Consider the following 72,089-nt stretch of genomic DNA (forward strand, 5'->3'; position numbering starts at 1 on the left):
TTTGAAATCCAGCTCTTAAATGAGCAGCTTTGCTCCCAGGGCATAACTTTGAAAGCAGAATGCAGGAAGACAGTAAATGAGTCAGAGCAAAGCCCTCTGGAAGCTGTGAAGAGCACAATTTTGATATATGAAACTGAAAAACAGATGGGATGCGATTCTTGTCCTTTTAAAGAATTTCTGAAGTATTGATCCCCTCCAGTACAACTCGTATCCTAGTGTCCATTCACGTATAGGACAATGAATATAGTATGACTTCCCTAGATATTAGTTCTGTAAGATTTTTTAAGTGTGGGCTTCATTCTGGGTATCCGTTTCTTAAATGACCTGACGGGTGAACTGCAGACCTGGATGGCATTCTCCAGTTTCTCAGTGTGACCCAGGCAAACGTTTGAATTTCAGAGCTCACAGGAAAATCATCCTTCCCTTAGAGCACCATTTTCAGCAGGAACTTCAGCAGTGCATCATTGCACCAGGGAGCACTCTACATGGAAAACTCTTTGTCAAGGGTTTTCAAATACAGATTACCTTTTCTTCTCCATTCATTAATACAGAAGTGTTATAACTGACATTTGCTCAATTAACAAAACAGAATCATGAGGATGCTGTGACAGTTTGTAGTGCCTTTCCCCTATCTGTGCAAAGTCTCCAACCTTTTTTTTCCTGAAGAAACCATGACTGTAACACATTGGCCTGAAAGAATCAAACTTTTTTTTTCTGCAGATTGCTTTGGCAGCTGGAAGGGCTTTGTTCTTCCCATAGCACCTACAGCTGCTACTGCTCCATAGTGTATAGGAACAAACCAACATTCAGCTCCTCAGAGTCAAAGCAAATCTCAGGAAAGTAAAAAGTCGACGCCGCTTTCACAAACCAGCGAGGAGCTTGTGATTGCTGACTTACTTGTTTCTCAGTCTGAAAACTGTTCTCGTGGCACCTTGTAAATAACTTTTGTTTTGGTTTAGGAGAAGTGCAAAGCCATAACTCACAAAGCGAGAGGCAATGAACTCATTATTAAAATCCATATTTCACAGATGCGATCTTTTCAGTGCTAAGAAACGCTGCATGTCTTTTGATCGCTGCCAGTCCTGCCTTCAGGTGATTTGGGAGGGGGGCGGAGGGAGGAACTGATGAATGCTGATAGTGCTGTTACATGAAACAGGTTCAAGAAAACCCAAGTATTTATGTTAAAGCTCCACTTTTTTTCATGTGGTATCCTACAGCTCCATCCTGAAGCTCTGCCATGAATATGTGATGTTATACCAAGAAACCACAAAGGAAAATCCTGAGTACCAAGAAATGAAACTCCAAAAATTACCAGATCCAGTGAATAATAAAAACAGGATGAAGAACCACCACGGTGATACCCCCCAGTCTGCAGCGTGGTGCTCAGTTTTGGGGTAGGGAACAACAAATGAGCAGAGGCAGAACACCACACTGCTCCATGTTGCATTTGTTTTCTTGCTTGATTACAACATCTGGAGGGGGACAAAAGGTTCCTATCTGTCACCTTACATCAAAGGTGAAGTGTTATAGTACAAGGTCAGTGAAGTATTCCAGTGTTTGGCTGACATGTCACATTGCCCTAGACAAACTAGGTGCATGCAAGGAGCTATCAAAGATACAGAAAGAATATGAAACGTGAAAAATGTTTTTCTGATAGCATATTTTTATGCCAAAACTATGAGTGCTGCTGGAAAAAGTATATTTCATTTTAAACAGTTGACAGTGATAGGGATTATTCAAATGCTAAGAGTTTCATAAGAAATGTTTATAGCTGGGAACCTTCAGCTTCTAACTCTGTGAGCTCTGTGCTTTCACGCTGAAGTGATAAATCCGAATACCTTCAAAGTGCAATAGTCTCATGTTTGGATTTCAGTTTTGCAGCACAGCTCTCATTTCTTCTCCAAAGCGTGTGGCACAATGCAGCTGCACCTCGCCTTGCCAATGCACGGGGTCTCATGGCTGTACAACAGGGTCGATGCTTTGTTCCTTGAGTGTAGATGGTTAAAAAAGATACGGGATTTTCAGCTGAGATGAGTTACTTGGTGAGGAGAGGGAGGAAAAGAGAACGCGTGTTCCTCCCAGTCCCCTTCACCACAGCGCTGCTGCCAAAACTGCAGCAGCCACACAGAGCGCTGAGGAAACTTTTAAAACTTAATTAGGGAAGAAAGCAAACAAAATAATACTATGGCATATTTACTTAGAGCTGCAGTGCTGCCAGAGAAACCACATAGCTTGCATTTGTAAGCTATGCTTTTCATATAAAACATATTTAATTAAAACAGGAGACAGGACAATAAGCTTTCTTCTAGCTCCGTTTAAACACATGTTTATGTTGTGTTTTAAATTCCCCTCGGGCTAATGCAAAGCTGGGCTAAAAACAGACTGGCTAGTTCCATTCCTTGAGTTTGGACTGGGGATCTGAGTGAGCATCACCTGGAAAGCAGGGGAGCAGCAGTACAGCCCTGACTTCAGGGCCTTAAACTGCTGTTTTGTATTCACACACATGGTCCTTTCTGCAGCTTTTCAAAGTATTTATTGATTTGCTTTGGCCACTTTGTCCCCAACCATCAACAATAATTTCTTTTTTGCTCTTTTTTTTTTGTGTGCTCTAGAAGGGATTTTAATGCATTTGTGGAAGCATCTTTGCAGAGCTTGAAGTTTTATCGTGACTTAAAAGCAGACCAGGAAAACAAGGCTTTGCCAATGAATGTTGCATGCTTCACATGGTATTTGAAATAACAAAAGGTGCTCTTTCAAACTGTGCTCATGTGAGCTAACAGGAAAATATGAAAATAGAAAATTTCAGCTAAATAGTAGATGTTCTGAAAATGACATTAGATGAAACACTCACACTTTGTAATTATTCTTTTCACAGCCACCTACCTGAGAAGTGCTGGTGTCTTTGTTCTGGGGTAAGACTTGAAAACTGCCTCTGGAATAAGGAAAAGAAGGTTGTGGAGGGGAAGACAGGGAGATGGAGAGGAGGAGCCACGTTCAGGCCAGTAGTCCTTCTCGGATGTGAACCTGCCTACTTTTGGCTCACTGCAAAGTGCGATCACACACATTCAAGTAAGAAGTTGATGGAGTATGGCAGCTAAATTCTCTTTCAGATTTGCAATTCAACCATCATCCCTCAGGTCTTCAGGAGGCAAGTGACACTCCCTCAGGAACTGTTTCTTTTGACTGCACTGAGCTCTGCACACAGAAAAGATAGGAAACATAAGACATGACTGTATGGTTCTTTTTGTCCATAGCAGGAAATTAGACACCCAAAGCTTCTGTACTTTAACATTTAACCTATGGTGTCAAAAAGAAAATTGTAGATTTTATTTTATTTTATTTTATTTTATTTTATTTTATTTTATTTTATTTTATTTTATTTTATTTTATTTTATTTTTAAAACAGATGACAATACAGCTTAGTTTTGTCTGAACTACCACAGGAAAAGTGCATCACATCATTGCATTCTAAATTTAACTATTTATTCTGATTCACATAAAGAAATCTTCTTAGGATGCTTTTGCTAATTGTTTAAATTACAGCAATTATAGCAGTTCAATAAATACTTCAGCTTCAGCTCCTCTAGTCAACACATTACTGATAAAAGGATAAAAACAAATATGGAAGAGTTCCTCCATTCTCCCTGCCTTTTGAGATAGGAATGGAGCACACAACATTGCTAATCTGGTAGATTCACAGGGTTAAAATCTGTCTTCTGCTTGGTATTGGTGGGCTGCTGATTAATATTTGAGTCAGAAAGGAAGTGCCCAGTAGAGGGCTTCAGTAGGCCACTGAAGGACTCCCAGACATACGTGCAATGAGTGTAGCAAGAAGTCTGTCAGTGTGCAATGCAAGTAAGGCTGCAGTGTGTCATGTAAGATGATCACAAGAAAAAATACTTAAATTAGTTCTTCAGCTGAATGCACCCTGATGTAATTCAGAGGAACTGCATCATTGCAAATACAAATGAAGAAACAAATGAAGAAACAAATCTATTTAGTTTTTTTTTTATACAAACATTAAAAAAAAAAAAAAAGAACATCCTGATAGACACAGGTAAAGACAAAGTGCACAGTGTTTAGGAGTCCTTCCTAATAGAAATGCAGAAATATGGTTTGAAAATATAGCAACCCCAATTAATTTAAGGATTAGGACTGCCCAGCAGGCACTGAGAGAACAGGACAGAGGCAGTGAGGAGAATGGGAACTGGATGAGCTGTCTGTGCCTTCCATCATTCTGAGTTAGATACTGGGGAACCTCAGCATTCCTCCCTTGAAGTGCCTAGAAGAATAAATAAACTTCAAATAATGTTAGGGAGTGAAATAGTTTGTAGTTCACTCTTTTCTTGTGTTGCTTGGGCATAATGACAAGGCTTTTGACAAGGCAGTATATTTTTATTACATTTCTCAGTATCCTGGGGGAAGTTTAATGCTCCCTGGGCCTATGGAAATGTTTCCCTTTTGTTTTGAAGTCTATTATTCAGGTGGCTGGCTGGAGCTTAACAGGGCACCATCATTATGCTGTGGATGTTCACTGCTGCTGCTGTTGCCTGAGTTTGGGCCCCTTTTTCTTTTTTCAAGATACCCGCGACTATTGATATTTGAAGATCTTTCCATGTGGGTGGGTTGGTTGTGATGTTAAACAGCTGAGAAAACTTCACCGCAAGCTGCAGAGCTGTCTGTGGGAGGGAGCAGAAAATGGGAGCTTGGCAATAGTGATGGGGTGGCACAAGGCCCTGGGAGACCCAGGAAGGCAGGACCCAGGCTTCAAAATAAAGATAAACCAAACTGAAGCTGAGAAACATTGGTTTTAGCAACCTAATTTATTTGCTCCATATTCTGCCCAGGTGTAAAATGAGTTATTTCCTCTGGTAGTATCAGAAATAGTGTAGTCAGGAGTTGGGTGGTGACTGCCCCTCTGTACTCAGCACTGGTGGGGCTGCACCTGGAGGACTGTGTTCACTTTTGAGCCTCACAGAATCACAGAATGACCTGGGTTGGAAGGGACCTCAAGGATCATGTAGTTCCAACCCCCTGCCTGGCAGGGCCACCAAACATACACCTTTACTAGATCAGGTTGCCCAGGGCCCCGTCCAACTTGGTCTTGAACACCTCCAAGGACGGGGCATCCACAACCTCCCTGGGCAGCCTGTTCCAGGACCTAACCACTCTCCTAGTGAAAAAGACCTCTCACTACAAAAGAAGCCATGGAGGCCCTGGACTGAGTCCAGGGAAAGGCAACAGAGTTAGCCTTGAGGCCGCAGAGACGGTTTGCACACCCCATCCCCAGCTGAGGCCACCCCCGAGGCTTTCCACGGCCGCCCCTCGCCGGGCCCCTTCCGCCGAGGGCGGAGCTCGGTCCCGGTGCTCCGCCTGCCGGCTCCGTCAGGGCCGCCATGCCGGGCGGCGCGCGGGGCCTCTACCGGCGGATCCTGCTGCTGCATCGGGCGCTGCCGCCCGCCCTGCGGGAGCTGGGCGACCGCTACGTCAAGGAGGAGTTCAGGAAGCACAAGGCCGCGGGGCCCGCCGAGGCACAGCGCTTCCTGCGGGAATGGGAGGCAAGTGCCCGGTGAAGCGGCGTTCAGCGGCTGCACGGCCCGGCCCCGCGGGTGGCGGGGGAGGCTGCGGCGGGTCGGGCCGCCCTGAGCACCCCGCTGGTAGCCCGGGGCCGGAGCAGTGCTGGGGTCTGTTGTTGCCTTGTAGGCGTGTGACCACAACTGTGCGCACACCAAAGTGTAACAATTATATCATTAGTTATCTATGCGTGTAAAACAGATGCGAAATTATGGGGTGTCATTTGCATATATGTTGCATAAATATGTATATATATATATAGCTACACGTGTAGCTAGTTGTGTAATTACAATTAACTGAATATACATGTGTAAATAGCTTCCACATGAACTTGTATTTCATTTTTGAGTGGTATTGTTGCCTCTGTGGAACAGTTCCTAAGGCAGCAAACCTGATGGACTTGAAACAGTGTTTGGGCAAAGCTCTCAGGCACAGAGTTTGGATTTTGGATGCTCCTGTGTGAAACCAGGACCTGGACTCAGTGATACTGAATGGATCCCTTCCAACTTGGGGTATTCTGTGACGTTTCACAAGCACGTGAGAGAAGGGACTCCTGAGGTGGTTGGGTGCAGTCAGGTACTGACAGATCAGTAAGCCCTAAAAAAGTCCACAGTACAGGGAAATGATACAGATAGTTCATGAAGGAAAAGAGCTTTCAGTTAGAGCACCCTGATGATGATGAGAGACATACCTATGTGTACCAGCAGTGTGCCCTTGCAGCCCAGAAAGCCAACCATATCCTAGGCTGTTAAAAGAAGCATGGCCAGCAAGGCAAGGGAGGTGGTACTGCTCCTCTGCTCTGAGCTGTGACACCTCACCTGGAGTGCTGCATCCAGATGTTGAGTCCCGAGTACCAGAGAGACATTGACCTGTTGGAGTGCATCCCAAGAACGGCCACAGAAATGATCCAAGGGAGGGAACACCTCTCCTATATGGATATGCTGAGGGAGCTGGGGCTGTTCAGCCTGGAGAACAGAAGGCTCTGGGGAGGTCTGAGTGAGCTTTCAGTATCTAAAGGGAATATAAGAAGGAAGAGGACGGGCTCTTTAGCAAGGTCTGTTGTGATAAGTCAAGGGGAGATGGTTTCAAACTAAAAGAGGGGAAAATTAGATTGGACGTAAGAATAAGTTTTTTTCACAGTAAGGGTGGTGAGGCACTGGAACAAGTTGCCCAGAGAGGTGGTGGATGCCCTGTCCTTAGAGACAGTCCAGGTCAGGCTGGATGGGGCTCTGGTCGAGCTTTAGGTTTCCCTGTTCATTTCAGGGGAGTCGGACTAGGTGACCTTTAAGGATCCCTTCCAACTCAAAAGACTCTAGGACTTAATGTTTTTAGTGGTGAAATCTTCCTTATATATATATATATTTAAAGGAAAACAGTGTTTACACTGAGATATTTTTAGTCATTTCTGTGCAGTGAACAAATAGTGAACACCTTTCTCAGTTTAAGAATGTTTTAGAAGTAGATTACAGAGAAAAGTGGCAAAAATGAAATTACAAGGAACAGAATGTGAGTTTTGAAACCTGGCATTGCTGCTAGTTATGATACATTCAAAGAAATGAAACTAATTTAATAACTGTTTTGAGTGAGTGAGCAGTAAGAACTTTGCAAATACACCTTTCTTCTAACAAGATGCTGGGATGTATTAGCAAGTGGTTAATGTGGCTCTTCTCATCTTTCCTTTAATCTTTTGTTTCTTTCTGGGGTTTTTCTCCCCCAGATTTTTATCTGTTTCAAGGGTGGAATTTCTAAGTCAGACCTTCACATTTCTGGCCTTTGGGACTGTGCCTCTCACAGCATACTGTGGTTTGCGGCCCCTGAAGGTCTGAACCAGGTAGCTGAGGTACTTTGTAGAAGACATGGATTAGGCAAGAACAAGATGCTTAATCCAAGAGCCATTAAAAGGAAGCTTATTTTCATGGTGCATGGCCTTTAAAATTGCTGTAGTTCTTTAATATTAGGTTCTGTTACACTGCAGTGAGGAAGAACCCAAATCTCAGTGAAGAACCAGGACGGGCCTTCTAATCCTCAAATGGGTGCAGCCATTTTGAACATACTTACAGTGCACAGAAGCACAAGTAGAACGTTGAAGAGAGATTTCTTAGATTAAGTTTAAACAGAAATTGAAATAAGTGTTGAAAAGACCACCAAATAGTGTCATCTCAGTATATGGATGATTCTGGAATAATTCCTGTACTGCCCTCATATTGCTGCAGTATCACTTAACATTAACGGAGATAGGAAAGGAACTCCTTGTTTGGCTTATAGTGAAAGGGGGAGATTTGTTGTTCTATCACAATTTGTGTTGGTAGGAAATGCCATTTTATGACAAATCCAGACTGACTTGTTTGAGTTTACAAAATAGGAAAATCGTGTTTTTCCTATCATTTCTGTTGGGTTAATGCTTTGCTTCTTGAAACCCACTGGGACATATTAAAGGGAGCTGCAAAGAAAGCAAGCTTTGTTGTTCAGGAATTATGGCTGTTCAGGTAGATTCAAATTAGTATATCAATTATTAATATATGCTCCTTCCTATTTTCTAAATATTTAATATTTTAATTAAAATAATTGGTACTCATTTACAGGAGGTGACTGATATAATTAGATTGATAGTGATTATTACCTTGGAATGCTATTGAATTAATGCTGACAGATATGGTAAGTGAATTAGTTCAACAGTCTTCTAAATTGTATGGTAGCTGATGAGAATGCTTACATAAGAATTGGTAATATTAAGGTGATATTTATTGCTTCATTCCAGGTTACAATTGATATAATGTAGAATATTTAACTAAGTAATTCAAGTATTTGTTTGCTTTACATCATGTAAGAAATTCTTCTCTTAATTTTGAAATAGGTAATTTCATACTTACCTTGTGCCCATTTACCTTGTGGAGTGGAAGGTCTGGACTATCTTGAGATGAGCAGAACTGCGGAATTACGTGACATTTTCTCACATCAGAGAGATAGAATAAATTGCCTTCATAATGCTTTGGCCTCTTTTCACTCAGAAAGCCTTTTTATAAGCTTTCAAATTAACTGAGACTGACTGGGGAGCTGGCATCTGCCGTTGTTCACTCAGAAGAAAGGTGCCTATTTTTCATTGCTGTTAATATGGCTGGGCATTATACTGGCAAAATTAAGATGGAACTGTATCTCTCTGTCTGGGGAACTGGTCACTTAACCTCTCAAGAATGGCTAATTTTTCTAGTTAACGTGATATCAGAAATGATACAAGTAATCGTCATTCATCAAATTTGTTTTCAGTTTTGCCTGGCACTTGCAGTGTTTGATTTCCTGGAATGATTTGTGGCTTGGACCCATAATATCTCTCAGGACACAGCTGTCACGATGCATCTCTTTCTGCTGGTGACTGGGTATAACAAATGTTTTGCTTCTTATTTCTTTTTGCTAAAATCATCTTCCTTCCCCCTTCTTGATTTATTTTTAAGCTTCTGGCATTCAAAAGCACATTGAGAAGTTGAAATGAGTGTTTGAAGAGCAAATGTCCAAACAAATTGACTGGGCAGACAAGGAAGCTGTTGCCAGCACTAGAATCAGACTGTGAGAAGATTGGAACATATGGGTTGCCTTAGTCTGAAACTGCTGCTAACTTTCTGTATTATGCTTTAAGTTTCTGTAAAGTACATTATAGAAGTGGTCTTCTCTTTGCCTGACAAGGAAGTACATTTTTTGGGAAGTGAAATATGACTTTAAGGTTTTTGCCATTTTATGACTTTAATGAAAACTGGGAAATAGGATTTAAGAGTAATATTTCATTGTAACATTACCGGATACGTTGGAATTCACTTATAGTGTTTTTTTATGACTATCTGGGTGAAAACCTTCTTATTAAGAGTAAATTCCTATTGAGACTTACGTATTTAGCTGCGACTTAGGGTAGCCACCGAGTCTTAATTTGTAAGCACTGAACTGGAGACGGTTTCCTTTATTTTCTTTGATATCTCTCAAGAAGCGGGAAGGAATTTCTCACTTTTCTGAAAGCTGAATGGTTATGGCTGATAAATGAAAGAGCACTGTGGGATTTGAATATGGCCAGATGCAGGGAATCATCCTGCTGCCCTGACCTTGCACGTGGGGTTGATCTGTTCTGGAGCCAGATCTGAAGTCTGCCTGTGTAAGATGGCAGCTTTTTCTTGGGGCTCCCAGGGTTTGGTGAGATCCCTGAACCAGCTTTTATGTGTGAAGATCCCTCTGACGAAACAAACAAACAAAAGGAAAACAGCCAAAAAGCAACAAAAAAACCCAAGAAAACCAAATAACTGAAGAACCAAAATGGCTCCCTATAACAGCACTTCTTGGTAATGAAATTCCTTGGCCTTACTCCCATCCTTCTAGTGCTCCTTCAAGTATAGGATTAGAAGCAGGATTGGGAGCCCGCTTCTCTTCTGCTAAGGCTCCAACAGCCTGGGGGATTTCTGATGCAGAGGAGTGGCCTGGCATGTGTGGGGTCTGCACCTCATGGGAATGGGCGCTGAGTACTTGTCAGTTAGAGAACAGTGTTTTCTCCATCAGATTCCTTTGCCTACTCTGACACCAGCAGTTCCTTGTGTGTTTCTGGCTCTGGGCTGGTGTGGTGCTCCATTTAATTAAGTCACTTGGTTTAACTTGTATGGAAATATACCTTTTTTTTTTCCTTTTTCTTTTTTTTTTTTTTTTTCCCCTTCTTTCCTGTTTTAGTAATAGTGTGGTCTGGACTTAATGGAAAGTAAAACTTAAAGGCAAAACTGAGATTTTGTTGTAGACCTTTACTGTATTTTCCAAATTAATAAGCTTCGACACTGGTATTCTTAATGCTTCTATCATGTTACCATGCCAGCCATGCAACCAGATAACATGCATGAAGGAACTGGCAGATGTGGTTGCCAAGCCACTCTTCATCATATTTGTGAAACTTATAGCTGTTGAGTGGAATCCCCAGTGACTGAAAAAAGGGAAACGTGGCTCCCATTTTTAAGAAATGGAGAAAGGAAAACCTGGGGCACTACAAGCTGGTGAGCCTGAGATGTCACATAGATGTGACATCTATGGCTGGGAGGAGCATGGAGCAGATCTTCCTGGTGGCTTTGTTAAGGCACATACACGATGAGGAGATGATCAGAGACAGCCAGATTGGCTTCATCAAGGGCAGATCTTGTTTGACCACTCTGGTGGCCTTCCTCACACTGACAGCATTGGTGGGCAAAGAAAGAGCAAGTGATGTCATCTACCTGGACTTGTGCAAGGCTTTTGATATGGTCCCACACCACATCCTTATCTCTCAATTGGAAAGATATGGATTTGAAGAGTGGACTACTCACTGGATAAGGAATTGGTTATATGATCATATCCATCCAGAGGGTTGTTGTCAAGGTCTCCATGTCCAGGTGAAGGCAGTTCACTAGTGGTGTCCCTCAGGGGTCAGTCTTGGGACTGGTGCTCTTCAACATCTTTATCAGTGGCGTAGATAGTGGGTTTAAGTGCATCCTCAACAAGTTTGCTGATGATATGAAGCTGAGTGGTGCAGTTGATATGGCAGAAGGAAGGGATGCCATCCAGAGGTATGTGAACGAGCTTTAGAAGTGGGCCAAGGTGATCTGAATGAGGTTCAACAAGGGCAAATTCAAGGTTTTGTGCTTAGGTTGAGACAATCTCAGGTATGAGTATGGATTCAGGGAGAAGAACTCATTGAGAGCAGCCCTGCCGAGAAGGAATTGAAGGGTTCTGGTGGATGAAAAGCTGGGCATGAGCCAGCAGTGTGCAATTGCAGCCTGGAAGGCCAACATTATCCTGGGCTGCATCAAAGGAGGAGTGGCCAGCAGGGAGAGGGAGGTGATTGTTCACCTCTGCTCTGCCCTTGCAAGGCTCCATCTGGAGTTCTGCGTTCAGGCCTAGTGTACATAGCATAGATGTTGGAGTGGATCCAGAGAGGGCCACAGAAATTATCACAGGGCTGGAACACCTCTCCTGTGAAGAAAGGCTGAGGGAACTGGGCTTGTTTAGCCTGGATAAGAGAAAGCTCCAGAGAAACCTCATTGCGGCTTTCTAGAACTTAAAGGGAGCTTATAAACAGGAGGAAGACTGACTTTTTACACAGTCTGATAATAAGAGGACAAGAGAGGGCAGCTTTAAACTAGAAGAAGAGGGATTTAGATTAGATGTTAGGAAGAAATTCTTCACTCAGAAGATAGTGTAGCACTGGCACAGGCTGCCCAGAGAAGCTGTGGATGCCCCATCCCTAGATGTGTTCAAATCCAGGTTTAATGGGGCTGTGGGCAGCCTGAGCTGGTGACTGGCATCCCTGTCTACAGCAGGATGTTGGAACTAGGTGATCATTAAGGTCTCTTTCAATTCAAACCATTCTATAGTTCTATGATTATATGTGTTGTTGTGTCTGTGCGCGTAGCTAGTGCAATGGCTGTCCTGATAGCTGCGTCAGTCTGCTAGAAGCGGTTTTTATTTGCAACTGTTTTGACACTGCAAGAAGCACTGTGTGAATTACTGGGGACACAGCAGATGGCCATGGCTGCCAGTTACCTCACGTTATTGTAAACTGTGGAGTAAATGCCACTGAAGTGGTAGAACTTTATATAAATACATGGTGTGCAAATTTTCTAAATTTTAGACAATTTGGCCATTGTATACATTCAGAAGGTAGATGCAGTGCCTTTGATATTTTGTGTGGGATTAATTAAGCCTGAACTGTACGGCTGGTTTTATTCATTATAACTTTGATAGAGAAGCTGAGATTGCTGTATAAGCAGGTTGAATCTCTAACATGCATAACACTTCACTCCTTGCATTCAATGGCACTTGCTCAGGAGATGAGCAAGGATCTTTATGTTAGTGCTCGTAGATTCATATGCATCAGAGGGAGCTCTGTGGCTGACTGCTCATGGAAACCTTTTTGATGATTCCAGCTTTGCAGCAGCCAGCTTGTGACAAGATGTCTTAATAAGAACATGGCAACAAATGTCAGACGCTGTAGCAGCACACACAGGAATGGGATGTTTGCAGAACTGTGATTTTAAAAGGTAATTCAGGTTTCCATCTAGTGGTGATATAAAATTCTGTCTAAGCCAAGGGAAGCACAGCATGTACATGACTGTGGTATGCGGAGCATTGTAATACTTGTGTATGTGGTTGGAACTTAGGAAATAAAAAGCCTAAGGATGTAAATTATGTGCTTAACAGCACGTAACTCTGAGAGCCTCCAGATTTTTTTATATTGGGGTTATAATAATCAGGGATCAGTTATATTAATGGTATGCGTTCAGATAGTACTCTTTGACTCTAGCAGTTTATTTAATTGCTGGAAATTAATCTGATTCTGCTTTATTAATGTTCCGTGACAGGCATTTTAAAAGGTTTAATTTGATACAGGTCTAGAAACCATTGCCAGGTTAAGGTTGCAGATGGAGAAAATACCTCGATAATATATTCACCAATCTTTTGGACTTGTGTTTTAAGACAGTGCAGCAGGTCAAACAGACAAACCAGGTTTAAACTGCATCTGTAAATGTATAAGAATTTCTGGTTGTTTATGTTTAATTGATACCTTCCTTCTAGTGTTTGTTTGGCACTTGTTTGAATACCGACAGATTGTAGTGTTTATAAGCGTGGTAGCTGTTACTATGTTTTCAATGCATTTCCACTGTCAACATTGTATAAACACTGCCAACTTTCCACAAGTGTTGTCAAGTACTATATTTTGTAATTACCGCAGGAATATTATGAGTGCTGTAATTGCGTGTACTGTATGGATATGCTTTTCTGTTCTGTTTGTGTGCAGACACAACATTGATATTATTCTGTGAATGGAAATGGAATCTGATTGTATGTACTACGCCTCTTCTAACTGATATCCTACTATTCATACTGCAGCTCACTCCTGGAATACACTGAGCAGCAAATTTCTGGCAAAACATTTTTATTTCTGTGTTTGGAAGCTGCTAATTAAAATCTAATTTATTTATTTATTTTTGAAGGATATGATATGAAACATTTATTTAATCTTAGAGTCTGACAACATTTGAATTGATTGATTTTTAAAGGTCATTTCCAGAAGTTAACGTCAATGAGATTTTTAAATGAACTGTTCATTATATTAGGAGTAAGTTACAAGCAATGCTACGAACAGGCTTTAATGAGTTTTATATTTAAGCTTAGTGACTTGTGGGGAGCTTAAGTGCTGATAGTATGCTCATTTCTTCTTGCAGAGACACTAGTGAGAGACAGAACAAAGACAGAAGATGGGATGATGCGCTTTTTACCTTACCAGGCTGAACCTCCAGGTTGATCTTGTACCTATCTTTCAAGAATGGCTAGTGCAGTAGAATCATAGAATCATTTGAGTTGGAAGGGGTCCTTAAAGATCATCTGGTCCAAATCCCCTGCAATGAATGGGGACACCTACAACTCAATCACGTTGCTTAGAGTGAGCCCCAGCCAGACCTCCACTGTCTCCAGGGCTGAGGCATCCACCACCTCTCTGGGCAACATCTGTCAGTGCCTCACTTCCTTTATTTTAAAAAACATTTTCCTTGTATCCAATAATAAATATCCTCTCTCTTAGTTTAAAACCAGTTCCCAAGGTAGATGCACGTTCCCTTGTTCCATGTGATTCCCTGAATGATACAAATTTGATACACTAATTTTATACTTTTTTTCTTTTCTGAATTATTCTTCTCCACAATTTAGAGGAAATTAACAGGTGATGAGCTCACTGCAATATTATCTTTTTCTCTTCATTCTTTTTACTTTTTTCTTTTCTGAATCTGAACCAGAAGAAGCATGATGAAAGGGTGGGAACTTAATACAACTCCCCATGACTGTTGCTTCTTTGGAGCTGTGATGACTGAAGGTACTGAATAGCATTGTTGGTATTAAAATCTGTATATAATGAATCAGAGCAAGTAGTTTGTTTTCTGTAGACCACCAAATGCCACTTGGCTCATAATCAAGCTTGTGCCTTTTTCAGTGCACAGTGGAAGATGTATGGGCTGTATAATTGACTTGATTTTTGTGTGCTGTTTGAGGCATGGTAGTACCATCTGTGTAGTTTCTCTTGATGGAAGAATTCGTACTACATTAGCAATCTTTCAGGCCTTGTCACCTTCTGACTTCTGTCTGTAGTGCCCTCACGTGTAGTTTGATAGCTGATTTTAGACTTCGGGATACATCAGAAGTGATTATCCTTCATAAGACTGCAGTTTTTGAAGTACACACATGGTGGCAGCAAATACCTAAATTTATAAGTCACGTTTATCTTCTACAAACAAGTAGGATTTTGAATTTCCTAATATAAATCGGTTAATTTTTCATAGCTTGAACTCTTGTTATTTACTGAAAACTAAGAATTCATTAAAATACTGCTGAAAATGTTGAAAAGGCTTTTTAATTCAAAAATTACACTGTATTTTCTACCTGGTGGGGCCATAACCATATTTAGTGATGTTTTCTGGTTTTGATTTGCATCAGAGTAGTTTGCTACTCCAGCAGCAAAAGCTGGTACGTACCCAGATAGTTTGCCATGTTTGGTGGTGACCCTCTGATCAGACAAAAGGAGGTGCACACCATTCTTTTATCCCTCTTTGTGTTTCCTGGCATTCTACCTGCTGACCCCTGATAGTGCTGAAATTTGCTTTTCCGAAGCCCGCTGTTGGTTTTTCTCTGTTTGAGAAACGTGTCGTATCTCTCCATAGAGATATCTCTCGTAATCTGCTCCTACCTCCCTCACATTACTCAGATTACTTCTCCCAGCTGGATCTGTAGATGAGTCAAACCTGCTACAGCAAACTAATGTGACATAAACACCCTGCACTAGCCACTGCTGTACTGAAGTGAAAAAATCCTCACCACATTTGAGAAACTTAATATCTGTTGGTGCATAAGTACGTTTCTGACAGACACTGACATGGTAAGAGTCTTCTATTTTTCCTGGAGCTGAACAGTTCTTGGAGTTCTTCAAAGTGTTTTACTCATTGTCTTGTGATCGAACAGTTGAGTGTAATTGTTTTTCTTCTGTCCTTCCTCTTTAGGCAATTCCCTGACATATTTATTAGCTAAATGCTTTCTCCTTCCAAAACATATGCATGTTTTCAGCATACTGTATTGCATTTTGTTCTTTATTTTGTTTTCCTGCGCCAGTCATACTGTCTAAGTTCTCATCTTGTTATCTAGATCACTAATCATTTTTCTAGCGTGTGTTGTTGGTCTGATTAAAGGAACCAGTGTATCCCTATCCCTGAACATGGCTCATCTACATATTGGGTGCACACAGAGGTGAAATTCCTATGCACAGCAGCTCTCTGCTTTCCAGTCCCAGGCATCTGCTGCTGTGAGAGCATGCAGGGAGTCCTCACTGGAGCCATGAAGACACCTCAAGTCTTGCTTCACCTCAAGCATCATGTGGAAAGCATAGGTCAGCTTTAGGCCACGGTACCAGCACGTTGCTTTGTTCTGCTTTGTGCTGAAATTTCATGCCTTACCCTATGTAGTCACTTTATTTAACATCGTTTGCATTTGTTTTAATGTGTAGAATTTGTGAGAAGGTGTCTGTCAGAATATGATATCCAGTTTTTTGCTTGACCTCTTAAATTCAATTGGTTGTTGGCAGCAAAGCATACCAGTGAGCTTTTTGTCAGCCATTGTGGTGAGTTATTGGAGGAGTAGGAGAGCCATGATGTGGAGAGGTAGGGAAGGCATCTGTTAAATGCTTGCTAGTTTTCTTCCTGTTTCATTTTTGCTTGGTAGATAGAATCCCGTCACACTTTCAGAGGTTATTGAAGGTGTGCTTGATTCCATGTAAATGTTGATTTGATACTTTGTTGCCTCTGTCAGACTCTCGGCTTACACATTCTGTTTAAATAGATGACCCAAACTACTCCAAGTGAGATCCAGCCAAGGCTGCTTGGACTAGAGGGCCCGAGTGAGATCATTGAAAGATGTGTATAACACTTGATCTTTTGACATCCAAGCCATAATAATATTAGCCCTATCCTTCTGATTTCTGAGAAAAGATTTTACTTACAGTTTTCCAGTGTTAACTGGGAAAATTCACAGAGCTTCTGGAGTTTAAGCAAAATTAATGACAGTGATAAAAGCCAGAAAGCTGTAATTTAAATCTGCATTCATAATGGGCTGGTACTGAAGTACAAGCGTGAACTCTGGAGATACATGTCAGCCTCCCCTGTGGTACAGCCCGTTGCTTGTTTGCCATCCAAGAATAACAGCCCAAAGAGCTGAAAATCACACTGCTTGGTTTCACTCAGTTATTTGTTTAGTTTGTATGTAATGTAACTGCGTAGACGTGATGTTGGCTGCATCTTTCGACAGTGTTTAATACGCTTTAGTTTAATTTGTGAGATTTTGTGTTAAGGAGCCAACATCAGTCATATAAATTTCACATGTGGCTGAAACGTGGGTTAATGTGCTAAGCAGTGTGGAGTGCAGCTGCTGGAAGAACCTTTATGGCAGTGGGCAAGGACTTGGAAAGCAGGGTTATAGTGGATGTGGGTGCTCTCTCCATTCTTAAGTTATGTTATTTTTTTGTGTTTTGTTTGGGCACTTATTTGCACAAATGCACACTTCTAATGCACAGCAACAGATAAAGATAGGATTAAATTAAGCATCTATGTTTGTATAGACTTCTTGTTTGAAAATCAGTACCGTGAATATCGATGACTTAGTTCCAGTTGGTTGGCACTATTACAGTTTTAGGATGCATTAACTAAACTGGAATCATCTGAATTTATTTAGTAGGCTAGCAGAAAGCACGCAAGAGTATTAATGTTTTTAGTTGTAAATAATAGCACAAATGAACCCTTTGAATTAATTTGGCTTCATGTTTTCTTTTCACCTTCGGATGTTCTCATTCAGTTGTGCCATGACCCCTTGTGCTATTTAGCCATCCCATTTGCTGATTAGGGACTTTGGTGCAGCCATGCATCCATCAGAGGCACATGTTAACTAGGTTACTCACCAAAGGTTTCCTTCTTCCTTGATAACTTCGCTTTACTCTTTGTTTTCATTTGTGAATAGGTTCTTTGTAGGCAGTGTTGTGGAGGGGAGATGGGGTCCTAATGATATTTCAGATAGATGTGGTAGTTTTGGCAGCACCATTGGCAGGACTTTCCCAGGGCGATTCTACACCCACCAAATACAATAAAACACTGTGCTGCCTGCTGCAAAGAGATTTCTATTTTTGCAAAGCTGTTGTTTTTAAAATCACTCCTGTAGTGAATGTAATTTGGATTTTTCTCATAAATGAATGCAGTAGAATGCAGATGATCCCATTGCTTTTCTGTGGGGAAGAAGAAAAAAGGATTCACAAGGATATGCATACAAAGCTGTATATTAGCCTTATAGGGTTAATATAGCTTACTTCTAATAATATAGCTTACTTTCTGTATCATAAATTATATTTAACTGAATAACACATACAAAATCACTAGACCTTTTAGACTAGATCTATTAAAATACGACTAATTAAAACCCCCTAAGTTACCATCGGTGTGTTTCAAGGGCAAGCATCTCTGTGTCGCAGATGATGCAAATGTTATTTAAGATTATTGCTGGTCTTCAGGTAACTTGAGAGTTTTTCCTGTTAGCTGTCTTGGTCTAACTCTATGGTAAATTCTGTGCCTAAAAAGCAGTCACTTAGCTGGGAGTTTAATAGGTGTCTCTAAAGGCCATTGTGTGGAGTGGAGAGTGAGAGAAGAAGTCATTGTGATTATGATGGAACTGCCTACTTGTGAGCAAATGTGCACAATATCTTTAACGTTGTTTTCTTGATTAGGAAGTGAAAGTCATTGATGTGTAGGCAGCTCAAAAATACTTAGAGTTTTTATGGTTAAAACAGCATTGTGTTGCTTTAAGCAGCTTCAGAGTCCTTGTAAAGCCATGCTAGTATGAGCTGAGAAAATTCCTTGGTGTTGAGAAGTCTTGAAACACAAATTGATGTATCCCAGTAGTTGAAATATTGTCTGAATGGTAGAAACCTTGAGCAAGGTTTATTCACATTCCCAGTGGATGGCACATAGAGATTTTTCTAGAATTTGATATGCAGTCAGTTTGAAAACTCCTTTCTTCCAGGTCATTGTATGCAGTAGGAAAATGGCATGTTTCCCAATAAGGCACGAATAAAAAAATGTAGCAGTTTGTTATTCACACTAATGAAAAAATATCTTTGTATTAATGAGGAGAGAGCCTTTGAACAGCTGCAGGTGCGCCATACCAAAATGATCAAATGGTACCACTTAACTCAGAGCAGGGGTACTTTATGTCAGGAATTTCAATGCATGGATAGAACTGATCTACTGCACTTTCCATTTCTGCTGTCATCCATAGAGGGAAGCTGCTCCTGCTCCAAATGTCAATACCTTACCTAAAGCTGAACAGCACAGCACTCGGCTGTGGAAGCACCTGTGAGGCTGGCAGCCACAGAGCAGATCTAAGCCAGTCTGAGCAATCTCAGCATGGTGTATTTGCTTTTGTGAAATGTTGCCTTGATGTTATCACTTATTTTTAAAGATCTCTGAAATTGTAAAGCAAATTAACTTACGTTCCAGTTCAGCAATACCAAGTGCCTGAACATTTTTTCGGAGTAAGCAGGCAGTCAATTATTGTTCTGAAAGCTTAATGTTTTCTTGGCTGAACGTTCATTCATCTCAAAGTAAATACAACCCTGTCTGACTTACTTGATTTTTGTACCTTGTTTTTTGTCTCATTTAATAATTCAAAGGAAGCCACCTCTCATGTTAGGAAAACCTTGTACATGGGCAGAAACAAAAAAGAAGCAATAAAACAGGATTTAGATGAGTTCATTTTGAAGCATGTGTTGTACAGAGATCATAGAAGAATGTGCTCAGACTTGAATTTGAATCAAATATATTTGATTTCCCCAAGAGCAGTAGAAAATGTGTTATGGAGTTCTTCAGAAGTGCTTTCAAATTAGTTCTCTCTCCAGGTACTTTCTTGAATTTGGAAACCTGTTCATCAGCTCAGGAGTTGGACTCTGTGATCCCTGTATGTCTCTTCCAACTCAGGGTATTCTGTGATTCTATAATCAGTGAAATTTTCTTGCTCCTTTTGCACTTCATCTTTCTGATCTTTTGCTCTTCTGTGACAGCTCAGCCCTTACTTGCTGTAATGTGAAAGATGCTTTAAAAATCCTCTTTGCTTGGAAAGATAGAGAGTGGTTTGCAGATAATGACGTAGTTTTTTTTTATTCCCCAAATCTGGAGGTTTTGACATATTAGAGATGCGTCCTCTTTTACAGCAGCTCTTAAATATACTAACGATGCATTTGCTTTCTTCACTGAAAAATTCTGGCTATTTCTGAAATAGTTCAGGGCTTGTACTGAAATCCACAGACCACAAATTAAATACCATGCTGGATTTGTACGCTTCCAAGTTTCTCAACCTCCAGAAACAGGGGAAAAAAAAGCAAACAGGAACAAAAAATCCCAGCACAACATTAGGATTATGTTTAGAAAGGCAACTTAATTTCTCTGACCTTTTTGTCTGCACTGTTATATCAGAAGACTTTCTGGCTGCGTGCTTGTTATATTACCATAATTTAGGAAAATAAAGCAGAGCAGAGGACCTTCCATTATAATTTGGAGAGCTGTAAGATGAAAAGGAAGGAAGTACTGTGATTTATTCTATTACTTAGAGAGTATAGAAGTTTTTTAAACAGTTTATTTAATGCAAGTAAGTTTATACATGTACAAAGTGTATTTCTTATCTAAAATGTGAACATCATCTAGCATCCTTTGGTGCTCAGCAGCAAGAACTTGAAAAGAACTTGCCCAGAATGTAGCACAGAGACTAGTGGGTTAATCGTTTTGCCTTTTAACAAGTACACATTAGTAGTGTGAATAAATTATCTTTACTGCAGTGCGATTTTACAGATCCAAACCAGTATGTTGTCACTTGCTTTAAGGGAAATATTTTATCAGCATGCATTTATTTTCATAGAAATGATGTATTGCTGCTATTTAAAAACAACAAGGACTGCATTTTAACTGGATGATTTTGGTTAACTCTCCAGAGTAGGACTTAAAAATTCCTAGACTGGCTGCCTTTCTTTCTTAAGTAACCCCCCTATAAGAATTCAACAGTGTTTCATAGGAGTTCACCCGTATCTAGGCTTTCTTCTATTGGCAGCTAGTCACCTTCATTGTGCTGTATGAAGAACATACCTTGCAATGTGTGTGTGCCGTTCCGGTGGAGAGGTTGGTCAATAATCTTCAATGACCCATTGCTTGTCTGCCCTAAATACCACTGCAGGGTGTACATTTCAGACTGTTAGTAGAGGGAGATGGTGGAGTCACTGTCCTTGGAGGTTTTGAAGAAATATATGGATGTGGCACTGAGGGCCATGGTCAGTGAACATGGTGGCAATGGGTTGAGTTTGGACAAGATGATCTTAGTTGTTTTTTCTAGCCTTAACGATTCACAATTCTATGATATTCTGCTGCCAAATTTGCTTTGGAACGGGGAGTATAGAATATGTTCAGCCGAAACTGGGGATGCTTCTGTCCACCCTGAGGGACAGATCTGACTTTTATGCTAATAACCTTCTGGTTTGCTTATTAAATATTGCCCATGAGGTTTTATCTAATTCATTCAATCACATTATTCTTCTGCAGGTCCATTGCAGTGAAAAATTCAGTGCACCCTCAGCAGAAACATTATTTGTGGTGTCATTGAAATCAATGCAAGACGCCTATTTGCAGATGAAATTTTTGTTTATACTTGAGATTTTTTATTGTTGTTCTGTTAATGTAAAGTTTTATCTCTAATGAGCATATGGGAATACGAGTAATGGAAAAATAAGGATACCAAGTCTCTATGGGATGTGGATGCTTATGCTTCATTGGGCATAAATTGAAGAGAATGTGCATTGAAGGTCTTTCAGTAGTATAATCAATTAAGATATATAACATTCTACAGCTAGAAGTCTGGAAACTGATGTGGTTGTCTTGGAAACAGGCTTTATTTTGCTTTTGCGAATACCTAGATATGAAATCATTGTCTTCTTTGAAAATCTGGAAGTAATACTTTTCAAAGAAATAATAGCAAATTTAAGGTGCTTGTCTTCTGAAGAACTGATGATGTTTCTATTGTGTGCTTTAATTGTAGTTGTGTGATTATAGTTCTAAAACAGACTGTAGTTTTCTTTAACCTAAAACATCTGTTCTTATTGCTGATATTTGTCTTGGAATTTGCTGCAGTAAAGCACTTTGCCAGGATTTTCTAGCTTTATATTTGAGTAGAGATATTGCAGTATAACTAATGTACTGAACAAGTTTCATTCCTAAAAACAATGTATTGATGCTATCATTTCAGGTCTTATCCCTTGCCCTGCTTTACATGAACAGCATTTGAGGAATCCTTGACTCTTCCGTGAGGCTGTAGAACAGAAGTTGCCAAACAAAATACCAGAGGTAGAGAAAAGTGCACAGGACAGCTGGAGAGCTGCCATGCTTTGTGTGAAGTGTGAAATCAAACCTGGGCTGATAAATAAGCATCTTTCACGTTGCTGAGGATTTAGTAGGATTTGTATAGAAATGTGGGACGGTGTTCTTCAAAGAAGTGTGACTTCTCTTTTCCTTTGCTTATTTGTCCCATCACAGCAGCCTTAGGGTTTGTCAATAGTAACAGTATAATTTCATCATAATTCTTACAGATAAGGGCTAGACTGATTTATTGTGTGTGTGTTTTCTGTTCTTTGGTTCTTATGTTATTAAGTACAGTGGGGCTTTGATGTATTTCTCTTCCAAGTATTTTTGTGTCTAGTACCAATTTAAAGAACCTTCTAAACACTGCTATGTGCTTCAGAGAAGGTTTTTGTTGGATTTTTTTTTTTTCTTTTTATTCCTCTTTCATTCTTTTATGGATTATTTTAAGGGGAATTTACAGCTTGAATTTTGCAGCTTGTCCACAGGAAGAGGAGCATCATAGGAGCTCAGTGAGCCACTGAACTCAGTTTTCTGACCATCTCTTTAGTCTTACTTCCAGTCCGTTGCTCCTGTTCCATTTTCTGTGCTGTATTTACATTTCAGTTTGATCTTTTTTCAGAATTGAATTTATTTCTTCTTAGAAGTTTTTCTATCCAGCGTCTCACAAAATCATAGAATCGTAGAATGGCTTGGGTTGGAAGGGACCTCAACCATCATCAAGTTCCAGCCCCCCCCTGTTACAAGCAGGGCTGCCAGCTGCTAGATCAAGTGCTAGATCAGATTGCCCAGGGCCCCATCCAGCCTGCCCCATCCACCCATCCATCCTCAGCCTCTCTGGGCAGCTTGTTCCAGCACCTCACCATTCTCTCAGTTAAAAACTTCCCCATTGCATCTAATCTAAATCTCCCCTCCTTTAGTTTAAAACCATTCTCCCATGCAGCTTCTCTTTTGCAGACTGAACAAGCCCAGTTCCTTCAGCTGATCTTCATAGGAGAGATGCTCCAGCCCTTTGCTTATCCTCATGGTCCTTGTGTGCTGAATATTCTGTTCTTTTTACTAGAATGAGCTCGTTTTCTCTTTAAGGCCTGAGCTGAAGCTTATTAACGTAAGTGGAGATGATCTTAAAGGCTGTAGCTGCTTAAATGCAAAATGCTTTTAGAGAGCTAAATTTTGGCTTTGATACATAAAACTTACGTTGGTATTGTACATCCAGAAAGAAATGATTAATCACAGCTTGTTTTTCCACAAATGACAGCTAAGTCACTCTGATGTACTCTAATGGGGTAATTGATGTATGTTTACCTTGATGGTCAAGCCACAAACTTTCCACTCTTACCTCAGGTTGCAATCTCATAAGTCTTATATGAAAAAGGAAATTAAAATAGCATATCATTTAAGCCGTAAGCGAAGCTGAATTGGTTCTTGAACTTCTTTCACATTTCTCTAAATAAATGTCATTTCTTCCAGTTTAACAATATTAGTAAACTGTGTTAAAAAAGGACTCCATTTGTACCTTCCTGATCAAATAATAATTCTCCGTGCTGATTACTAAGTAGTACATAATTGCATTCCCTGGCTCCGTTTTAGCTGTACAATTTTTCATTCTCTCCTTCCAAGCTGCAAACGAGCAAGCAACCAAGAAAACCAACCTCATGTGGTACCAGTTCAGTCTGGGTGCAGTGTGTGCATCTCTGTGTAACCACGGTCAATGCCCTGAAGTTTGGGTTGGCTTAGCATCCATCCTGAATCTCTAGGGTTCAACATTATGTGTTGAAGAAGAAGCATGTCACCCCTCACAGCCCAGGTCTGCATGTTTAGTTTCTCTTAGACATGTAACATTCATCAGTTTTACAAAATCCCATTGAAACTGGTAGAATTTGTTGTTCATGCAGCTTGTGGTTAGAGCTCCTCATTAACTACAGTTTGGACTGTTAATTAGGAAAGATAGGATATTGTTCAACCTACATCTTCCTTTGGGCATGAGATGTCTTCAGTGGTGGGATGGGTTCTCAGCTGTTCCGTGCTCTTGGACTCGTCTTGGACTTGGTCTTATAAGGTACCTGGTCTGTTTTATAAGTGTTCATGTTTTTGTACACAGCAAACCTCTGAATAAAACTTAGATATTTAACACACTGCCTTCAGTGTAACTTTCTATCTTTAGCTTCTCTATTATTAAAAGACCAAGAATGTCTGAAATTTGAAATGTGAAAGAAACAGCAGATCTTCTGGCTTGTAGAAGCTTTCTGAAGGTGGTAGGTAGATCTCCAAGTATTTTTAGCCAAATTGCTCTCCTGAAATGTAACTCATGAGGCAGATGAATGAATCTGGCATCGCGTGCATGAGCAGCACTGGGATTCTGCTCCATCTCCTCGCACTACCCAAGAGCTGGAGTTCATGTTTTGCTTTATTTGAGCAGTAGAGGTTTGCATGTGCATACAGGGGGAATTACGATTTTATTTAAGCTGCACCTCTAGCAAAACTGTGTGGACACAGGACATAAAGAAGGTCTGTTTGCTTACCTTTGCTGTTGTAATTCTGCACAGCTCTGCCTGTTCTATTCAATACTAGGCATTTTATTAATGGATTCTGTACTATGGCACTGGTATTGAAGGAGATGCTAGATCAAGAAAACATAAGAAAAAATGTTGACTTCTGTAATGAATCAGCTTGTCATTGTTTTTTTTTTTTCTTGTATATAAGCACTAAATTTATAGCTTAGCCATAGTTTTATGAAGGTAGCTTGTTTCTAGTGCTCCATTTAAATGGAACATGATGTTCCTGCAGGGGCCTTGTAGCTTCTGAATGTAAGTGTTTGGTCTCCTGCCACTGAGTTGTTGATGATGTCCATGGCTACATGTGGAATCTGATGTAGTATCTCCCAGCAGGAGCAGTGTTACACCAGTGACATGAGTTTCTGTAGCCCTCATCTTGACACACTCCAACAGGTCCACATCTCTCCTGTGCTGAGGACTCCACATCTGGCTACAGTCCTAATGCTCTGGAATTTCATGAGCTTTATTCCCCATTTAAACACAACTTTGCTGAATATTTTATCTGTAACTGATGCTTAATTGGCTTAACAGAAAGCAAAGCAAAACAAAGTGAGATTTTTGGGGGGGAAAAAAATTAAAACATTAGAGTAAGCCAGCTACAGAAATGTGTCTGAATGTGTATAGAAACATAGATCCAACATCTCTGTAAACCAAGCTGAGGCCATTGCTTGCTGTGCTGTCCGTTCACATTATTGTTTCTTCACACTACAGCCCTGGCAGCAGGTGTAACATTTTGCAACAGAACGAGAATGTGAAAGGCTGCAATTTGGAGTTAACTTCCAATGAGTGATGTGGGTGGCCTGCCAGGCCAGGCTTGTTTTTACTGATATCACTCTGAGGAATGGGTTTAAAATCATCTGATATCACTTCTCACTGGCTGAGATGTTGAACAAGGCACTGAGCAGCTGCCTCTGCCCTGGCCAAGTGATGTTGTTGTTTGGTCAATGTTGTCATTAATTTGGCTGCAAGTGAAGGTGGTCATTTGGAAGAGATGAAGGCATTGGCTCTATGTAATGTTCTATATGTTAAGCCTGCCTTTGAGGAGGACTCTGAAGAAGACAGAGGACATGGTTGCCATTCTTCCCAGTGCAGATGCAAATTTAATTTTTATTTAATCTTATAATTAAATCATATATTTTTTGTTCAGCATTTCATATCAGCATATCAGGTGAACGCATGCCAGCATGTACTGGGCAGGATGGCAGTCTGTTCCTCTGGCTGTCAGGGAGCAGAGCTTTTGTTTGGGCAGTTGGGGCTTTTATTTTTGCATTTGATGTCATGTAAGCAACAAGATGACACCCTTTCCTTAATGGGTTTCTGTAGCAGACAGCTACAGAATCCACGTCACTCATCTCAGCTGCAGTATCGAGGCAGCCCGATGGTTGGGCTCAGCTGCTCTCCTGCTCTCATCTGCTGCCTCATGTACTCTGAGCATGGCTCTGCTGTGCCTGCAGGCTGCTTTGTCTCCAGCTTTGTGTCTTCTCTCTCACGTACTGTGAGTAGAGTGTGAACTGTAACTGGAATAAGATGCCCTTGGAAAATCTGTCATAGGTTTGGATCACAGTTGCCAGAGGAGGTTTGTTGTATTTGGAAGATGTAGCTTTTAGCAAATAGTAAAACAAAAAAGAAAGGAAGAAGTGATTTTCCTTGTTTGAGAAGGCTGAGCAGGGGTTTGTTTTGGCTCCGCTGTTAGAGGAGGCAATATTGGCAATAAATAGTTACGCTCTGTGTTTTCACTCTGTCTGTAAGTTCTAAGGAAAGCATAGAAAAAACAAAGATGCTGCTCCTTCTTGTTGCCTGCAACAGATTATGATCACCAGATTTTGTGGTATATTCCTAAAAGAGCAGACATAATCTTCCTCCCTCTCCCCTGTTGTGTTTTTAAACTTATTTCTAAACTTCATCTGAAATACCGCGTTCCAGTTCATGCGCAGTTAGAAGGTGGTGCATTTTCTGCATAGAAGCTGGATCTTAAATGACAGGACTACATACCAGCACATGATGAAGTGCTTTGCTGAGAGCACTGCTTCCAAGGCAGAGATGTTTTAACACTGATGGCTTTTCTGTATCAGTAACAATTTGAGATACACTGTGTATCTGTTTTATCTGTTTTCTTTCAGTAGCCATATATCTCTTGCTGCAGCAGGTAAGATCCCACTGACTGGTGTGTGTGCTTCCCTATGGGAGATCAGTGGGGAGGTTCGCTTGGGAAAATGTAGTTAAGCCCATCCTAAAGGACCACGGCCAAGAGAAGTTCTCATGTTCAGAAGACCCTCTGGTCTTTGTGTCTTCTGTGGTTCGTCGAGGTGGTTCTTTCTGAAATAAATGTTCTTTTTGTCATTTTTTTAGTGCATTTTCATAGGTTGTGTAAGAGCACAATTGCACAGTAAAGTGGTATTAAAAGAAGTTGATTCCTGCACATATTATTTTTGTGACCTTTTTATTCTCTCTTCCTAGAACTATGCAGAGCTGATATGGCAACAAATTAATGAGGACAAACAGAGCTCTAGAAAAAAGACTGTCTTTGGAATCCAACTCACAGAAGAAAAGCTTAATGACTTCCGTGATGAACAGATTGGGCAGCTGAAGGAGCTGATGGATGAGGCTACCAAACCTAAGCAAAAAACCACCATTTCTGAAGACTCAGAACACAAAAGCTGAAAGATTCTGAAGATTTGTTTTAATGCATTCGGAAGCGTTTTGAAACTTCCTTTTCCAGCTGGGCTAGAATGTAATTTCTGTGGAATGATGGCTGCTGCTGATGCCATAACCTTTCTGAAGGTGGTACCTCTCACTCCTTATGCAATCATGACCGGTAAAATGGAATCATCGTGACAATTTTATGTTAATTGCAATGTTTTTGTTTTCCTGATGGAAGGTGGAGACTTGAAGAATTTGGTAACGTTAATTTGGTGTTTTAAAAATAGAAGGTTTTAATTTTAATCTAAGGACTCACAGAGCAAAACTTCTGTCCATTTTCACATCATCCTCTGCTGTGATGGAGAAGGTACATTTACGTTTGTTTTTACTGATGTGGGTTCAATAGACAAAGAACAAAAGTATGGTGCCAAAGTGCACTCATTTCAACGGAAAGAAATGGGCAGTATTAGAAACTTACTGTTGTTAATTCTTCTTCAGTTTCATTGTGAAATGTGCTTTAAAATAAAAGATGCAATTCATCACTAAATTGATTTTGAAGAAATAATTGGTGTATGAAGGAAATTCTTTATTTGCTTCACAGTTGTGATTCACATATAAACTTTTAAAAAAACTATTCATTATTTTGTTCTGTAATAGTTAGAGTTCAAGTAATCTTTAAAAGCTTTGTGTCCCATACAACTCATTATATGTAGGGCAGAATTTATGAGCACCTCAATTATTGAAGTTATCCATTTCATAATGCAGTGTAACAAACATCAGTGATTTTTGGTAGTTGGTCAGCCTTCATCAGGACCATACATGCCTATTGTAATACTCTGTTGCAACTGAAAAAAAAACAATCCTACTTTATCTGCTAAGAAAGTAACACCTCTCTTACTGTGAAAAAGACAGCTTTCATTTCATATTCCAAACTGAGTTTTATATTATTAGTTTTGTTCTATTTCTGGCCCTTTTGCTGTCTATTACTCGTGGAGTGTTCGAGACAACATAATTTCTTTCCACTTTGGGAATAACAGCTCTGACAAGTAAGCACATTTCCATGTGGCTGAAGTTGTAACAATATGCCGTTTGCCAGAGCTACATGCTTGGTTCTTATCAGGGCAAATCTGGGGGGCAGACTGCTTATCCCTCCCATACCTGTCTTCCCATTTCTGAAGCCTTTGCTGGGTTTTTAGGTTGCAGGTTGCTCATTTCTATTGAAAGGTCAACTTCAAGACTCCAGTGTAAGGTTCATCTTCCTCTGGCAGCTCTGCTGTTTGTGCTATAGGAGCATCCTTTAGCATCAAGGGATGGTTGCAGAGTACCTAATCCTAACCAAGATTAGAGGACAGAGATGATATCCAGGCTGCAGGGCTGGGGTTTCCAAATGTTGGGTCTTGACACTTCAAGGACATGGTTTGAGAGAATGGCAGCTCCCTTCTGACCTACTGCTTTCCTTGGCCTCACCTCAGTAACAATGTGGGAAGCAGATGCGATGTGTGCAGAAAGCCTGAAAACTCTCACCTATGCTGTTCACACGTAACTAAAGCTTTTTATACTTCAAAGGCTATAAAGATCTAATCCAACTCCAGAATTTAAGGCAGAAGAATATATTGTGTTGCACTTACCTTCAGATTTACAGTAACCAGCACTTTCCTCACTGGAAATGAACTCAATTCAAAAACTCAATTCAGGTGTTTTGCAGCAGTTTGGTCCCGCTCCTTGACTATAAATACACTTGACTAATTTCAGCATCCACATTGTTTCAAATTTCTTTGTAATACTATGATGTGGCACCACGATTAACATATTTTAGGCAATTTGTGAGTTTAATTAATCTAGTTAGGAAATACAATACTAGAAACTAATACTTCTGTATCTGCTCGTATGTGTGTAGATCACACACATTTCTGGAGGCCAAATGAATTCATAATGAAAAATTGCTCTTTGGTATGAAAAATTCAAGCTTGAAATGAGTCCTGAGTGAGTTGGAGATTAAGTAAACATCTGCACACTCACCATTTGCTATTAACTTTTTTCTTTCATTCCCAGTGTTCTGTACTGCATTTGTGTTCTTTCTGTTTAAATCAACCCTGAGAAAAGCCAAAATTCCACATGAAGGAACAAAGTGTCTTTAAAGGTGGCTGACTCCAACACAGACAGTGCAAGCAGTAAGACATACTGTGATCCTGGCAGCAAGTGGACGTATGCATTTATTAATGGCCATTAGTTGAAGAAGGCAGGGAGTGACAGGCACTTTTATTTTGAAGGCATGATATACTTTTTATGGGGAATTTTGCACAGTATTAGATGGATAATTAACAAAGGAAAGCATCCATCAAAATTACTTCAGAACTGCAAGCAGTTGCTGATTTGAAGTGGCAAAATACTTGCTTAGGGAAAAGATACTAATTACCTTATGAAAAATATAATGAATTATAATTAAAAAAAAATCCACAATGAAAGATAATTACAACTACATCAGAAATTAGAACGAAGTTTTAAACTGTGCTTTTATGTTTTGTATAAAACATTTGCTCTTATGCAGATAATGATTGAAAAGCCACTACTACCCGTTCAAGAACTCATTCATTCCGTTCAGCTCATCCATTAAGGATGACCCTTTGTGTTTTGGGTGATCCTTCATTCGTTGGCCGTCGAGAGCTAAAAGTGAGTGACAAAGTTCATTGGCTGACTTGGCAGGACCTTGTCTATGCTGACTCCTTGACTGATTGCTTTGCATCCAGAAGGGTGCAGAAATGAGCGGAAGGTTGTGGTGGCTCAGCAAGACACGTGGGCTGAGGTTGTATCAGCAAGCAAACGGCTTTGAGAAATACGTCTGAAAATTATCACACTTTGGGTATGCAAAACACAGCTATAGATCTCAACAAGAACAACAAAATAGTCATTCCTCCAGTGTTTTATTACTTGTGTTGCGAGTTTGTCTTCTTTTTTTTTTTTTTTTCTTTTAACTGACTGTCTAACAGAAGCTATTAATTTTCTTTCTTTCTTAAAAATAAATAGCGTAATGATAACAGAATTTATGAAGGAGTTACATTTCTCAGCTATTTTGAGTTGCTTTAATCTTTTTGAGTTACTAGTGGGCTTTCTAGTTTTTTCTTGGGTCTGTATTTATGAGCAGCTGGTTATTCACTGATGATTCAGTAGCCAGAACTGGCTCTCAAATAGCAGCGTTGAACAGTCAGTATAGGAGCGATGTTAGGCCTTCCCTGGCTATAGTAATGTACCTTATTCACAGAAGCACAGAGTCACAAGGGTTTGAAGGGACCTTAAGAGAACATCAAATCCAACCCCCTGCTAAAGAAGGTACTCTATGCAGTTCACACAGGAGAGTGTTCAGGCAGGTCTTGGATATCTCCATAGAAGGAGACTTCATGTTCTCTCCAGTGCTCTGTCACTCTTACCATAAAGAAGTTCTTCCATGTTAGCACTGAACTTCCTATGTTTAAGTTTCAGGCCATTACTCCTTGTCCCATTATTGTGTATTCTGTAGACAAAGCAATAGTGGAAGATCTCACAGGCATTATGTATCTTGGGGACTACAGTTCTAATGGCTGTAGACATCCCGGGGTCATCCATTTCAGCGTATATTTGATGCATGCTTTGCTGTCTGCTTCTTTCAGAGAAAGAGCTGTGATTGCCATGGAGAAAGATGTATTTTATGGATTGCTATGAATGATGTGTTGCAAAGATCAAGCTTCTCTGAGGCTGTGGCTGCCTTGACATGCAGTTATGTCTCAGGTAAATACCTGAACAATTACAGCTTCTCATTGAGCTGTAACAGTTTTGACAAATTACAGATTATTACAGAATAGAGAGAAGACATTACCTAATTTAAAAGCACAGAAGAACTCAGTTCTGTTAAAAAAAAAGTAGTTCAGTGATATGTATATAAACAGAAAGGCTCTTTTTCACTGATTGTATGCTTGTAAAAGAAGGCCATTTTCAGTTCCCGGACAGGTAAAGGGCTTTACGTTTATATAATCAACATTCCATTTACATTCACCTGAAGATGTAATCTAAGTACCAGAAATGCTTTCAAAGACGCAGCCTCTCAGGGGAACATAACCCTTCTCATACAATTGAAAGTATCATCAAAGCTGTTGATTCACAGTGCTTTCAAACAACCCATTAAGATAATACAGTAATTTCATACATCACCGTTTTGCCCAGATGATTTGTGTTTACAGCTACCAGAAGTTGAATTTGTTTTTCAGCTCATGTATTCCACATGGATGGTGTTGGAAGTGAGAATGATGATACCTGAGAATGATTTACTCACATTCACGGAGGCTACGTACCTTCTGCTTTAAAACCATAGCCTTAGTAGGAGTGTTTGCTGCGGTATCGATGGCCACAGCTTTGCTCTGGATGCAGCCTTGACAGGGCTGAGTCTGTCCAGCTATTCCGGTGTTCTGTGTCTGCTGTATTTGTATCATCTCCACACTCCTCACCTCCCACCCCTCACCCCACAAAACAAAAGAACAACCAGACAAAAACCTCCGGTACATGAGATTATAATTTGAGTGTCCTATCAGCAGTATCTCAGAGGACACAGATGACAGGAAAAGAAGGCAGCACAGCTCTTTGCAGATATGGGAAGGGGGCTGGAGGGGGACCTGGGACATGATCGGGCATAGGAGCAACCACCTGCTGCAGGGCATGGGAGGATCCAGAGCTCCCTGTCCAGAGCCACTGCTCCAAGGCTCTCAGCTCATGCATGTCATCATCAGGTGTCTGCAAAGAACAGTGTGGTGTGTTCTAATATAAGACCTACCTGTACTTTCTCTATTATCAGTTTTTAAAGACAACGTGGATATGAATTCTGAGGATCAGTCTTCTAAATAGCTGTGGGAGAGTCTTCCCTTGCTAGTCTGCTACCCAATGCAAAATCTACTGCAAAAACTGCATGGCTGTATAACAAAACACAAGCACGTTGTCTTTTCTTTTTGGGTATGTGATTAGTATGGATACAGAGACGCTGCATGAAGTCTGTGCTCTTCTGTACTGCTGATCAGAGCATGAAGTGTGCCCGATCATATTCCTACAATAAGTAGATTGCTGCAGTGTTTGCTTAGGAATAGGAATAGACTTAGAAAAGCAGCTCTAAGACTTCAAACAATGGTGTGTCTTAATCACAACAGCTTTCCCTTTCAATAAATGCTGCATCTGTACCAAAGAGTGAGACTCTGCTGAACTAAAACTACTATGTGACACAGGATTTAAAACCTGGAGCAGTGGCAGAAGACATCCCTAACACAGTGAGATCAAAGAGGTGCCAGAACTTTGTGGAGAAATATCCCTTTTGGGTTTATGAGCATCAAGGCCCTGTGCTGGAGGAACACGTGATAAGGCTGCATTCCAACTAGCCAGATCCATCAGCAGCTCCTTCTGCTTGTCACAGAGCCATGGAGCCATTTAGGTTGGAAAAGACTTAAAATCAAGTCCAACTATCAATCTAAACACTACAAAGCCCACCACAAAATGATGAACCTTACTGCCACTTCCACATCTCTTAAGTGTCTCCAGGAATGGCAACTCCACTGCATCTCTGGGCAGCCTGTTCCTATCACTTGTCACCTGAGAATGGAGACCAACATCCACTTCTCTACAATCTCCTGAGAGGATGTTAACTTTATAAGAAGGTAATATTATTTTTTACCTATCATGTTCTCTGCATTGGCTTTGAGTTTCTGTGGAATCATAAAATCTTTAGAGTTGAAAGGAGCCTTTGAATTCATCTAGTCCAACTCCTCTGCAATGAACAGGGACATCCATAGTCAGGTTAGGTTGCCCAGGACCTTATCCAGCCTTGACTTGAAAGTGTCCAGGAATCAATCACATAATTGGGCAACCTGTTCCAGTGCCTCATCACCCTCACTGTAAACAACTTTTTTTCATATAGCCAATCTATATGTCTCCCTTTTTAGTTTGAAACCATTTGGCAGGTCTGTGCTCAACCCTTTCATCCCCCTGCTTGTATTGGTAATGGGGGTTGCCTCAACCCAGTTGCAACACCTTGCATTTAGGTTTGCATTTTGATTAGTTGTGTCTGCTTGGCTGATAGATTTTGTTTTCTTGATATCACAGTGGCCATATGTGTCTGTTGCAGGTCATGCCCAAATCATTGTTCTTGCCCACCAGTACTTGTGCATTAGTTGAGAAGCAGCATTTCACCAAATGGAGGTGCTCCAGGATCAGTGAGCCATATTGGAGCTAAGCTCTTGGTTTTCTCTTTTCCTCAGTTCACACTGGCTCTGTCAGGTGCCAGCTGGCTCCCAAAGCACATGCTGCCCTCCTGGCTATATGGTCTCTATGCAGTAAAAGCAGCTGGGCTGAGGATGTGATGCCTTTTGTGCTGGCTAGCACTCATTTGGAGTATGGCAAACAGCTCTCTGAATTAAAAATAAACAGCAGTGATTGCCAGGAGACATGTTACAGGAATTTAGTGGTTAAATTCCTACTCTCAATCTGTGACAGTGGTTTTGCAAGCTGTCAGTATAAAAGCTCATTTCTGAGCTCATTGCATAGCTCATTAAAACCTACACAGTGAGATAAAGCAAGGGGTATTGACCTGGAATGCCTAAGGCCATGTGATGTTAGAGGAACCCTTGTAAAAGCTGGTTATATGCTATTGAAATCATGCAGTGTGGATATTTCTCTCAAAACCAATATCCAACAGGCTTTATTTCCTTTCATTTCTCACTGCTCTACTCTTATATCAGTTGGCAACACATTGCACTCATCTTCCCCATGCTGACTGTGCTGTGCTTCTGGTGGTAGCTGGTGGTGTGGCTTGGTGCACCTGCCCATGGCGAACCAACATCACTGCGGTTCTTAAGGCACCTGTACAAAGTTCTTAGAAGTAAATGAGATGCTGCAAATCTAAGAATGCATGGGCTATGCCACACTGAGAAGAAAGATTTGAACAAAGAATAATGTTATGCTTAATCCTGAAGAGAATATGTGGACTGAGATGTTTGTACAGTTCTGTGGATGCGTCACGTGAATTATGTGATGTACAGTCACTGCTTGGTCTAATCGCTGCCACGTATACCCTTCTAATAAGACAGATTACTATGTGATTAGTTATGGTGTAGTAATTTGTAAGAGCAGAACTTTGTTTCCTGCCTAAAGGGAATTGGGAAGAGCTATAAACATGAAATATCAGTGCTACCTGTGGAATTCAACTGCTGTTTTGCAATATCTGTTATGATTAACAGCATGCCATGCAGTGTATTTCTCAGTATGGATGCTTTGAGAATAGAAGGCATAATGCTTAGTTGTCATTAAAAGCTGAACCATATGCTCTAGGTTCCATTTGGTTTCTTTTTAAACATCACTGGAAGATCACAGCCCTGCTACATCCTTCATGGCTCAAAGGATGTGGTGGTGGGGACTGGGAAGCATCCATCCCATGTGGAAGAGGGGAGAAGAAAGGAAGAGATGGACTTTTAAGCAGGGTCTGTTGCGGCAGGACAAGGGGAAATGGTTTCAGACTAAAACAGGGGAGATTTAGATTGGTTAGAAGTTTTTTATGATAAGGGTGGTGAAGCACTGGCACAGGTTTCCCAAAGAGGTGGTGGATGCCCCAGCCCTGGGGTCAATCAAAGTCAGGCTGAATGGGGCTCTGAGCAACGTGATCTAGCTGTAGGTGTCCCTGCTCATTGCAGAGGGGTTGGATTAAATGGTCTTCAAGGGCCTCTTCCTACTCAAAGGATTCTATGGCTCTATGATCAACATTGCCCGGATAAGTAGGAGTCTCCAGTGTCGCTGCAAGGAAGCTGTGAGCTTTCCCTATATCTTTAACACATTCTATAGGTGTTTGTTAGAAATGAGTGTTTGTCCCATCTCTCTGTCATGGGCAGCCAGCGAATCTCTTGGAAATTACCTTTGGTGTGAATATGCTCAGATTTCCCTTTCCTATGAACTGTTCTTCTAATCTTGCCCATGTGGTAAGACAGTGTGTGTTACTGCTGCCTCTTCTCAGGCACCTACAGATCTGAGATCAAAGCATTTCTAAGTTGGGCTTCTTCAACAGGTAAGGCGGGGCAACAGGTAAGGCATCCAATATCAGCTATTAAAAGAAAATAGCCCTAAAAATTCACATATTTACATAAAATATGCACTATTTTTAAAGAAATTGGACAAGCCCCCAGACAGAGGGGTTATTCTATTTTTTAGAAGCAATTCTCAATCCCCGTGCTGATGTAAAGATGCATTATGTATCTTGGAGCACATCTGCCCTGCAGGCTGCAGTGGGATGTGCCGACCTGCTGCTGTTTCCCGCTGCTCTTCTGCTCCCTGTCATCCCTGCTCTGATTCCTTTGGGTAGCACGGGGGAGCAGGATCAAGTTTAAGGAAGGGAGCTCATCACAAGGGACACAGCCTTTACCATAGGCTGGTGTTTGCTCTTCTCTCTCCATGGTGCTCTGCCTGGATGGCATGTCACCAAAATCCAGGGGTGCTCCAGAGCCTGAGGATGATGTGCTGCTGAGGAGTGCACCTAAGCAAAGCTTGATGGTGTTCTCTTTGCCAACATAAGGGACAGAGAGCTCCTTTTTTGTGGCTTCAGAGCAAAGGCCTTACAATTCATTTGATGTGCAACATGCTTCAGAAGAATTTGGAAGTAGCCGTATGAACAATTTATAGTGGTTGGCATCTTCCAGTGAAATATTTATAGAGGTACTGTATTCCAGGGAGTTATGTTGCTGGCTCCTGCAACTCAGATGATAAAAATGTCCTTTGTAATCTATAGAAAAGAGACTCATCAGTGGTATGGAAATAAGATTTGCAACCAGCACTGCCAACATCTATCTGGAGCCCAGGAAATTGGAAAACATCTTTCCTCCAATAAATCCCCCGTATGGTGGGGGTGGTGGCACTGTTCACCTATGCACACAGAGCTGGGTTGGTGTGAAGAAATGGGTCAGAACTGTGGGTCTGCAGTGGCAGGTGTAGGAACAAAGCAAAGCCAACGGCAAATAACTTCACATTCCTCTGTGTTAGGAGACTGGAAGTGCAAATGCCTGCCTGGTGGTAGGAACAGTATTTCATCTGTTTAAAGGGAACCGTGCCGTTCTCGGGGCATACAGATGGATGCTGGTGCAGAAAAAAGACACTAATGAGTTTTTGTCAAGAGCAAAAGTGAGCTATGAAACTGCTCATTACTGTGATGATTTTCTCTTTTCACTGCAGAATGAGACTCCAAGGGATCCAAGGCAAAAAGTCTTGAAATGAAGTCTTCCTTGACCATGGAGGATTTATTTTGGTTCTTCCTCTGTGAGTTATTTTCCTTCCTTGGATGTAAGCGTGCAGCCTGGAGTCCCTTACACACTCCCTGTTGGTGCTCCAGGGAGCACAGAGACCTTTGGGATTATCAAGGAATAAAGCTGGTGTATTTTTGTCAAGTTGCTGTTCTTCTGCTTTGTGGCATAACCTTAGTCTTGGAGAAACCAAACCTGCCCAGTACTCAACTGGCTTTCTGCACCTCGACCTTGAGTGGCTCTGTGGTGCTGGGAAACTTTGCCCTCCCCACTCATCAGTTTTCCAGTTGTCAGCAGCACAAAATAGTAAATGATCTTTGCTGTAAGCGGGATGTTTGTAAACAGGGTCATCCTTATTTTAGCATAACTTTATATGAATTTGTCCTCATACCACTTGGGTAGCTAATTCTGCTCTGAATCCAGCATGAAAGTATGTAGAAATCACAGAAATCATCGCTGCTCAGGGTTTAATTTTCCAGCAAATAAAGAAGTGATTGAAAATTGCTATTATCCAACTCAACTGAGGTTTTTTTTTTCTTCAGAAGAATTAATAATTCCCTGTTATTTTAGTACAAATTGGCATAACGAGCTGTCTGTGCGCTATTATCTCTGAGCATTAACTGCCTCTACTATGCAGGATAATACTCAGAATAATTATTACTTATCTGCATGTACATACAACGAGTAATAAAATAATTAGACCTTTTAAAACAGAGGATAGAAAAGATTCCACTTACTGTAATTCTGACTTTCTGATTATAAGGTTGAAATAAATAAGGGGTGACATTCTATCAGTGTGACGAGCCAGCAAATGCCGTGTTTACAGATATCAGTTCTGCCTGTATGTTTTCCGAGCTCCTGAATGAGCAAAGGTTTGAGTAAGGAAGTGGAGGAGGTGAGCTGCACAGCCGCCATGGGCTTGATGGATGAATCATGCTGGGTCAATATTAAAATGCTGTAATGGGGAGGTAGTATCACTGTGAGCTTTCCCCTTTGGCCATCTCTCCTTGTTTCCAAGAACTGCACTTCTATCTATCACACCTCCACCCATGACTCCTGCGAGCACACTAGCAGAGCTGCTCTGACCATACGCACATTCTTGGCCTGGAGTTTTCCTCATCATCAGCTTCCAGAGAGTGACCTTTTGACTGGCATGCACCCTGTGCAAGGGCCCTAAACTGCAGTGATGGGTGTTATCCATTGTTTAAAGGATAATTATTTTAAGGGGGAGTTTTTGCTTGCCTAGGACACCTTGGGAATAATGGAACCATGTCCGATAATGAAGACAAGCCAATTCATCTCATACTCCCTTACAAATCCCAGGCCCTGGGTTAATCACTCAGATGATTAGAAGCTGGAATCAGACTGGTGGAAGATTTTAATTCTGTTTGTTGAGAGCTGTAAATGTAATTGATTTACATTTCTCTTCAATAAGTTAATTTGAGAGAGCGTTCCCATTGTGAATAATATCAGATTCAAGGCTACGTGGCTTGCAAACCTCAGTGACTCCACTGGAGAAAATACAGATCACTCCTTGCTGCAAAGGGATGAAAAGAAGAGAGACTAATGACTGATAAATGTTGGCTTCCTGTAAACAGAAAATTACCAAATCTGACAACTGCTATACATTAGCATGGTAACATGAGAAGCAACATGCTCCTTATTATCACTGATAAGTTAATGGATCAGTGCTGAAATTCAAATAAATAATTTAAAAATATATTCTTTGGGAAAAAATAAGTCTTCAGCTTGATTCAGAATGGTTTTCAGTTTATAAAAAGCTTGATTTTCCTCAAATGATATGGTTAGCTGAAGGTTTGGTATATGAAGCACTTTACCATCACAAAATGTAGATTGATTAAAGATGATGATCCCTGCAGAAGGAAATCTTTTTAGATTAAACACTCTGCTTTTGTTTGGTGAGGTCAGGGAAAAGGAGGGAAGGAGCTGAGGGCTGAAATGCAGCAGACCCAGATTCAGACTCCTGTTGGTGCTGCACAGCTAAAGTATCAATGGCCTGTCTGAACTCCACCTCTCCTCTCCTCTCCTCTCCTCTCCTCTCTCTCCTCTCCTCTCCTCTCCTCTCCTCTCTCCTCTCCTTCCCTCTCCTCTCCTCTCCTCTCCTCTCCTCTCCTCTCCTCTCCTCTCCTCTCCTCTCTCTCTCCTCTCTCTCTCCTTCCTCTCCTCTCCTCTCCTCTCCTCTCCTCTCCTCTCCTCTCCTCTCCTCTCCTCTCCTCTTCCTCTCCCTCTCCTCTCTCTCTCCTCTCCTCTCCTCTCCTCCTCCTCTTCCTCTATTTAAAAGATACTTTGAGATTTCTGCACAAAACCAGATCTACACAATTTTTGGGGGGGTGACGCTGGATATTTTCTTCCCTGTCCTTGATCCATATCAAATACGACCCATTCTCCGTGTTGCATTTTTCCTATCTGTTCTTCAAAATCTGCTTTAATCATGAAATGTATGGCAATGGTTTATCTGTTCTGAATAGATCCCTGGTAACCAGATACCAGCTCTGATGGATTTGACCTAAATTCTGTTGTGAAACCACATTACTCCTCATGCCCTTGGAAAACACGCTCACCCTGGTTTCCTATCAGTTAGCTTATTTAAAAACAGGTTCACAGCCCTCGCTGTGTTCTACAGCCCCAAGCTCATGAAACTCTTTTTTTTTTTTTTTATTAGAAAAATTCAATGCTTTCCAATGGGACAATATTTTACTGATGAAAAAGGAAAACGTTTTTAGAACCGTCCTTCACAGGATGAGCTGCTGCCCTTTGCTGTTCATCACAGTGACTCATGGCAGCTTCACTGCTTTTGGGAAGTGTTCTCCTGCCCAGAAGGCACCAGCCCTGTGGGTGAGGAACCTGATGCTGGTGGGGTACTGAGATGTACCGAAATGGGGTACATTATGTCTGTCTCCAAATTTCAGATTAATTTGTTCGTATGGATGAATGCACTTGGTGTGTTTTGTTAATCACTTTTTTGCTTGCACACACACTAGTTTTTCATGGCTGAAACCACTGTTCTCATTCATGCCCAGTCCAGGAGCAGCTCTGATGGCTCTCATATTTCTGTTTTCAGTCTGTGGTTCAGAAACTCTGGAAATCTGCTAATTACGTAGTGCTTTCTGTAGCTCTTCAGTACACTTCATCATATACCTACTGTTTGCAGCGCTTTTACCCACAGTTTTACCTGCTGTCTGTCAGTAAAACAGAAGCTCTGGAACAAAGAGCAGGGATGTGTTATAACTCCCTTCATTGCCCCTTACATCTTAACACACTGCAAACCCCAGTTAGAACTTGGAATGAATTTCCAGAACATCCCCCGCCACTCCCTGCTCCAGCCTTCCATCACTTACACCTTTTGAAGTCAGCCTGGATTTTTATTGAGCTTGAGTTCATTTGCATTCCCACCAGTGCATGGGCTTCCCTCTGCACACTGCAGCTTTTGGGTCTTGCAGCGAACTTTGATCTGCAAATTGATTTTGATCTCTGGGTTTTCAAGAAAATAAAGGAGTATAGAAGAGATGGTGCCTCGTGGTATTTGAATTTCTCATGTAAAGAGACTCCACCTAATTTTCTGATGGTTTGCTTTTTTGGCAGCTGCTTTGAAGGAAGCTGCTATGCAAAGTATCCTATGTTTAAGTAATTCTGATGACTTCTTTGATAAGAAGCCCCCTGGAGGATGTTTGGGTTAGGTGTTTGGAAAAATTCCTTCTCAGAGAAAGTGATGATACATTGGCATAGGCTGCTCAGGTAGGTGGTGGAGTCACCATCCCTGGAGGTGTTTGAGATACGTGCAGATGTTGCACTGAGGGCCATGGTCAGTGGGCATGGTGGGGTTGGGTTGGGGTTGGACTAAATGATCTCAGTGGTCTTTTTCAACCTTTATGATTCTATGTTTCTATTCAGACTTTCATTTAATAGTTAGCTTACAAGTTTATATGGTAGTCCTACCTGAAAATTAAGCAGACCATTTCATTTTTGAGTCAAACAAAATACCAGGTTTTGGTTTTGCTTTTTTCCATTTCAACCAGTGAACAAAGAACTGAGTACATAATGGAGATACTTAATACACTGTGCCAGACCTGGCTGTTTTTTATAGTGGCAGGCTGGACAAATGCTTGTAAGCCACATCTCTAACGTCTGATTTTAGGTATGATATTTTATAGAATTGTGGGTTGAAAAAGGCCTTGAAGATCATCCAGTTTCAACCTCCCTGCCCTGTGCAGGGTTGCCAGCCACTGGATCAGGCTGCCAGAGCCACATCCAGCCTGGCCTTGAATGTCTTCAGGAGTGGGGCATCCACAACCTCCTTGGGCAACCTGTTCCAGTGCATCACCACCCTCTAAGTGAAAAACTTGCTCTGGATATCTTATGATGTGTCTGCTCTAGTTCACCCAGGTTACACAAGACAATCATGCTGGGGAACATAACATAGGAAAGACCTGCTCTGACTCCCATTGCTGTGCACAGGCCTCAGAGTGAAGAGCAGCACTGCAAATGAGATGCAGATGAGATGGGACTGTTTGCAGGTCATGCTAACAGTTCATAAAAACAAAGTCAATTTATTCATTTCAAATTAACCAATCACATCATTTTTATCAGATTCTGTAAAACAATATTTCACAGGTAATTTAACACGACACAAGGAAATTAACATCACATATAAATGTCAGTGTAAGTATCATGTGAAATAAATCTACTGGTGTGAGCTCACAGAGTACATGAGATTAATTAAACGGAACCATTCGGTTTTAGCCAGATACCTTAATTATAGCAATCCTGATTGTCAAGAAGATTACTCAAGGAGTTACAAGATATATATCATTTAAATGTTCATTTTCTGAATATAAAATAGATTTTTACTTGCTTCACTGCATCTTAGTGTGGAAACCTAGAATACATCAGCAAATGAAATATTAAAACGTCTACAAAGATATTTCACTTTTCTAGTTTTTTCACTTATGTGGGTTGTTGTGCTTTTTAGGGGAGCCTTTACTAGGCAAAGACTGTACTGAATGGTGTTATAGGGTTGGAGATTATGGGAGCCTCTCTGACAGCCACATGATAGCACTAAGCCAGGAAGGATAGAGAAGGTATTATCAAGCTTTTCTTAATGCAAACACTCCCTGGATGATTTTTAATGTAACTGTCACTCTCAGATGCTGCAACTGCTATGATACCTTATCTTATGGTGTTAAGCATTTGTTCTAGGTGCAATACACATTTAGAGGGAGCCAGTCCCAAAATGATTCACACAGCTTTTCTGTACAGTCTTTGTGTCACCACTGGTCTGTCTGTCTTCCTCTCACTGCTAAAAATCCAAAGTTCTGCAGGACCAAACTGTGTTCTTTTTAGCTGAATATATAACTGCAAAGAAGGGGGAAATCTGCTGAGCTTTTGAGCCAATGCAGAAGCAATGAGGTAAGAGGTACTGGGGTTTACCTTGGTCTGGGTGGAATGGCTACAGCTACTCTAATTTAAATTGCATGCAGTAAAGCTGAAAGATGAATGCACGTGAGGAAACGTGCTTATAGCAAAGTCTGATATAGATACTTTGCCCTGAAGCAAGAGGAAAGTCTTGATTGCCTTTGGTGAACTGCAGTGTGCTGGCTCCAAGTTCAGCTAGAGTACTGTCACTGATGAATGACTTCACTAAATTAAAGTTTTATGGGAAGAGATATTTCAGGAAATATGTCACTGATGAAACTGATGGAACAGTGAGAAAACTTATCCCACTGTGTAAATTACTTGTGACAGTGGCAGGCTGTCACTACTTGTGACCCAGTGGTCGTTGGGATGTTGATGCCCAGGCACTGGGTACCAGAACAGAGCTGCTCCAGAACAGCCTTGCATTGATTTAGAGAGATGAGTCAGTTATCTGAAGTACTACACATTGATCATTTAGAAATCCTTACACTATTATTATTATTTTTATCATCATCATCATCATCATCATTATTTTGCTGTGGTAGTTTGATAAAACATTCTTGCAGTCTTATTTTCTTTCCTTAGTTAGATAAGAATAAGAGGCCAAAAATACCAGTGCCTTTCCAATGTGGATGTTCATGCCCACTGCCCAAAGCTGCACTTAGACAGCTCTAGCTTACTTGCTGAAAGTCACTACACGAAGCCAAGCTGCCATCAGTTTTTGAGGTGATTCTCTCTGGGAAGTTTCTGTTTTGAAGAACCAGGGCTGAATTCTGTTTTCCAGCACAGTGACAATGGTTATGTCCTCAAAAATGTATGTATGTATCAAATTTGTTTTAAGGTAATTGCATTTGTCTCTAATAATGACTTGAAGTAAGTAACCTGCAGGATGCAAGCAATGTTGTATATTTAATAAACTCAGAAGGAATAAATAATAGACCATTTATGAGAGGTTACTCTTGAGTAAAGAACAGATATTAAAATGATTTCTTTATTCAATTTCTAAACAAATGGTAGCTATTGAAAAGGGAACACATCCTTTCAACCTAATGCATCTAAATACATTACAACAGAAAAGTGTTTTCTACTGCCAAAGGGTGCAATATAATTGATATAAAAACAAAGTGATATGGGCCTTATTTAAAATAATAATTAAAAAAAATCCTTTGAAGATACGGGCCTTCTTTAAAATAACAATAATATAAAAAAGCCTTTGAAATAACCTGGACTTTATTTACTTAATCTTTCTGATATTTTGTTGTTGTTCCTTCACCCAACCTCTTTCACCTACATTTTCAATGGGAAGTAATGACTTATATGATCATGAGAGATCATCTTGTCTTAGTTGTTAATAGACATGGGCAGGATACTGCTATGTATTAGGATTATTAATTGATGATATCAATAAACTCTGGATATGAATTGCTGGAAATTGCAATTTTCTAAATATAAGATGTTATTCAGCTAAAGACCTACTGAATTAAGTGGGATTAAAATCTGTATCCCATGGAAAGATATGTTTACAACTGAACAGGGATGGACTGCAGCCCATCCTTAGGTATCTCCTGTGAGTATGACTGTAGTACTAATGTATAATTTTTTCTTGCTGGAAGCAGTTCTCTCAACTTTGGAACCCTATTTAAATCTATTTTTGTAGTGGATTATTCCTTAGAATTCTTCAGTCTGGTTTCTGAAACTCTTTTTACTGTTTCTTCTTATGCACAATAACTGACTATTTGTATAAATTTACATATAAATGTATAAAAAGACTGTGAAAAAAAAAAAAAGGTACCTCAAGACAACAATGGATTTTGTGGTTCACCCATCTCCAACTTGCTTACTTCCATTGGTGCTTGGAGCTGCTGTGTATCATCTCTCTGTCACCAACCTGGCCAAGCTCCTGCTGTACCTGTACAGATGACATGAGCTCTTCTGAATCAGCAGTTTTCGAGATCTTTTGTCTCTGGCCAAGCACCAATTCGAGTTTTTCAGAAGAATTATTGTTAAAGATTTTTTTTTCAAAGCAGCAAATTCAACTGCCTTGAAGAATGTGGAAACAAGTTCTACTGAAAGGCCTAATGTACAGTCTGTGGAACATACTTACATTGCAAACTTAGAGTTATGAACAAATTTTAGGGCAGATCTTCACGCATTTACAAGCAGCCTTCACTTTTCTCCCCCACGCAGTTGCAGGGAGCTTTTATTATAGTAAGGAACAAGAAACTTCATGGGAACAGGACTGCATTTAGGAGGAAAGCCCTCGAAGACTGGGACTCACAGAAGAGATGCCTGTAACTATAACTTTGCAAGGGATAGAGGAGCAGAGAGAAGAAATCAAATAGTAGCACCAGTGATGTGACAGCAGGTGATGAGTTTGACTTCTGTATGAATAGGCAACAGCAACATCGTAAGGCTCCAAGGTGAAACCTCTAACTCTGATACAACCAGAGCTCCACTTGTACACAATGGAATGTTACACTCAAATTATAGTTAAAGTAGTATGAAGCATTCCTGTCTTCTTTTTCTCAGTTCAAGGAAAAATCATATGTATATATATTAAAACGAGTGGATAATAATAATAATTATTTTTTTAAATGAAGTCTTTCACATCTTTGTGGGACTATCCTAATATAAAAGAGCATCTTTTGCAGCTTCATCAGCTGTATCTCACTCTCAACATGCCTCATTACTTTTATCTGGACAGTGGAGAAGATGCAACAACACTGTGGTTGGGGCAGTGTGGGATTCCTGATGCTTAACTCTTCTATGTAGGTGGTGCACCCAGCGTGGGCTCTCCGTGGCCTCTGAGAAGGCACAGGCAGCTTCAGAGGGCTTCTCCTCACAGAGGGGAGGCTAAGGCATGTGGGTGCCAATGTCTCCATTTTATCTGTTCAAGAGAGTACTTTGAAATGTTGTCAGCGAGTATTCGGCACATTGTGAATGAGTACGGATATATGATCTTCAGTTCTAACAGGTAAGTATGGCTTCTGTGTCACTTAAGTATTACTCTGAATACTATGAAAATTGTACATTTCCACCTTTATCACAGTTCAGATTGCTCTGCCGTATTTCAGGACTTACTAGAATTGCAATTGACTTGTCACAGACCCTTGTATGTTCTTGTTCTGACACACGCTTTTGCTGTGTATGTCCTCAACCAAGCTGTCTTTCCTCTGTTTCTAACTATAAGAATAGGAGAATTTAGATACTTGGGGATGGGGTCATGAAAAGTTGTGATCTGTTTTGGTTCTTTGGCAATAAACATCAGGACCTGACATGAGCAGACGAAGAAAAGCTATTCTTTTGATTGCATGTCTCTTGAATAACGCTGCCACCTCCTACTGTGCAGTAAGGAAAAGCACTGTGTGGATTGTTAAGGCTTAGCTGTTAAATAAGATGTTTCTGTCAAGGCATATTGTTTGGCTTTTGGTGTTTTCTCTTAGTATTCGTTATACACTAAAGTTTGTGTTCATAAGCGGTTGTGATTACAGCTAATAAGCCTTGTTATATTGTGTGTGGGCAAATTAATTTGTTTTCTTAGTGCTGTACACTGAAATTATATAAATATGTCACATACCATGTAAAATCCCAGTTAACACAGATCAGTCATCACTGTGATTTCAGTCATAGGGCGCACAGGCAACATTAACAAGAGATGTAATTACAACACTGAGTGATGTAATAAGGCTTTCCTAAGCATTTCTGCCTACTTGATAGTCTGAAACAGACACTCTTCCACCTGGTGCACACAGCTTTCTTTGCAGCAGTAGTACCAGTTAGCCAAGACACTGACAAACATCTGGCATATTTAGTGCCAGGAAGCACTAAAACATGAGCATTCTGTGGAAAAGCAGAAACAAGACTGTGCCAAAGCTGGAAGACATTGGAAATTTCCATAGGGTGGGCTGAGCTTTGGTTCCCACAAGTCCTGATAATTGCATTCAGTGCAATATCAGAGCTGCTACACAGTGTGACAAGGTCATGTCTTTTAAATCTTACAGTTGTCACCCAAATTTAAAAGAACAAAACCAAAAACTTGGTGAAAGTCTTCTGTCTTCAGAAAGGTTAGGGAGAACTACAGTGAGTTATATAAATCAGGGAGAAAAAAAGATAACCAACTATTTAGGCTATGATACGAATTGTTCAGCACTGTGCCATCCTTTCTTTGAAGAAAACATAGTTAAACACTCCAACTTGATATTAAGCAAAAAAAAGTTTCTCCTAAGTCACACAGTGACTCATTATTTGTCTTCATGGCTCTCAAGTTGTTGTGTTCCATAAAGGCAAAGAATTAAGACTTGTGTGCCTTCAAAGTTTTGTAGATGAAGCCCCTAGGTGAAAGGAAAAGCCTGACTAAGGATGTCTCCTTTGAAATGTGTTTCCAATTTGTTTCTCTTTCTCCATTAGTTAAAGGTTAGATTTAATCAAGGTATATAGATAGTTCCTTATATTTAACATCAATCTCTCTTGATAGCTTCTCATTCTTCACGATTTAAACAAAGAATAAAGTAGTCTGGGTTCTCTGTACTGACTTGGAAATGTTTATGACTTCATTTCCTTTATAAATGGGAGAGTCTTACTTCTCCTACACCATAAATGTCTTCCATAAAATATATTCAGTTGTAAAATACGAAACACTTGCCTTCTGTACAACTTTCATTGTCATGTCTGTTTCCCTTTCTTGCCTTGACGGACATGAGAAATGGAACCATCTCCCACAACCTATTTTTTTTTTTTTTTTGGTGGAGGAAGAAAGCAGAGTGAACAATGCAAAAGAAAACCCAAAACTGTCATTGATACGTGAACTTCTTTATTGGGGTTATTTTGAAAGTGGGAAACATTTTAGATATTTTAGTTGGGTTCGCATAACTAATAAATATGTGACCGTATTCCAGCTGGAGATGGTCACCGTGTTGATAAAAGCAGTTTTGGTGACTGGATAGCACATCTCTGCTGGATTCTTCTCTGTTGAAGTGCTGCACAGCATCTTTGAACACACACACACACACACACACGCACACAAATGCAAATGGTTAGATTGAAAGTGCACAACTGCAAATAGCCCTTAATTAGATGCAAGCCTGGCATGACTCAAAGGGAAGGGAATACTCAAGATTGCCCTTTGCCGTGCTCCAGTGGGAGACCATGCCTAAGGAACATGTCCTGGCAGCTGAGGCACTGCTCTGATATGGCACAAACCAGCCTGGTAGGATTTAGGGCCCTTGAGATGGGGAGGCAAAGCCATGGACTGGATGATCAAAGCTGGCAGCTGACCTTCGGCATGTAAAAAGGCAGAGAGTTAACAGAAATATCTATCTATCTATCTATCTATCTATCTATCTATCTATCTATCTATCTATCTATCTATGCCTCTGGTATAATGCCACTCAATATTAATCAGTGCCCAAATTACTTATCAGAATGGAAAATAACAAAAGTTTTCATCTCAGAATCCAATCTCCACAGTAAAGTCTTGAACTCCATCAACAGGTTGCTGGCACTCTCTGGACAAAGCAGTTTTCTTTGCTGTTTATTCTTGTATTTGTTTGGCTGTGGGTTTCAAAACCTCTAAACCCTCATCACTTATTAAGTCCTGCTGCAAATGCTGCTTTTCACTGTCTTATCCTTGTGTTTTTCAGATGGTTGCAGGACTCCCTGTGCCACACCAACTGCATCTCGACAATGGATTGAGTTGCAAGAACATTTTTTTTCCATTTACAAGGTGATGAGACACCCACAAAAAGAAGGAAATGGCTTGAAGAACACAAGCCCAGTAGCAAAACACATGCTATAGGCTGCTGTTTCACACTGAAAAATCATCTTTACAAAAAGAGACAATTAGGCCTTATGGACCTAACAATGACAACAATTTCATACATGCCCAGCATCAAATCTTATTATGTAAGCCTTAACAAAGGGGTAAAGGAAAGAAAAAGAGTGGCGAAGTCATTAACAGAGTCATATGTTGCTTAATAAGATATCACAAAAACTGTTCAAGGTATTCATTACCCCCATCAGATTTGACATTTCTTGTGTTCTCACGAGCACAACCTGGATCAGTGAAGTGAATTGGGTTGGTCGGGTCCATTCTGGACATCAATGGGACCAGGGTTTAGAGCGGCTTTCATCAGTTTTTTCATCCTTAACTTTACACTTTTGTTTTCCCTTCTTTTCTAAAGCAGGTCGAAGTCATTCTTCATGAGTACCTTACTTTCTTTGAGAAAGCATTGAGGATTTTCTTTAATACAAATGAGTAAGACTGCATTAAACTTCCACAAAGTGCCTTAAAAGATGGAAACTCCAGCATTATGTGCGCGCCAGGAATAATATCATCTCCCTGACTGACATAAGCTCCAAAGGAGCAGGATCTGCAGAGAACAACAGGGAAGTGAAGAACAGATCATGAAGATGCACATGGCCTTTCTGCCATTGTCTGTGGTTTGGTAGAGTTATTGAAATTTATCTAATGGACACATCCCACTCAGCTATGGGGTATGGTGATGTCTCCCCTTACCCAGTTGCACAGAGATTTTGGAAGGACTGCTATCATTGTGGTAGCATGATTTTTTTAAGGAACAAAACCACAGAAACGTTCTGACTATTTCTTCTGTTCCCCCCCTATTTTTTTCTGAACATAGTTTTTGCCTAAAAACGAAAGTGGTCATGAGGCTACAGTATCTGCCTACTAGCAAGGTGTAAAATTAGCCCAAAGAAACATGGAGAGGAGAGTTTTGTGGTGGGCTGGGTTTCCTCTCTTGCCTCCTGTGGCTGGGTGAGCGAGGCCCAGAGGAAGGATGCTGGATTCTGGTCCTGATGTATTTTGTTCATGAATCAGGGTGGTCTTACCACACTCATTGCTGGCAGATGGATGCCGGCTGTGGAACTGTGGTTTTTAGGGTCAAATTCTGGGCCAGAGATAGTTGCAAAAGGTGTGTGTGGCTTTACCTGCTGCCCCAACAAGTGGTTCTCATCTCTTGAAAGCAGTGGTGTAATCATGAATAGACACCTCCCATGAGCTGAGTGAGCCCATATCTTCCAGTGAGACCACCCTTGTTTCTCACTTTCTTAAGGAAATTCCACAAATGTTTCCCAAGCCAGCTGCAGATCAGTAAGCTTCCCTAATAACTATGAATCAGTCATAATTTTTTTGACTTCTAGCACTTTGTGCTCCTCCTTTCATAGAACTATCAGACTGAGAGGTACCTTCTCAGACACCCATAACCAGCTGTGTGCTTGAAGAACCTCAGATCTTCAGGACTTTCTGGAGGAATAAATACCCTAAATCACTGCAGCTGGAAAGAGGTGAGGGTAAACACACACACACACACACACACACACACACACACACATATATATATACACATATATATTTGACAGCAGTCCTCTCCTGTAAGGGAGACCCTGAGTAGAGCCAAGCATCTTAATAAATAGTCCTCATTTCAATTACTACCCTTTTGTGGGAGGGACTATCATGGCAATGGGAAATCTCATCTTTGCAGTTCATTGCCATCTCCTAATAACTCATAACAGAGCTTGATCTGGAAAATGTCAGTCATTATGAAACTGGTGCTGGATGCTGGCTCTTCACCATTTGTTTCCATAGCCCTGGGAGCAGTGCAGTCTGAGAGCTCTGGGAGGGGCAGGATCTCCCTGATCCATTGGGATATCATGGCCAGAGTTCTATACCTGTGGCAAAGGTACCACCACTGCTGTATGTGTCGCTACAGTCGTGGCGGTGCTCTCGAGTTGATGGAGTTCAGCTTCCATGTTAGAATATTTTAAGAGTTTTGTGGCAATGTGATGCTTAGAAAGAAGAAATATTACAGAGAAGGAAGATGGGATCAGAAGAGTTTAGGAGTTAGCTTGGCCTTGCATGGCATTCTCAGTTATCTTTTATTTCCTGTGTTTTGCTGTAGGAATCACCCATATGGGTCATGATACCAAATAGCCTGATCCAGGGCAATATTCCTAAGAATGTGGCTTTCTACTAATGCCCTCTAATTTCCTTCCCAGAGTATGTGCTGCTGCTGTGCAACTCTGGTACTCTGTAGCTTTGTGCCAAGTTTGGGTATAGGATCATGCACCCAACTATTAATTGTATGTCAGTTTTTCAAATAAATAGAGATGGCAATTTCCAGGAGCTTATAGTTTCACAAGGTATTCAGAAAAAAAAAATCAGCTTTACCTGTCATTTTAGGAATTTTTGGTTCTCTTCTGCCACCTTTGAAACCTTGTTAAACTCACCTCTCTACAGGATTGAATGAGACTGATATTACGGGACCTACTGGAAAACTGCAATTCATTTGGCACTGAAAATCCCCAGTGAAAAAGGAAATGCCAAAAAAAAGTCCACAGGACAAGGCATTTTTTGACTATGGCAGAAAAAAAATGAACAGTGTTAAATGCACACTGATTATTCTTGTTACTATAAATCAAGATTTGGCTGCTACAGTAGGAACAGTGTCAAGAGTCTAGACAGAAGCTGATCTCGTTAGAAATGCTTCTTACTGACCAATCTGCCTGCCTGGGTCTGAGGGTACCAAGTGCTCTCTGAATTAATTGTAAGCCACAGAGAGTACTGTAATATACAGTATCATGGAAAAAAAAAAAGAAAGAAGAAGCAGCAAACATAAAAGTTTTAGTCCTAAGTTTATTATCATTATTATTTATTTATTTATTGAGGTAACTCACATTATTTCAATGTAAATGTGCATGAGGAGACTAAGGACGAGACTGGATTCATTACGCTGCCAGTTCTGGACAGTCTGGCTCTCAGCTCCCAGTCTCCATTCAGACTGCTGCCCAGAGTCACCAATGCTCTGATTGCACAGCTCATCTCAGCAGTTCTTAAACAACACCAATAAAAGAATAACCCAGACAATAGATCCAACAATCTAGACCAGATTTAGGATTATTTTCCCAGGGCAGAAAAACTGGGGTGTTGCTATTCATGGTAAGAACTGCTACATTTTGCTCTCTTTCACAACTATGTACCTAGAAACTAAATACGCGTTGCTGGTTTTGTTCACTTTTTCAAACATGCATTGCTTGTACTTTTCAAATGCCTTCTCATTATTAGGAGTGCTTAGGGAATATTTTTTGTTACCAGATACTGTGTTATTTTAGTGCAACGCAGAGATGTCTCAAGAACTTGTGTACTCATTGTGTTGCTTTGATCCAGACAAGGGCAATGCAGAGAAATTTTCCAAAGGATTTGTCTGTGCCATGTGCTATGATGACTCGTATTCTTCACTGTCTCCGCTTTCTCTCAGCAGTAAACATTTTTCACATTTAAATGGCTCCTGTCTTGAAGGAGGATTATTTGCATTTCAGAAAAATCTAATTGACATCCCTGAAGTAAAAGATGCAAGACTTAATGGAATTGACTTAATAATGCAAGTTAACAAAAATTCCCATTCATCTCCTAACTTCCTTATCGTGTACGCAAATGGATGTCAACATTGAATTAGCGAGCAGTGCTTGGATCAGTGTTTGGTGGCAGCAGCAGAGGATTTATCTACACAAAATAATATTTTTCAATAAATTCTTGAACAATCCATTTGTTTTTTTGGAAAACAAAACAAAACACCAAGCAACTGACCAAAAATGTCAAAGAAAAGCAAGGAGGAGAAAAATGACACCATTAGGATGCACTGAGTTAATCCAAAGATATGATTTCAAGTCTCACCTGGAGGGCTGGGAAGACAAATTCTGGTTATTGGCTCTCAGTTCAGCTCAACATTGTTCAGAACAAAATACCTCGTGGAGATTTAGAGAGAAAATCGGTCTTTGTTAACAGGAAAGTGGTCGATCAAAGACTGAAGATAACAGCATCGACAAGATTTGTAGGTCAACCGAGGGAGGGAACATCATGTCAGAAATGCCAGTGTGATAGCAGAACCTCTGTTCCATAGTGTTGGGAAATGGGAACTGATGGCATGCTGAAGGCTTTGTGAGGCTATTTTCCATGATTCTGTGGAATAGTACAATTTGTTCTGTTTGCTGGAGAAGTCAGTCAAGTTTTCTAGAACCAGAGCAATGACTGTGAAACAAAAGATGCTCAGTGGACTAGCTGTATAATGACTTGGATGTGCTAGCATCTTGGTTTTATAGTAAAAACCAAAATATCCTCAAAGTTCCCATCATGTTTCTTCCCCCTTTTTACAAAGTGACACTTGTTGAGGTAATGACTTTATTTTATTTATTTTTTTTTTTTTTTGTTCCAGGGAGTTTTTCTTCCAGAAAACTTTACTTTGGTGATACATTTTCACTGCCAATTGAAATATGGTGGTAATCTATCCAAAGATACTACACAGGTGTGCACAAGCAGAGGTGAAAGAAAACTGCATTTCAACATAATTTAGTGATATATTGAGATAATTTATTGAGTAGTACCTTATTAATGAGTTCAACCCACAGTATTTACAAATAATGACTTGTTTTTTGGAGCTCACCTGCTTCTGGGGAGGCTACTGCGCTGAGGTACCACCAGAATATAAAGCTGCTACCTTTCATCTTTTTAAACTTCTGAAGCAAGGCACTTCATCTCCTGGACTTCTGCCATATTCACATTTGGTTGTACAGTGTTTTGTGTTTTAAGTAATTTAAGCAAATGCATTTTACTCTGATTTATAGGAAAAAAAAATATTCCTAGATACATATTAGATCTGTATTTCTAGATTACCAGAGTACTCCATACTCTGTATTCTAGAGCCTTCATAGCTAAATATATTCCAAGTGAATAAGAAAGAGGTTGAATTACCAAATGTAAGCTCACACAGGATGTTTTTATGCCTCACTGTGTGCAGGAATGCTTTTTTATTTTGTAAAATATGCCATGGGTTTAGCAAATGAAGAATGATCCTCTAATAAATACAGCTATAAGAACTATATTTTAGAAGTCACCTTCAGTGATGATAATATTCTCCTGAAAGATAGTGAAAAATTTCACTAAGTGGCAGAAATAACGGTAAGTGGTATTTATTGTATGTTCATTAAGTCTGGTTTACTTTCTGAAAGAGTAATTCAGTGCCAAGCCCGCCTGACTGGACCATGAGACTTAGCCTAGCCATTAAGCATTACTGAAGAGGAGTAGAACTCCTTGGTTTCACGCCAAATATTTTAGACCATCCAATTCATTACACCCCAATCCAGAGGTTAAGTGTTCTACTGAAAATTATACATTTGTATTCAGAAACTGTAGCAACAAGAAAAAAAGTATCCTTAAATGTGTTGAAAGCTCCAGTCATTCCAGTTCAAAGGTGGAAATAACACTGCTATAACGCAGCCAAATTGTGTGATGCAACCCTCCTTGAACACGAACGCTGCTAATTCAGGATCGCAAGGAGATCGCCATGGATCCTAACGCCTCTTAGTGACACTCCGAATTGTAGGCGTCATTTCAGATCTCTTATGAAACTTGTGTTTGAATCAAAGTGAGAATCCCATCTTGTGGCTGCAGTGTACATGCCCCTGGGCAAAGCTTGCTTTGCAATACAGAGGAATAGCACCTATACCAACTTTCTGACTGTAAATTTGACTGCTGCTCACCTACAGAAAGGACTTGCACTATTTTTAACTTACTTGAAAATGTAAAAGCCCAAAACTTGTAATGAAATTGAATTTTCTAGTCCTTCAAAATAAATGAACAGAAGCGCATTGCTTTTACACATTTTGCAGCATATTAAAAGGTAAGTGGCCTTTCCCACTGAAGGAGAAGAGATGATTTTTTCTCCCTGCCAGAAGATCCAGTCATCTGTCACATGGCATAAAGGGACATATCTAGCTGGAGGAAATGGGGATTAATGTGATCCTCCAGCCCATCCCACAGCCTTGTGGTGAGGGTAATTATCTGGGAGACTCAAGGACTCTGCCTGCAGAGTTTACTACCACTTGTATTATTAGGAAAGTATTTTTGGTACATTTCCTGTAGGACATGCTGGGAAACTCAATTAATCCTACTAGGTAATTAGTGGAATGCCAGCTCATGTGCTTAGTTTAGGGTAGTCTTAAAGAATGTGCGTCTCCAGCGGTGCCACTGAAAAGCCCCATCTGCACAAAAGATAAATACAGTAGAAACACCACCCTAAGCACTCAGACAGGCTGAAACAAAAGCGTGGAGACAACTCCATGCTCTCCTCCTCAGAGAAGGCTGCCAGCCACCACTGGTGGTGTGAGCAGGCACTTGCTCAATTACCACAGCACCCACTGCTATGCCCAGGGCTGAGGCTATGTCCACGGTTCAGAGCTGGGGAATAGACTCAGGCTATGAGTCTTTGCACTCATACACTCAAGGAAGCCCACGGGCTTCCCCCAGCCAGCCTGCACCCCAACACCCCAATGCTATTCTACATCCCCTTCTCTGCAGTTTGTTCTTGCTTTAAAAAAACACATACACAGTAGAACTATGATTCATGACTTGGTGTTAATAAATTCATGTGGGTAAACATTTGGTTCTCTTCAGCTCTGTGGAGAGCAAGTAGGTGATGCACAGATTGTGACTAAGTACAATTAATAGTGGCACAGCATACCTTCATGGGGGAATAAATACAACAATTAGTGTCTTATTTTATTGGCTGTGCAGGATTGTTGCTAGCTATAACTGCATTCACAGAGCATAGGACTGCATACAAAACAACAGCTCTTCTCTCATCCTGGGGCTTTACGTCTTGTGAAGAAAAACGTCTGCCTTGAGACCAACATTTTCCTGACTGGTGTCAGCTCAGAGATGATCTTCACTCTTTCAAAAGCTGAGGAAGAGTTACCAAGTACATTTCAGAGCTCTGAGTTTGAGCCTCAACCCAGATATGCAACTGTGTGCCACAGACCCAGGCTGAGCTGGGCCTCAGAAGGAGCCTCAAGGGGCATGGTGCCATCCTGCCACAGCTCTTCTCAGCAGAAACTGGCTCCTGTTTGGATATGCACTCTGTGTAATTTTAAATTACAAGGTCACACTCAGCTCTTCATTTGTCATGCTTTCTGTCAGCTGAAGCTTTTCAACGGTGGCTGAACCTGAAGAGATCTGTTAGCGGATCTGCAGCAGGAGAGCTGAGATGGTAGGGTACAAAACCCAACCATATCCTACAAAGCAAGTTGCCTGACTTCTCAGAATAGGCAATCAAGTTCTCAGAAATGGACATCTGATTTTCATTCTTACGTCTTCCCTCCTCCTTCTGTGCAAAAACCTTGCAATCTATTAGGTGAAACTGGTTGGTTAAAATGCTGATGACAGAAGCTAAACTCTTAAAATGGGGGGTGTTGGAGAACCTCAAAGGCCAGTTTCTACCTGCTACAACAATAGGTCTGAGGTGAACAGAAATGATTTTGGTTAATAATCCCATGTTAGCACTTGGTACCAAAAATTTGCCTTTTATTTGTGGAAATCAGTGCTCTGTTGTCTATTCCTAATGGAGACATACAACCATTTCAGTGCACCATTTCAACACTCTCCACAGCTGGCTGACACTGTCAGCAGCACATGGTGTATTACTCAGCCTCAAATGGATCCATACTTTAATTGCACTCTTTCCTGTGCATTGTTAGAGCACTCAAGAAGTACATCAAAGGTGCTATTGTTTTTCTAAAACGTCTTATTGTTAGCAAGAGAGCTGAGGTGTTCTATGCAAATGCTGCCTTTCAGCTTTGGCTTTTATTAGGATTGTTTTGTACAAGGATAACCAGTGCTTTGCTATCTTAACCACTGTTCACATGATGATAAGTCCTTTGTGTCTGTGGCAGGGGGTGCTTTCAGCTGTAGACGTTGACACAAGTAGCTCCCAGCTACAAAAGTAATGTCCTTGATACATATCCTGACAAGAACCAGGCAGCATTGCATGGGCCTGACCCCTTCCATCAGCCACCACCACATTCACACATTCATGGTGATGATCAAACTCTTCCCAGGCACTGAATGCTGGAGAGCAGCATCAGGAAAAGAGCAGGTGGAATGTGAGGAAAAAACTATCACGAGAACCAGAAAGACTGTACATATATATTTATATATATTTTCTATACTGTATCTTGATCCATGGTGCAAGACCTAGGGATGATCTGAGCTTGTTCTGGACCCCCTGCTAAAAAGACCTGTATTGTATGTTGTAACAAAGGTGCCGTTTGAGACTGAAAGCTGCTGTTCAACCAGAAAGGACCTTTTGTAATATAAATTACTCTGAACATGCCTGAAAAAATGCATATATTAAAAATAAAGATAGGGCTTGGAGTCTTTTCTGAAAGGCACACAAAACTTCCTCTGATTTAGTTTAAAAAATGCAGATTTTTGATGAGGCTGATTTTCATGGAGGCAACCTTTTACTGCTTTCTTCCCTCCTCCCCAGGAGATCTTACAGATCTTCAAAATGGTGTTTTTCAGTCCTGTTTTCTGATGCCATTACACATTTTCTTTTCCTTATGAAGACTTTCAGAATTTCAAAGCGGTACATTTCTTGAACTTAAACTGATGTAAAGGTTTTACATTTCAGACCTTAATATATGGAGAAGTTCTTTGATTTCCTACAGTGAAGGCTTTTTCTGCTGCTTTCCCAAGGCTGCATGCACGGTCCAAGTGTTCTAGTCTTAAACTTCTGCTTCTATCAACCTGCAAAGGCACTTTGTATTCTGCTTCAGCTCTCATTTACCAGAAAAAAAACCTGTGTCCTTACATTGTCTTTCCCCTCATCGATTCCAGTGAGCTGATTAGATTTCTAATGACTACGATGACCGCATAGACTAAAACCAGACCTAATCTTTGCAGAAAACTCAAAGCAATCCAGAAACATATCACAAGCTGTTGTTCTTACCTTCTCTCCTGTTGCCACCTCACTAAAAGTAAAGCACCCACAATCTGCATAATGTAAAGTAACAGCCTGCAAGGAGACTCTTCATTATGCTGCCTGCAGAATGGAACAATCCCACAAAGACTTCTTTTCTCCTTACCTCCATGCAAGGTCACTGCAGTGCCCTCAGGTATGGGCTGTATTTAGACATCTCTGTTGGCTCAGGTAATGGTAAAGCTAACTCATTTTAGTGCAGACATAAGAAATGAAAAAAAAAGAAAGGTAGCTAAGTTGAAGATTGTTTCTTACACCAAACACCCTGAAAGCTTTGCCTGTTCCTAACAGCTATTCCCACTTCCACCTGGTGAACAGGTCTTTCTCTTGCCAGAAATGATTTTGTGCTGCTGATCCAGTGTAGCTATGCATGAAATCCTGATCTGCAGAGATATTCAGCCCTCCCAGGGATTATGGAAGTAAACACTTTAAAATCATTAGCTTCTGCTGAGCTGCTCTCCTCTATGGTCAAACTGCCTTGGGCAACCAAGATACATTCTGCTCCCCCAGGAACCACTATTATGCCAGCACAAATTCATTTGACTTCTGTCAAGTTGCTCTTCGCACACACAGACAGAGAGATCAGACCAGGCCAATTGTCTTTAGCAATGTTTTTCTTTGTTGCTGGATAGATAGCATATCCAAGGGTTTATTTAATAAAAGCAGCATGCCTAACACAAACCAGATGGACTAAAGTTGGTTGACAAAATGGATAGGTTATTTTAAAAGACACTGATTCATGGATTTCCAATGAAAAAATAGCATTTAATAGATTTATTGTTGTTGAATAAGCATCTGAGAAGCCAGGGAAGGTCGATTTACCTGATGTTGTTTTCATAACATTAAAAGCCTTTTGCTGGGTATCAGAATGCATTAGGCAAAAGGCAAACCTTTCATTCAGTGGTTTTAAAAAGCACAGAATCATGTAGAAAGGGTGGCCATCCCTTCAATGCCCTACTTCAAAACAGGATCACAGTTGCCCAGCATGTGTCTAGTTGGCCTTTGGATGTCATCAGAGATGGAGAGTCCACAGCTGTTGGACGATCTGTTCCAGCTCTTGACCACCCTAGTGGTGAGTTCTTTTACTTGTGTGCAACCAGCTAACCTTTCCCTTTCTTTAGCTTGTGGATGTTCCCTCTTTTCCTTTCCCTGTGCAGCTCTGAGAGCAGCATGTTTTCATCTTCTCTAAGACTTTTCATTAGACAACTGAAAAAAGCAGGAAGATGTCCCTTCAGCCTTCCCTTCTAAGACAGAGAGAATCCACTTCTCAGTGTGTTCTTATCCATCACCTGCACCAACCCCTGGTTGTCCTGGTTGTCATTCATGGGAATCTCTCCATTGCACCAATATCTGGTACTGGGTGGCACTGTACTACCTACTTATTTCCTTTTCCTCTCTTTCTCTCTTTTTTCTTTTCCTTTTTCTTTTTTACCCCTACAAAGTAATTTTCTAAAATTATGACTCCAAAATAAAGCACTGCATTGCTAAAACTCTGCTAGCAACAGGCAGACACTAAATTGCTGGTATATCTGAAACTTTACGATCTCTGAATCCAAATAGATACACTTCATGTATTTAAATTCATGGGAGTTGGAAGATGATGCTGGTGGGAGAAGACAACCATTTCTGAGAGATCTAGGTTGTTAAACACTGCCTTTGCTATCCACTGAAGACTTCAGTAGTGGAGATGTTGTGAGTCTTCTAAAGAAAACAAGAGCAGAGAAGAAATAAACCTTTGCATTGCCTGTGAGAAGGGAGATTTCAGCCTCAAACAGATGTTTTACCTGAGTGTATTCTGTCCTGAAGATGGAATTACTGTGCACAGCTGAACTGTTATGACTTATGCTGGGGGCATTTTCCTCAGGGAACAGCAAAGGGTTCTAAGCTGGGAGAGAAGTTCATTTCCATTTCAGTGGTATTTTTGCTGTTTCGTTTTGTCTTCCACAAGCAAAACAAAAACAAAGCAAAATTCATGTTGAAATTTATTATGGAAGAAAATCCTGGAAAACTGTCATGTTGGCTATTAATCTCCATGCTGCTTTTCATGGCTAGTATTGATTAGACCATCATAAGGAAACAAACAAGATGATACCTTCGCAGTAAAAACTGATAGTCTTGTGAATGTCAGGGCATTAGCCTGTCTGTTGTTTTCCTCTGTTTGAATCTGATCTCTGAGCACTGGCAACATTATCTGAATCTAATTTCCAAGCAATTTTAGCAGTCATGATATTCCAGCAGTTCCATCTATCTAGAAGATGGCACTTCCAGGGACTCCATGGGTGGGCTGGCAAAGCTGCCTCTGTGCAGAACAAGCAGTGTGAGTATAGGAAATACAACATTAAAAGTCCCTTTCTCTCACTCTCTTAAAGCATCTTCAGCCATTGCATATCAAAGTTGTGTAAGTGAGCAAAGCTCCAGGCCGTAAATGGCAGAATTATTTCCACCATAAGTAGTGCTGCACCTATCAGGGAACTCAACAGGTGCTTTCAAGCTTATTTTCTCACAGCAAAATGCCCAGTGCTGTTTGCCTTGCCTGGCATCACGGATCTCCAGCCATGAGAAACAACAGAAAGACAAACCAATGCCCCACATTGGCTGCAACACTCACAACAGGAGTCCCAAATATCTTCTGCTTTCCTCCAGCTTAGTACAGCCACAGCTGGGTGTGTTTTGGCCTAATGGTCCTGATCCCTCCTTCTTTACCTCCCACTCTTGCGCAGGTTTTGTGAACTGGAATCTTCAGCTTCACCTATTCACACCCACTGCAGCAGCTGGGCAGGGCACCACCAATGTAACAGGGTGAGGAGCCGCCATGTGGGAGGGCTGCATTTTATGTCAGCTTGTCCGAAAGAAAACTCCCCCTCTAAAACATTTGATAATTACTAAAATATATTTTAATTACTTATGAAAGGGCTTTAAAGGACTTATGTGAAACAAAAACTGACAGAGAAGTGTCAGTTTTTAGAAGCACTTAGCTGGAAACCCACGCACTGCATAAATACTTTCAACACCTATACGTATATATATATTAATAGAGCTTTGAAAATTAGCATCTTTCCTACTCTGGGATCCTCACGATCTGTTTCCTGAATTTTGCCTACGAGACATTCTGAGGTGATGGAAATGGTTCTGTGAGATGAGCGGAACTGATGGAGAATGTTTTAGACCTGTTGGAGCACATCCAGAGGAGGGACAAAAAAAGATCCAAGGGATGGAACTCCTCTCCTACTGGGACAGGCTGAGAGAGCTGGGGCTGTTCAGCCTGCAGAAGAGAAGGCCCAACAAGACCTGATAACGGCCTTTCAGTACATAAGGGGTGGCAGTAAGAAAGAAGGGGACAGACTCTTTATCAGGGTCTGTAGTGGTAGGGCAAGGGGAAATGGTTTGAAGCTTAAAGAGGTGAGATTTAGGTTGGATATAAGGTAGAGTCTTTTACAATGAGAGTAGTGAGGCACTGGCACAGGTTGCCCAGGGAGGTGGTAGATACTGCGTCCGTGGAGACAGTCAAAGTCAGGCTGGATGGGGCTTTGAGCAACCCGATCTAGCTGTAGGTGTCCCTGTTCATTGCAGGGGAGATGGACTAGATCACCTTTAAAGATCCCTTCCAACTCTAAGGATTCTGTGATTCTCTGATTCTGAAGTATGTTGTGTACAGCCCCAGCAGCATGGCACAGTGGAGTTGGGGACAGCAGTGGGGTTTGCAGGACGAAGTGTCTTGCTCGAGTAACTGAGACCTGTGTCCTGGTGTGTCCAGAGAGGCCTGGCTTTAAGCACAAGGGCATCCTTAGGCTGCTCTTTACTAATGTCTGAGTGCTTTACTGCACAGCTTGTGCAGTGTAGTGCTGCAGAGGAAGATTTATGGAGTTGGCCTTAATACTGGATCCAAAATCCCTCTTGAGAAAGCTTCAGAAAGCTGAGTGGGATGCCTTGCCCAAAGTGTGCTGAGGAGGAAAATGCATCAGCTCCTCCTACATCAGAATTACCCATTCACTGGGATTTTGAAAGAAGGTGTGAATAAGTATGGGAAACTGATTGCAGACCATTCTTTCTGGCACAGCAACATGCTTTTTGTTAGTTTCATTTAAACATTTTCTTGATGTCATTCAGATAGTTATTTTTCAGATTGCTTCAAACCGTAAAAAACAAATAAATAAGTAATTAAAAGAAAAGTAGGAAAAGGCAGAAAATTTACCTAACAATTAAAAAGAAGAAGAAGAAGAAGAAGAAGAAGAAAAGAAACAACAGAGAAATAAATTGTTATTTTTTGTTCAACCAAACCAGCACTGGAAAAGAGAAAGTTCATCTGGCTGCTGCCCTAGCTTGGGTTCTTGCAAGTCGCATTCCCTCTCTGCAGCCTTGCTGGTGCCTTTGACCTCTCCGATGGGCATAAACCAGTCCTTTTCACAAAAGAAGACATCATCCCTATGCTGCAGCGGGTTGTGTAACACTCCCTACAGTCAGCACTAAAAATGGACTTCAATTAGGCCAAGTATACTCATTCCTTGTTACCTTTCTAAGCAGTGTTTCCACGTGGGACTTGGCAGAGCTTCTCAGGGAGCCCTCTGTCAGAAGATTTCAGCGTCGTCTGAAACAAATTTGCTTTTAGCAGGTTATGTGTCTTGGGAATACTGGTACTCCAAAGGGACAAACTGATGTTGGCAGTGAGAGCTGTGTTTTGGGAAAAAACTTTTTTCATGCATTGATAAAAATGTGTATTTATGAATGATTTCAGCTTCAAAAGTATTCTTGTATTCATACCCTATTGTACATTGAATTGTGAGCAGCGGCACTATGAAATTCAAAGCATTTATTTCATTTTCAAATAGGACAGTCAGGTTTTGTTTTGTTCCCGAGGTATATACATCTATCTTTAACATTCCATCTTGAAACTGAAACAAAGCATTCAATTTGAGGTTGAACAAACTGCCTCTTCAACCTAAGCAAGCAGTGTAGGGATGGGAGGAGGCTCCCCTTCACAAGAGATAAAGGTAAATTATTCATGCAACTTAAATACTGTTTATCTATTATTTAGTATTGCCTCAGCGTTTCAGTTTCACATCAGGCAGACAGCACAAACGGGAGAAAAAGAGGGCTGCAGTTCTGTGGTGTTCATCACACTTGATACAACAACAATGATATTTGTCTAATAAATCAGCCAGCACAGGTCTGTAAGAGAAAGAGTCCAAGCAATTAAAATTGCTGTATGGGAAATGGGAGAGCTCTGCCTTTTAATCACTGAGAAGCAGCACTTTGGAGTTAGCAGGGCTGCTCTCACCATTATTTCTGCTGTCAGTCCCAGGCAGTTGTTCTGACAGGTGCCATTGATTTTTCTGAAATGCCAGAAGGCTGCCTGCTGGCTGCAGATCTGCTCCCACACACAGTGCATGGCACCGTCCTGGGAAGGAGAAGAGGCAGCGTTCTGAAACACGGGGATTTGATGTGCTCACCGAAGGGAAATTCCCCAAGGCCTGAGGAAGGGAGGGTGCTCGAGGGGAAAACCTCCAAAAGATGAAAGCATACATTTGGCATTCTGATTTCTACGGCAAGCCGAAAGAAAGAGAAACTGTAAGCAGTGATCTGCTGAGATTTGCTTTCCTGATTTATAGATGGTAGAAAATAACCTGTATCATTCTTAGAGCTCTGCTCCCGATGGAAACATATCCCAATAGAAGGGGAACTGATCACCAGATTCCCTGCCAATCTCTGTCTTAATCCACAGATGTTTTATTACCTCTCTCTCTTCTTCCACAGTCACATTCCGTTCTCCACGAGCACTTTCATGCCAGGAAGCCCGTCATGTTCAGAGCAGAAATGCCTTGTTACATATTTTATGAGGGTCCTTAACCACATGCGTGGAAAATGTTTATTTTATAAGTATGGAATTGTCCCCCGGGGATGTTTTGCTTCACAAATGAGCCTAATGAACATTAGAGGAGCAGTTTTCTTCAGGAAAGTGGTAGTGTTTTTTCTTCCTTCATTTTTTAATTACAGCCCCCAACCTGAAGTTCTGGCACGAAACTCTAAACAGAGGAGGTTACAAGCAACATGTTTCTTCTACCATGAGCTAGTGTGTTATCCCGTGCTGACAGTGAGCCCTGGGATGCTCTGTGCTGGCACATACCTTGCTGCTGCCCTCAGCAGCTCTTTGCCAGAGACCCGTGCAGGCTCATGGGTGTCCATGGAACTCCATCAGGGGAGGTTCAGGTTGGGTGTTAGGAAAAGGTTCTTCAGTCCTACTCCTCACCACAAGATTACTTGATTAATACACCTACCATAGGTGATAACTTTTCCTGGCAATTACAATGCCTGCAGTATGTAACTCATAGATTTTCCTGGCAATACAGAAAGCTTAAGAGCACCCAAAGGACAGGCTCTGTCTTTCAGTGAGGGTGGCACTAGTGGAACATTGAGGTGGGGTGTATCATCCCAGACTTTTAGAAGCAGGCTGGCTTCCTTGGGCAGACACCTGCCTCCTCAGAGCCAGCCCCATGCTGTACCTTTGAGAAAACCAACATCTTTCTCCCCCTGTTCCCATTCCTGCCATGTACTTTTCAGTATGGGCTGTGTCACTCTTCAGCCTAGCCCAGAGGAAGAGAGGTGAAGCTGGAAGCAAATTGTAACCATCACTGCACTGTCCTGTGTGGTTCCAGGGTCTGTTCTCGTATCCTAAAAATCTTTTTTGTTCCTCAGACAAATTTTCTGTAGGAACTGAGAGAAATTGGGTCTTTGGGTCTAATAGCAAAAGTATTCTGTAAGCTTTATATTTCCCTTCTTTTTGTCCTTCTGTGTGAGTTGCTGATGCGCACAGTGGCTATATCTATCTTAATCTCTGACTTTTTCAAGTTACATAAATGCCAGATGATTATGCTATCCATGTACCTACTGTTTGTAGTGAAAATGGGTATTTTTAAACATCTACTAAAATAACAGTCAAGGTAAAAATGAAGAGGTGATAATATTATTCTGAAAATACTTTTTGACTTTCATGTTTTATTTATTGTCCTATAAATGAACCAAGTTAACTTGGTGTATAAGAAACGAAGGACCCCAAATCTCTAGTCTGATTTATATGTAAATGTCCAAGTGTATCCATTTTATACATATTGGCTTGTACGCACCCGGTCAGGATCAGATGCAGCTGTAGCTGATGCTCTTTCTTGTTTAACTCACTTGTTTTTTTTATGCAAAGTATATAGAACTTCTGAGAGAAAAGTGCACAGAAGTGTTTGCTCAGACGGGGACCAGAGGCCTGGCTTTCAAAAATAATAGCGGTCTTCTGTAAGAGCATGGGAAGGCAGCCCATGGCAGGAAGCAAAGGTGTGTGCACTCTACAGACTGTCATTGTCAAAGGAACATCAGATTTTTGCCACATGGGCCCATAAAAGGCATTTTGAAAATGGAGAGCTGGATCTAAACATAACTGAAATGTTGCTGATGCCTGGAGAGTCCATTGTGCAGTGTATTTTTGAAAATAGCCCATTTTATCCTAGAAGGAGCTAGTGGTGCCCTGCGCTGTTTGCAGAATAGATGCTTTTTGTTTGGCAGTGGCTGAGCACACAGAACGCACAAAACAGTTTCAATTGTACCAGCACTAACACCACCACGGCATTGCAGCTGCAGTGTTTCAAAGTGTTCCTATTTTCTTTTCTGCTTCTGCCCCACTTCCTTTTGTGATCAAAACATTGTAAAGTAGATGTTATAGATGTGCTGGAAAAAAGAGTTCTGGGGTAAAAAGCTTTGCTTTTTCCAAGACTAATGAATGTGGCTGAAGCTTATGGAGGAGTGCTTGCTGGGCCTCAGAATCCATGTACACATCCCACTTCCAGAAAGGCAGTTTATGTTGTGCCCATACCATTCTAGCTGAAGGTGTCCCTGTTCATTGCAAGAGAGCTGGACAAGATGATCTGTCCCTTCCAACTCAAACAGTTCTCTGATTCTGATTTTCCTAACATTTTTCTTAACTCATATCAAGCAGGAGAACAAGTTTTCCTTGAGAAGAAATGGAGGTTGGTTTTCATGACTTGCCCTTTCTTTGCTTGGAGGCCATTGCTGTTAACACCCCAGTCAGCTCTTACTGTGCTGCTCCTTGGCATGCAGGTCCTGAGCCCCTGTATACAGGAAGCAGTTACCTCTGTTCTACCAGAGATGTTGTATTTGAAAGAATACAGGTTATTAGGCATTAAGGAGGAAGAGGAGATCTTCTCCTGAGAACATTTATTCTCTCATCTCAGTGGTATTTTTTTTTCTTTTATGTGAAAATCCTCACAAAAAGGACGTATATTAACAGTTCCATGTCTTAAGTGCCTGTTATCTCGCTTATACTTAAGTGATGCCAGGAACTTTCATTATTTCTAAGTCCTCCCCTGCTGTGAAGCAGTTAATTTTGACATTGTCAGAGAGGTGACAACCCCTCTGAGCAGTGAAAGACTTTTGATTCACTGAAGCAATGGCATTACCTTGCTACACAGCACCAAAGTGCGACTCTCAGGGTGAGGAACATTTAACACAGCGGGAGCTCTTAATGGGATATTGGTTGGATTGGAAAAACTGTTTGCATTGTCTATAGGGGAAAGGGATTTGGGAAAAGTGAGGAACATTAGGCAGCCTGTTACTTTCTGCCCCCTTGGCACTGTTGTTCCTGAGACCTTGAGATGCATTCACTGCTGAATATTAAGTACAAATATCTCAAATTTCTTCTCGTTGTGCTACAGTCACTAGAATTTTACAAACATGTTTTTTCTCACCATTCATTTTCATTTTTTATTAACTTCTGTTATTTTGTGATATCACCATAAAATCACAGAAAGGCTTGGGTTGGAGGGGACCTCGAAGACTAGGAAGTTTCAAGCCCCTGCCTTGGGCAGGGCTGCCACCCACCAGCTCAGGCTGCCCAGGATCCCATTCATCCTGGCCTTCAGTGCCTCTAGGGATGGAGCACCCACAGCTTCTCTGGGGAGCCTGTGCCAGCACCTCATCACCCTCTGAGTAAAAACTTTCTTCCTAGCATCTAACTTAAATCTATCCTCTTTTAGTTTATATACATTCTTCCTTGTCCTATCACTATCAGACTGTATATGTCCCTCTCCCGCTAGTAAGCTCCCTTCAAATACTGGAAGGTCACAGTGAGGTCTTGCCAGAGCCTGCTCCTTTCCAAGCTAAACAAGCCCAACTCCCTCAGCCTTTCTCCACAGGAGAGATACTCCAGACCTTTGATCATCTCTGTGGTCCTCCTCTGCACCCATGATATAACAGTGTCTGTTGTCTGTAGAGAGGACTGTTTTGAGAAGACTTATGAAAATGAATGTAGATGTGGAAAATAGCAGCAACAAGCTAAGGGAAAAAAAAAAAAAAAAAAAAAAAGCTTACTAAATACAATAGAAGAATGAGAGATAATACAATATAATACAGTATGATTGGAATTGAAGCTAATAAATCAAATAAAATGAGAAAAAGAGAGCTCCCAAAACAGAAGTCCTTACTCTAATGCTGTAGGTGAAATGGCCAGGGAGCACAGAGAGCAAAGAGGCAGACTCATGACTCCTAGTTTTATCTTTCCCTTTGAGTGGAAAATGGAAATGAAAAAACAAAGTCTTCTGACAGTCGTAGTTCATCTCTTCTGAGGCCTATTGACAGGAAATTTCAACAATCCACAGAAGTGCAGTGCTCGTTAACTCTCAGTACACTGCATGATGTCGTGATGTGGAATATCGATCAAAAACCATAAACCCATGATATTTTGGTAGAAATTAGGTGGGATCTACAGAAGAGATTTACAAGCAGCCCACATCCATCCTGTGCTGGGGTGTTCCTGAGGCACCTGCACTGTTCTGGCAGACAGAACTCGAGGACCTCTGTAGATATGACAGCTCTACAATGACAAAGGACACTTGCCTAACAGGGTGTCACTCGTTGCTCTACCAAAGCTGTCTGAGCTTCATACAAATTCAGTATTCAGTTTAGAGTCATCTAGTCCAACTGTCAGCCCATCTTCAACAGAGGATATCCAAATATTGTAGCCTTTCACATTTTTTTCCACATAGATCCAAAAGCCTTGGTGACCATGGCTGTGTAACAAGAAAGAAACAACCGAGGATATTTTCACAGCCTACTGCTCCTCTCTGAATTCATTCAAGGTGTTTTCTGCTTCCAGGTAGAAGAGAAAGCTCTTTGCACTATTGCTTCCAAACATTATGTGCTTCTGACACCAGTGTGGCAATGAAAAGTAATTACTTACGCCAGTCAAAGTGCACAAGGTATAATGCACAAGTGCCTAATTTCAAATTAGCTGATGAATAGAAATTAGAGAGGATGTCAGAATTTCAACTAAGCTAAATGAATTCTCTTCTCATTATACTTTAAAATGAAGAATGAGGGTACCTGTTGGAGGAGGCAAAGACTCTGGAAGAAATAAAGCAGCATGCCCAGCAAAGATTACAGCAACTCCACTCTGAAGTTCATTGATTTGTTTTTACTCCTGAGGACATCAACCTGAAGTATGTTCTTCTTAGGATCCTCATCTGAAATTCACCAGGCAGAGGCCTTCAGAAGAAAGGAAAGTTGGGAACTGAAGGTAGTAAGAAACTGCTGTTTCCTTATGGCTGGCATCTTTATTTCCTTTAAAAGATATTCTAACTTTGAGTATTTAGGGAGTTTTTGTTTCTTTCCTCCATTTCTTTAAAGAATTCTGATGCTGAGCTGTTTCACTGTGTTCTCTCAGAGAGTGCCCTGGGTTCTGGTTGTTGTCCATTTACATGCTTACCTCTTACCTCAGGCAGCCTCTATCTTTTTCTAAGCACTGATAAGGAGATCAGGGTAGGGGATGCACTGGTTTGGGGGTCAGGCCATGGAGGGGCAGCAGCAGGGAGGAACTGGCAGGGAGGAACACAGTGGGGGTGAGAGAGGCTCTGCAGTGATTTCCGCTGGCATCGGCTGTATCGATTCAACAAGTGCCATGGAGAGACTTATTTTCTCTAAAGAACTCATGTGCTTAAGCATAGAAATGCATCCCTGCTCCTTTCCCAAGCTCCTGGAGCAGAGAACAAGCCACAGACCCCAAAACTTCACCAAGCTTCAAAGTTCTCTTCAGTCCTGTTGCTCTTTCTCCAGGCAAGATAAACAGTGCACTCTCCTGATTGAATGTCATGCACTTTTTAGCCTGTAAAAACAAGCATTCAGCAAGTGGGAGTTAATCCTTTGAGATTATGAGTCTAAAAAGGAATACAGAGAAGGCACTCTGATGGTGAGTAGTGCCCTCTGGTTGTGCTGCCTGACCCCTTCTCTGTGCTGACACAGTTTAGTAGAAAGAGAAAGACACAACCATGACTAGCACAAGGAAGAAGCTGCATTTTCCAAACTTTCTGTGATCTTGGAGATACGGATTAGCTCATAACTGCCCCATAGCAGAGGGCAAGGACAGCTGGTTAGCAGCCAGAGAGGGAAAAGGAAAAAGGAGTGAGCCTGGGTGCTCAGTGCACCCACAGACAGCACCTTTCTCACTCAAGCGCATGGGTACAAATGCTGTGGGGCAGTGGAGGCAGCAGAAGCAGGAGGGTTGTGAGTGCATTTTGCTCCATTCCCCTTGATTTACAGAAAGCAGAAAGGCCGGTGTGCCACTGCAGGGATCTCTGAATCTACATAAAAACTGACATGGAGCATAATTATGTGCTCAGTTGTGAATATGATGTAAATACAGTGTGACCCTTTCAGCAAAAAAAATATGGTTCTAGTACATGTTTTGTTCAATAGTCACACGAGTTTGGCTCTAAAACCTTGGTATTCTGCAAGAATCAATCAAATGGTGGAAAGTAAACGGCTGTAGTGATCTCAGCTCCTGTGAAGCAACTGCGTCAGAGCTGCGTGTGTTGACCATCACCGACATGTACCTGGAAAAGAAAAACACCATTTCCTGGCAAGTAGAAGGAAACAGAACTATGCTCACATCCCAGATGTGTTCACAGGATTCCTCAGAGGAATCTGTAAGTGTCAGGATAACAATGACAGCAGGTGACAGAAACTGATGAGCTGGGGTGTTGCCATTTGCATCCCTGGACACAGTCCAGTTCCTCAAGTTTTCATCTGTATACTGAGCAGATATATCTAGCAAAGCCAAGGAAATAAAAAAGTTTTTCAGTGGCATTGTGCTTGCTTTCTACATTGTTCCTTGAGCTAGGGGATGTGATTCTGGCCATAAGCAAAGCTGGGACTACTGCGCTGCGCTCTTCCCCTGGGCTCTTGGGATTCACTGCCGTACTTCTGGGTGGGGAATGCTCATGGAAGAGACAGCTAAATCTTACTCAGGAAGATGCAGAAGGAAAGCTGATTTACTGCTGTTTCTCCCAGTCACATCCTAGCTTGCTTCTCAGTTGTTTTTGCTTATTCTTCCAGGTGCAAAAGCCAATGAACACACAGAAGGGAGAACACACTGAGCCAGGCAAATGCTCCTGGCTGCTGCAAACAGTTCAGCGCATGAACAACAAGAACTGAATGCAAATCCCACAGTTTTCAGAAGGAATGGAAGTTTTTGTTGAAAAAATTCTTTAGAAAGCTGAGGTGTGGAAATACCAAAGTTTCAATGAGAATAATATGTAGTACTCGTAGCAAAAGAAAATACATTTCTTGTGAGAATAACCTACAAGAGAGGCAGGGTCCAGTGGAGGGGAGCACTGCCCACAGCAGAAGAAAATTAGATTAGGGACCACTCAAGAAATTTAGAGAGATGCATAAGCCCATATCATCATCCCAGGAGGCTGAAAGAGGTGGACAGCATCAACTGGAGACCCCGCTCTAACCTCTTTTAAAGGTCAGAATGTTCAAAGGTTGTTCTGATGCTGAAGAAAGGTGAATGCTACATCACTTTTCAAGACAAGAAGAGGATAGCCATCTTAACCTCAATCTGTGGAGATATGTGTTCAGGCATGGGATAGAAGAGATGGTGACTGGGAGCATCTAGCACTGATTTACAAAGAGCAAATCATCCCTGACCAATCTGATTCTCTTGTTTGTTCTGTGGATGAGGGAAGAGCAATGGATACTGTGTACCTTCACATTTACAAGTCACTCAAACCAAATAAGGTCTGGGTAAGTGAATGAGTAATTGGGTGGACAATTGGTAGACTCAAAAGTGGTGTTTAGTCATTTGATTTCCACCCAGAGGGGCTGGTATCATGGCTGATGTGGTTTAAAATCTTTACTGGTGATGAAGATGAGGGAAGGAGATGTGATCTTATCTTTCCTTTAACAGGATGGGAAAATGAATGGTCTGACAAGGACCCTGTGCAGTTGAGCCATTGGAAATGCCAAGCCTGGCACTGCCTTGACAAGAGTGTGGTCGGTGGGTCCAGACAAGTGATTCTTCCTCTTCTGAGTCCACTCTGGTACTCTCTGATGTGAAAAATACTTTCTGTATAATACTTTGCACAGCAAATAATTTTGTGGATTTTTTCACAGATGACTTAGAGATTTCACTCAACTGGCAGCCTTCAGTCACTCCTCTGTGCTGAAATTCCTCTGACTGCATACACAAAAAGAGAGGGGAAACAGACACTTACTGACAAGTATTTAAGATAGGGGAATAGTGCCCATGTTTTTTGCTTATTCTCTCCTTGTTCTTTATTCTCGGGGAGAAAATGATTATGATTCATATTAAGCCATGGTGAATCTTCAATTCCTAGACAATAGATTACTAGTTACAAGATGAAATTGTCCCTGCAGACAAGAAGCTGCTGAGGTCTCTGCCTTCACAGTTTTGCTGTGATCTTTCTGCTAACAACTACTCTTAACTTTTTTCAAGCAAGAACAATATTTACAGGTATCTGTAACTTTTTACCTCTCATTTCAGTGTTTGTATCAGGTACCTAAAAATCTGCTGCTGAAAGCACAACAGAGAAAAAAAGCCATCCACTGAGGTGACCGATAGTTCCTTTTTGCTTGAGCATCAATGGCAGATCTTAAGCCTTGATCCCAGCACAAATACCTGACTCTCTGCGTCACATTCATTTAATTAGTGATCTGAAACAGTCCAGATGAATGCATCCAGTCAAAATTAGTGAGATATTTCAATTTTGCTGTTAAATACTCACAAGGTCCTTGTTGTGTGCCTACTCTGTAGTGGCTATTCCCTTTCAGCTGCATAACAATTTTCCTAGAGTGTGGTCCAAAAGATCGAACCTGTGCACAGCAAATGGTTTGGTCTGAGTCAGTGACATAACCCAGCTAGCAACAGCCCAAGTGCAGAGAATCACAGGACCTTCTGTCCAGCCTGTTTGTTTGCTTCTGCTGTATTTTATATTATTACTTAGAAGTGTTAGTCTTTGGTCTCAAATAGGTAAGAAGTTACGTAGATTTATGGCTGCTAAGAAAAACGTTCCCAGCACTGGTTAGTACAACTTCCTTTTGTTCAAAGTTCTAAGTCAAATGTGGGCTCAGAAGGGAATTTTTCATCTGGGTTGGGCTAGTGAGAACCAATTGGGGACTCCCACTTCCACCTACCAAGCACCCTGTGTGGGGGCCCCAGGGCAGTGCTCCCCACTGTGGAGCTCCCAGCTGTGCTCCTGAGGTTGCAGGCAGCCATGCCTGGATCCTGCCTGACTGAACCAGCTCTCTGGTACCAGGTGTGCTCCCAGCTGGGGTGATTCCCCATGCTCACAGCCCTGCCAGACACATGGGCATCCTGGCTATGGTGTCTGCTGCTCTGTGTTACTCTGCCAGCATGAGTGGCATTTTGTCTTCTAAGGGGAAGACTTAAATTAGTGGAAATTAATACAAATCTTTGGTAATTCTATTTTCTTTCAACCAGGCTTCATTTCTTAGACAGCAAGCCAGTGATACCATATGCACTTTCCACATTCCAACACACAGCCACTAACTGATGCTTATGGAATGTATCAGAAACCAAAGAATCCAGCAGCAAAGAGCAAATAACCTCTTCCTCATGCACTTTGTAAATACACTGGTGGATCCCTAGGGCAGATATTTTCACTACACCAGCCTTCACTGCTGACCAGCTTGCTGGTGGAGATATATGACATTGATAACCTGTTTCACACAACAGCAGCTCCAGCAAGAGCCTGGACAGAGCCTGTGTATGAGACAGGACCGTCTTCAGGCATGCTCCCATTTCATAATGCTGGACTCACTGAGTGAGAAAGGAAGATAAAAACACAGCAACCATTTCAGGGCATAGAAGGAGAGAGGGGGAAGTGTGATCTGGCTCTGGGATAGCACTGTAATATAACAGTGAAATACGAATCACTGGATGAGATGGAGGGATAAATTTTCTGGCAGATGCTCCCCCCTCTGCTCACCACAGAGTTA

General features: G+C 41.1%; 1 protein-coding gene across 1 annotated transcript; it reads left to right on the top strand.

The window, feature by feature from the left end:
* The first annotated feature begins 5,353 nt into the window (after positions 1–5,353).
* SDHAF3 (succinate dehydrogenase complex assembly factor 3) lies at positions 5,354–31,735 on the top strand. The gene is made up of 2 exons (XM_015853648.2): positions 5,354–5,558; positions 27,050–31,735. The coding sequence occupies exons 1-2, from the start codon at positions 5,397–5,399 to the stop codon at positions 27,251–27,253; spliced, it is 366 nt and encodes a 121-aa protein (XP_015709134.1). The 5' UTR covers positions 5,354–5,396; the 3' UTR covers positions 27,254–31,735.
* Positions 31,736–72,089: the final 40,354 nt, after the last annotated feature.

This window comes from Coturnix japonica, chromosome 2 (genome assembly GCF_001577835.2).
Source record: "Coturnix japonica isolate 7356 chromosome 2, Coturnix japonica 2.1, whole genome shotgun sequence".
In the NCBI taxonomy this organism is placed as follows: domain Eukaryota; kingdom Metazoa; phylum Chordata; class Aves; order Galliformes; family Phasianidae; genus Coturnix; species Coturnix japonica.

Bases quoted from the DNA above. Each gene is read 5' to 3' on its own strand.
- SDHAF3 (XM_015853648.2), top strand. From the start codon at position 5,397: ATGCCGGGCGGCGCGCGGGGCCTCTACCGGCGGATCCTGCTGCTGCAT. The intron at 5,559-27,049 runs GCAAGTGCCCGG...CTCTCTTCCTAG, and splicing joins GCTTCCTGCGGGAATGGGAG to AACTATGCAGAGCTGATATG.